The sequence below is a fragment of the Podarcis raffonei genome, chromosome 12 (genome assembly GCF_027172205.1).
Source record: "Podarcis raffonei isolate rPodRaf1 chromosome 12, rPodRaf1.pri, whole genome shotgun sequence".
Taxonomy (NCBI): Eukaryota; Metazoa; Chordata; class Lepidosauria; order Squamata; family Lacertidae; genus Podarcis; species Podarcis raffonei.
In genome coordinates this window covers 24,827,987-24,900,075 of record NC_070613.1, presented here as the reverse complement: position 1 = coordinate 24,900,075, position 72,089 = coordinate 24,827,987, and the positions used below count along the sequence as shown (strand labels likewise).

General features: G+C 43.3%; 1 protein-coding gene across 3 annotated transcripts; it reads left to right on the top strand.

The window, feature by feature from the left end:
- Positions 1-45,135: 45,135 nt before the first annotated feature.
- PTER (phosphotriesterase related) lies at positions 45,136-70,443 on the top strand. 3 transcript variants are annotated; one of them, XM_053409604.1, is made up of 5 exons: positions 45,136-45,377; positions 59,483-59,931; positions 60,472-60,737; positions 66,337-66,477; positions 69,946-70,443. In XM_053409604.1, exons 2-5 carry the CDS (start codon positions 59,500-59,502, stop codon positions 70,154-70,156), a joined length of 1,050 nt encoding a protein of 349 aa, XP_053265579.1. In that variant the 5' UTR covers positions 45,136-45,377; positions 59,483-59,499; the 3' UTR covers positions 70,157-70,443. The 3 variants fall into 3 exon arrangements, with proteins under 3 accessions (XP_053265579.1, XP_053265578.1, XP_053265580.1); XM_053409603.1 differs by having other exon boundaries at positions 45,138-45,373; XM_053409605.1 differs by lacking the exon at positions 45,136-45,377 and adding an exon at positions 57,294-57,343.
- The last annotated feature ends 1,646 nt before the right edge of the window (positions 70,444-72,089 follow it).

Here is a 72,089-nt window from a genome sequence, read left to right as displayed (position 1 = left end):
GAGAGAGAGGGTTAACAGATTCACAGTCTTTGGACAGCATTGACCCCCTCCCTTCTCCAAAGTCATGGAGAGCTCAGAAAGTGGCAGAACAGAAAGCACAGAGGGTATAAACTCAGATTACAAGAGGGAGGAGTGACGTAGATTAATAGGGACCAAAAGGGGTGGACTCCTTAATTGGGGGCACCGCCATTCTATGAGATGTGTTCTTTGTTCTCTCTCTGTGATTATTAAAGTTTCTAACTGGTAAGAAGACACATTTTGCTTTGTTCTGCTTATCTACTGCCATGGCAGAGGTGGGAGGAAGCCGATTCCCTGAAACCTGACAGTAAACGCCGTTTCTGTGTGCTCTGGTTCCCGTCACGGTGTCCCGTTGCGCCAGAAGCAGTTTGGTCATGCTGGCTACATGACCCAGAAAAACTGTCTGCGGACAAATGCCGGCTTCCTCGCCCTGAAATAATAATAATAATAATAATAATAATAATAATAATAATAATAATAATAATAATTTATTTATATCCTGCCCTCCCCAGCTGAAGCCGGGCTCAGGGCAGCTAACAACAATAAAATAAGCACCGCAACCCCATAGTCGAGTTGCCCCTTTCACATCAGATTCCTGCATTGCAGGGGGTTGGACTAGATGATCCTTGGAGGGGTCCTTCCAGCTCTACAATTCTATGATTCTATGAACTGCTGTGTGTAATGTGCCGGCAGAGCATCAGAGACACCACAACTCACCAGAGCAGATGTCCATAGATGATGGACCACTCACAACGGGTAAAACCAGCACTCTAAGTCTCATTTTCAAATACCAGCTATAGTGGCACAATTCATTTTACATGTCTAATCCTCATGAAACGTTGGTGGATTTGATGAAATGAAACCCAAAGGTGGTTCAACAAAGGGATCCTTTGAACCCTTAGATCTGCGGTACTTTTGCTTTTTTAAAAAACTGAAATTGACATGACTCACCCTGTGCCAGTTTAAAAAAGTCGAATCCACTCCATTAGTTCTTCCATGCTCTGGAGATGGCAGCATGACTTTCGCTAATATTTAATAGTTTTTTGTTTATGCTCTTTCATCAAAGAGCTACCAAGTAACCATTGACAACCGGGGTTTCATACATCCTGTCATGCTTGAATGTGTAGGCTCAGGAAGAGAGATTGTCCGGGCAGGAATATCTCTAGCTTGTCTAATTAATTCATCGGTATGAATAGCAAATTGCTTCCTGCTTTCCAAACCTGTGGACAATGCAACCAAGATTTAAAGGAGGTAAGCTCTGTGTGTGGATATAAGAAGTGGCAATTATTCTTTACAGCAGGAACGGGGAACCCGACATTGTTCAACTTCAACTCCCATCAACCCTGACCAGCACTGTCAATGGTCAGGATAGAAGAGATTTGTAGTCCAAGAACATATAAAGCACCAAGTTTGTCATGCCCCAACTATTTCTTAGCCCAAAGGAGGGACTTGCTTTTTTCTATACAGTGGTACCTCGGGTTACATACGCTTCAGGTTACATACGCTTTAGGTTACAGACTCCACTAACCCAGAAATAGTGCTTCAGGTTAAGAACTTTGCTTCAGGATGAGAACAGAAATCATGCTCCGGCGGTGCAGCGGCAGCGGGAGGCCCCATTAGCTAAAGTGGTGCTTCATGTTAAGAACAGTTTCAGGTTAAGTACGGACCTCTGGAACGAATTAAGTACTTAACCCAAGGTACCACTGTACTGCACAGATATATATTGGGAGTCACTGTTTGTGAGCCAAGATCACCAAAACCAGACAAACAGAATGGTACAGGGATAAAAAAGGTAAAGGACCCCTGGATGGTTAAGTCCAGTCAAAGGTGACTATGGGGTTGCGGCGCTCATCTTGATTTTCAGGCCAAGGGTGGCCAAGGGAGTCGGCGTTTGTCCACAGACAGCTTTCCGGGTCATGTGGCCAGCATGACTAAACTGCTTCTGGTTCAATGGAACACCATGATGGAAGCCAGAGTGCATGGAAACGCCATTTACCTTCCTGCCACAGCCGTACCTATTTATCTATTGGCACTGGTGTGCTTTCAAACTGCTAAGTTGGCAGGAGTAGGGACCGAGCAATGGGAGTTCATCCCGTCACGGGGATTCAAACTGCCAAGCTTACGATTGGCAAGCCAAAGAGGCTCTCTGGGTAGGGCTTGGAGAGACTCCTGCCTGAGGCCCTGGAGAGCTACTGCCAGTCCGTGTAGGCAATATTGAGCAAGATGGATACTCCATGGGTGGATACTGTGTTCTTAATTCCCTGCTCAAGGGTCATTGCAGAAGGAGCAGCACTGGCAAAGTACATCCTTTACATTAACTAAGTCCAATCACCCATCTCTCAAAGACACAGTCCTAGGGAAGCCTTCTGCAAAAGTTGCCCGGGAGCCATTGCTGATCAGAACAGATTCTCTGAGTTGAGTGAACCAATGGTCTGGCTCCATATAAAGCAGCTTCCCATATTATGCCATTCCTTATAAAATAATCATCTCTGAAAGTGGTGTTGCTTTGAGTGTTAAAAGGCTCTCTGAAGAATTAGTTTGAACAGCTGTGTGAGGCGCATGGATCCAAAATGTTCCCGGAGGGTAAACTAGTGACTCTTTCTCAAATGCCAAAAAGTAGCAAACAACACCCTTTACAGAGCTGGGGTGGCTGATCATCTGGCTATCCCAGCTGTGAAGCTGCTGTTTTGATTTTCTTTTTGTATAGAAAAAAGAAAAGAGAGAGAGAGAGATGTTTAATAGGAAACATTTTCTTATTGAAGATGCAGCCAAATGAATGGCAGCTAGAAATTTCTCGTGCAGATGTTAAAAGTAGCAGTGAGAAATTCATAGAATTTTGGCCGCGATTCTGAAATCACTCCTTTTAATTAACTTCAGAGAGTAGCAGCGGAACAGATGAAAAGGAAGGAAGGGAATTATTGCAGCTCTCGGTGCTTTCCTTTTTTAAGTGTAATCTCTTTATTACAGCTCTAATTGCTTGGATAAAATGTTGAAAATCAAGAGAACGATGAGCCCTATGTTTCAGTTTCCTGTTGCAATGCAACGCTGTACAAAAATGGGGGGGGTGGATACTCACTGGATTAAGTCTATTTGTACCTATGAAATGCCAAGACAGCATGGAACCACAGAAGCTAAGTCAGTTGGTAGAGCATGAGACTCTTAATTTCAGAGTTTCAGTTTTGAGCCCCATGTTGGACAAAAGAGCCTTCATTGCAGGGAGTTCAACTAGATGACTCTCAGTGTCCCTTCCAACTGTACATTTCTATGATTCTATTAATGTGTTTGTTGTACTTCAGAATTGGAGAGACTAGGGCCCAGGGACAACTTCAGCATGCTGTAATTACTTCGGGCTTCAGATTATGTTAGGGGAACCATTTTCTGCTTCCAGTTTCCATCTATGTGTGAATGTTGTTTGTTTACAAAAAAATAAAAATAAACTTCAGTTCAAAATACTAGTGCCATTTTGACTTTTCTCTTTTAAAAAAAAAAGGCACTTCTGGAGCATCCCAAATGATCATCAGGGTTTCTCAACCTGTGGGTCCCGAGATATTGTTGGACTACAACTCCCATCATTCCTAGCCAGCATGACCAGTGGTCAGGGATGATGGGAGTTGTAGTCCAACAACATCTGGGGATCCACAGGTTGAGAACAGCTGCTCTAGACTATGCTTTTTCTTGGACTATGCAGCTGCCCATGATCATCAAAGCCAAATCTTTGATGAGAGTTGAGAAAATGTAGGAAAGTAGATCACTGACTCTAGTTTTTATGTCTTTCTTCCCTGTGGTTCAGCCAGACCAAAAGTCGCAGAGTCGACTAGACTAACAGCATAAGGCAAATTTCTGTGAGGAGGCATTTTGAGGGCATTTTGGTCTTTCAGTCTTCATTCCAAAATCTTCACAAGATGGTTCAGAAAGAGAAATCACCCTGAGTCTCCTTTCCCTGATAGCTTGTCTTAAACTCTCCCATGATAGCCTACTTTAAAGAACCATGTTCCAGACCTGGTTGAAATCTGATCTGGAATAATGTTTACTGTGAAAAGAGTCACTTGCGTAAACTTGCCTAGGATGGTCCACTGCTTCATTATTTGCAGCTGCAGAGCAGGAATCAAATAGCATGACGCAGTGTCATGCAAATGAAAAACAAGTCATTAGTTACTTAAAAGTATCTTGCTTTGGAGATATAATGAATGCTCACAGTTATAATTGGCACATTGATGTTGGCTAGCACCATTTCTGTTGTTGTCTCTGATAATAGGATTCTTCATGAAAAAGCCACTGTTGCAGTATTTAGTACTACAGACATTTATGTGCGTTCATGTACATAATGTTAGCGTGCCCTTTGAAGCATTGTAGACTTCTGACCCCAGAAGGTTATTGCCAACTAATTCTCCAGGTATTACTAGTCTTGGATGCAACTGTTGGAGACGGGAAACATAAATGCCTAGGCTAGGGTGATAAACTAGAAACTAAATACACTGCAAGGGAAAGAACACATTTTGAACAAGCATCAACCTATCAATGTGTAACATGCTTAGTACATTTCATTTCATTTCATAGGCAAAGCCTTTTCTTGTCAATCATAGAATCCACATCCTTCCAATATCAGTCACATCTGATCCTTCTTCCAGTGACCAGGAGGTAGAGTGCTGTGTATTTAATTAATGAACCAATGTATAAAATTGTCCATCGGTCTAAGTAAAGTATAGGTGGATTCCCACGAGGCAAGACACAGTGATAAAAGCAAGAACCTTTACTGAACGAACAGAACTGGGCAACAAGGGCAAAGCAACTGTTTATATACATTTCTGAAGGCCTGGGCCACTCCACTCCCAACATGAGCGGCTGTCTAAACTTCCAAGCTGCGACTCATAACTCAGAGTTTAAGGGCCAATGGCAGAGGCCCAAATCCTGAAATGTTCTGTGATTGAATATGATGTATCGAATCAGAACACAGGGGCTCATAATCCTTAGTCCAGACTCAAGCTCAGGCAAACACAGACCACTGAATACATAACACTAAGCCAGGACAACCCAACTTTTCACACCTAGTGGGTCACAAGAGTACTTTGACATGGGACTCTTGGGCCTCATTCTGCTTTATTGCGCGGGGGCCAAAATTTGACACACACACACCAGGCTTTGGAAAGGAGGCAGAAGGACTCCAGGACTGTGTCAGAGCCCTCATGCCTCCTCCCAAAGCCCAGCGCCTTGTTACTTGGCTTTGGGAAGATGCGGGGCATCAAATGTTGCTGAGGGCCACCAAAAAAGGCCTTGACACATGCCATGCACAGAAACGAAAGCAGAGTGAAATTATTTAGCACATATTTATACAGGTGACTCAACAGCCTGCTGTTTCCTCCCCACTTCCCATTTTTCTGGCACTGACAAAACTCTGCATAGTTGTTAGAAAAAGCCAGTTCTGTGGGTTTCAATCCACCCCCTAAGCTCAACATTTGTGTTGGGTAAAGAGGCCTAGAAATTAGGAATCCACCCAGCAAAAATGCTCAGCTGTCCCCACAGCTCATGCAACAGGAAGCCAATTTTCTCATCACTGTAAACAAACAGACCAGCTCAGAGTTTTTCAGCTGTTTTAATGCCATGTCCCCCGACCACCACAGGATATATTTCTAAAATTTGAAAGTGCTTTTCTCTTCATGGAATAGTCCGCTTGTTTTCATTTTATTATTTTCTTCCATCTTACTGTGCTTTTTATTTCTCTCTGTGTGTCTCTCTTTATCTCACACACACAACACTCCAGCAACAGGATTTGAAGTCTGAGATGTACCAAATATTTTTTTCCTTACCAGAGACAACGTTCACAAACTATTACATGGGAAAGGCTGAGATTACCTTGAAAGAGACAACGCACAAAACTCAGCAGCATGCAGGGAACTTCACAAAGCATACATTCATTATGGACACCGCTTAGAGAGTTTAGTGATTATGTGGTCTAGAAATATTTCTAAAAAGAAGCAAAATACCAGAGCCTTGTCGTTGCCTGCCCCCCAACTCTAAAATCCATGCAGACACTAATGATTGTGAGACTTCCTGAACACACATGGGATTGTACTGACAGGCAAAGAATGCAAGCTATAATAGGCTGTAATCTTAAGGGTGTGTATGTGTAAAAACACAAAGTTGTTTCCAGTGCTGCTTTTCTAGAAAAAGAGGTGCTGGAAGTCACCATGAGCTCTTCTCTTGTTCTCTTCTAATGTCAATGGCGCGCACCTGAGACATGTCAGCAGGGCCGTCTTTACCCGGGGGTGCAAGGGGTGCGGGGCACCAGGGCACCAAATTCTGGGGGGCGCTGGGCGCTGCCGCTGAAGCCACCTAAGCTCTTAACTATCTACCTGTTATGAAATAATAAATAATTCTGATCAAGCTGACATTCAAAGCCGGCTGCCAGTGCTACTTCCACCCTGGCCGCTTTCTCCTCCCCGGAGTCCCGCCTTGCATGGAGAGGCGTTGCTTTCTCGCCCACGGTTGGCGTGGCTGCTGTGTCCCTCTTCTTCTCCTGGGGAGCTTTTAAAAGCGCCTGTATGTGAAGCCGCGCTCCTTTGCAAAAAGCAAACACACACCTCTCGTGTGTACATACTTAAGTATGTAAGAGGCTTGCTTATAATTATATTTTGGGAATGATTTGTTTTCTTGTGTAGCTGCATTTTTTCGACTTTCTGGATGTCCCATGATCGTATCATGTAGTTATGTTCTGTGTTATAAATCAAGCACTGCTAGGAGATGTTTGTTTTCATTTTCCAAAGTGTTTCTTATCAATAATAATAATATAAAAATTAGTATGGCACAAGCAAATTGTTGTTCTGAAAGAGTGGCCCAGAAAAGGAAGTTGGGGAGCCACTGTCTCCTACAGCATCAGGGAGAGAGAGAGACTGGATCTCCCTCTCTTATGTCAGAGCTCCATCTGTGGCACTGGAGGTACAGATCTGATCTGATCCAATCTCCATGCCCCCCAGGATACATTTGTGGAAGGCTACTTGTCTATGCTTCTAATTGGTTTTGGAAATGAATATTCTCCAGTCCGTCTCTTTTTTATTAATTTTTAAAAAGAAAACCTTCCAGCTTCAGAGCAGCAGTCTCCTTTTTTCTGATATGATGCAGTGTTAGAGATGGTACAAATGCTTGCAGAGCCAGAGAGAACTGTTAAAAAATGTCTGTGATTCATGCGCATGGAACGCTCGCTACATGAAGCACATCTATATCCCACTGCCAAATGTATTAGGAGCGTTGGGGAAGGGGCGGGGGGAATCAATTAATGGTTTGTGATTAAATGTGGAACAAAGGATCACATTTTTGGTAATTAACACAAAGTAATATTAACATTAATAATGTCTGCAGGCGTTTGAACCTCCGTTGTCACCCACTCAGTTTGGAACCATTTCATCCATGGGAAGAAAAAAAAAACTTGTGCCATTTGAGTTAACAATCTCTTCCCATATTCCCACGGCAGGCTTAACTTTCAATTTGTCATCCGGTAACATTCGCAGATCATCTGTTTGTCAATCCTTTAATTTTTCTCTCCAAAGTAAGAAAATGTAGTGCTTCTGGAACAGCTTAGAGTCAAGCTACACACATTGTGTAGCATCAGATGGTGGACTGAGGTGGAAAAATCCTGGACCATATCACTTCAAACTACAAGGCTGGAGCATAATTTCAAGTGACCCACCTGCACCCTTCATGTAGCAACCTAGCTCATCTGGCAGAGGGATGCATTTAATTCCCCCAACCCCGTCTCTCCAGTGAGTTACAGTGGCACCTCGGGTTAAGTACTTAATTTGTTCCGGAGGTCCATACTTAACCTGAAACTGTTCTTAACCTGAAGCACCACTTTAGCTAATGGGGCCTCCCGCTGCTGACGCACCACTGCTGCGCGATTTCTGTTCCCATCCTGAAGCAAAGTTCTTAACCTGAGATACTATTTCTGGGTTAGAGGAGTCTGTAACCTGAAGCGTATGTTACCCAAGGTACCACTGTACTTAGCTAGGGAGTTTCTCACATGGGGGGGCATTTATATTGGGGTGACTTCTCACCTGAGTGGTATGATCCTGATTTCTATCACCTTTTTCTACTACCTCATTCAGTATAACTGGGGTGGGGATATTTTTTCACCCCAGAGACCGCATTGTCTCACAGGCAGCCATCTGAGGTCCACATGGCAGTAGTTTGGTCAGAGGTTAAAGGGGGTGAAACAACAGGTGCGTGGCTCTGACCTCTCTGCAGTAGACTATGATTCCACCAGGAACATCATTTGGGGAGGATGCTCTGACCCATCAACCCCCATCTGGGCAACCAAACAAACTTCCCCTCCAGGTCCCCTTTAATGAGGTACCCATTTCTTATAGTAGAGAAGGGCAGACCCTGAGCCCCCCCCCCCTTTGTCAAGGCTAATGATCCAGCGCAATGCCTTATCTGCCAACAAAGTTGGGATGACTGCTATGAGACAGGCTCCCTTACATTTGGACAGCGCCAAAGTCTATCGCATGGCAGTGGGGAATCCAGCTCTGACTAAGCTGGCTGGCTCCAGCATGGCTATTTTCTTATATATAGAAAATAGGTGGACCTGAGTGAAGACTCTGGGTTCCAGGTCCAGCGATGTGGCTACACCCCCTTGGCTGCCTGTGATTGGCCATTTCAAATGAGCAGACTCCCAGCATCCTGCATGGCTGTGGGAGGAGCCATTGACGTCCTCCAACGGTTGTGCAGGGCAGGACATTGGTCCGCGGCCTCAGCTGAAGTCACGCCAGGTTGCAAATTGCCACTTCTGGACTTTGGGTGCGGTAAGCAGCCATTTTCAATAAAAATTAGCAGGAGTCATATCTGAATGAATGATCCTGAGGGGAAAGATTGCAGAGATATTCACTCAGTTTTTCTGCCTCTAACAGAATTAGTAACTCTTGCCATACAAAACTTTTATGAGCGTGGGAGAGTGTGAATCTTTCCAGCTCTTAGAAATGAATGTTTTTGGCACAGATCACTATAACGAAATCTTCCGAAAAATTCAACTTCCCACAGCTTATGACTGAACTCAGATCTCATTTTCATATAATATACAGGCAAACGTAACATAGGGGAATCTGTCCATGTGAAAATTTCACACATACACTGGACACAAATGGTAGCCCTTTTTTAAAAAGACATCAACAACACCCACACCCACAAAATAGAATAAGATTCCCAAACAATAAATCTTTGCTTTTTTCTCCAATGACCAATGAGATTAAGGGCCATCCTGTACATTCAGATATATCAGTGACCAGCACAGTGCAAAAATAATAACATTAAATTAAAATCCTAATCAGTGAAAGATCTCAAATAATGGCTTGCAACCTGCACTGTAATTAGGCTACAAGCAGAGCATTCTTGCAAATAATATAGTACATACTAAAACTGAATGGCTCTAGAATGTTAATTGTGCTCTCTCCTATGTTACAAAGAAAGAGCTAATGTCAGGGATCTGAAACAAATAGTACTTAACCTTCTGAGCCCCAGATGAAAAGGGAGATGGATGTTTGCTTTTGATTGTCCTGGTCTTTTCATGAGCTGAATCAATAAGTACCCCTTTATAGCTTTGAGTCATGATTCTAATTAGTCAGCCTCTTGGGCCCAGTTTACAAAGTAAAATCTAAGTCCAACGTGCGTTTGGAAATTTCAACAAGTAATCTGAACCCATGCCAGCTCAATAAAATAATTAAAATGCCATCAGCCTGTTAACATGCTTTCCACTCTGCCAAAACACACACACACACACACACACACACCCCTACACAAACATACATATATATATACTCTCAAATGTCAAACTGCACTTGAAATTATGAGGGGGAAAATGTATTTTGAAGTTCTTCTGGCTGAGAGAAATTGTCAGATTTGAAATACAGATGGAGACTCATGGGAAGGCTTGCGAACAGTTCTGCAGACATGAGGTTGTTATTCTTCTGGAGTCACGATGTCACAAACCTACCTCTAAGGCAGCGATGAGGAACCTGTGGCCTTGGCAGATGCTGACGGACTCCAACTCCCATCAGCGCCAGTCAGTGAGACCAATGGGCAGGAACAATGGGAACTGGAGTCCAAAAACAGCAGGCTCCCCATCTCTTATCATGGCCATGCCAGCTGCGGCTGGTGGGGATCATAACCCAAAATGTCTGGTGAGCACCAGATTGGCAAAGGTTGCTCTGTGTATCCCAGGAAAGTGAAGCAGGGGTGGCGGAAATATCATTTGCAGAGTCAGGCATTTCAGTTGAGGACAGCTGAAGGAACGGACAGTCACTAGAGCAAAACAGCACCCTCAGAGGGAAGGGGAGGAAGGGCCACTAAACCCATATGTGCATATGTTCAATCAAAAATAAAATAAATACAAGAGTGTTCAATTTTTTTATATCAGTTTTCACTGTTGGCTTCCAAAGGGCCATTTTGCCTCAGGAGAAGGGAAAAGAAGCAGTCTGATGAGCCGTCATGATCCAGCCCCACAACGGCCCCCACAGTGGCTTCTGAGGGACCATCTTTCCTTCAGAGGAGGGAAGAAGAAAGAAATAACCTGGTGAGTTGGTGCCATCCAGCTCTCAGGGTGTTTTTTCTCTCCTCCAAGGGCCACCAGAGAACCATCTTGCTATGAGGGGAACAAGCAAAAGAGTGAGCAAATCAACTATCACAGACTGTTAAACCCTTAATACCTTTGGCAATTAGGAATGATTCCCCTTCAAAATGAGATTCATCACCCCCCACACACACACACACCATGTAAACACATACATAAAATATCAGCAATCTTTCCTAGTCCCTTTCCAGAGTTCTCAAAGAGCTGCATCATTTTATTTTGGCCAGGACTGCAGTTTGGTCATTGCTGTATCAATCAATATATGCAGATAAATATGAGTGACCCAGTTTGATGTACTAGCAGCTAAACTTAAGAAAAGATTTTGTGGACAATTGTGTAGGTTGTGTGGGGGGTGGGGAGATATTTGGAATATCCAGGTCATTTTCCCCCTCCTCCCCTCCTTCTACACCACCATCTTCCTCTGATACCAAGCTGCTATTATTGTGGTTTTATGTGCTTATCCATTTATCTCTGAGATTGTGAAGGCATAGCACTTTATTGTAATATAAAATGCCTAACAATACAGAATCTTTAAATAGACCATCTATCTATACTGAGAGAGACAAGAATAGTCTACCTGTGGATTTTACTCAAATGCAAAATTTGCATAAACCTGGAATAAGAATTATAGTCCCTATAAAATCTTGTCATTCAGCTCCATAAAGTTTTGATTAGAATAGACTTAAGCCCAGGCATAACCTGGGCACACAAATGCACAGATTATTTGGTCTAAAAAGTGTAACCGTGCTCAAATTTTAAATTGTGCATTGCGTGCACAAGATACCCTGTGGCACCTGTCTATAGGACTGCAGCTGGAAATGCATCTCAAAGGTGTCACATATTCAGGTCCTTATTTGGCGGGGGGAGGGGTAGCATCCCTGCTGCTATGCAGGGACTCTGTGTGCATTTTTGTCCTGTGAACCCTGACCCCCTTTTCAGATAACCACCTGAGAAACCACAGCAAACTTCTGTTCAGTGTTGCACCAGCACATCACACAAACACTTCAAGGGTTCAAGGTCAATAGCAACTGCTGTCCTACTACAAGCTTTTCAATCTTCTGCTTGGGAATTCACCTATTAAGCTTCCCTAGCCCATAAATTGTCCTTGTTGTTAGGATGCCAGACAAGCACCCAGGAGTCAGCCTGCAACGAGGGCAATCCAAATTGCAAACCGGGGGGGAGGGGGCAGGAATTAAGCAAAAGGAGGCTCTTGATGCTATAATTCTGCATCATGCCCCCACCCCCACCCCGAAACCCTGATTGGATCTGGAGAAGCTTCGGTGCTTGGTGTTTTGAAATAATTATAGAGACCTGGTGTGTAAATGTCAAAATGAATGAAATTTAGCAGAAAATGTAGGAGAAATGGCCAGATCTCCCTATTAGCCCTTGGTGTACATCTCACAAGACAGCTGATTCCCAGCTCCGTATGGGTTCCAGCATCCAGTGATTTATTGGGTAATTCAGCATTTGCCAGTATGTCTTGTGCTAATTAAATGCATCGCACTCCATTCAGAAATGTCACAATTGATTTGTCTTCTGCAAGCACTGACTTTATTTCAATCTTCTAAAAAAGATTTTATGAGCCCCAGATAACTTATCCTGGCACATTCATCTCCCCGGGGCAGCTTCTGTGTGTGAGGCCAGGATGAGACAAAACCAAACAGCCAATGCAGACTCTTTTTGGACAGCTTGTTTATCCGTTAGATGTTGCACACCCAGGCCGATATATACCATATATGCATTGCAACTTTTTAATGTATTTATAAATATATAATAACCCTTAAAAACTGTCAAACGGGACAGAAGCTAACACACGCTATCAACGGATTTTATTGGCTGGCAGAGTTGGCAAACAGGGCAGCTTGCAATCTGTACAAAATGTGTTTTATTTATTAACTGTGTTAGGATTTAATCTGGCTGTTAATTAAACAATACAAATTCCGACACTGGCAGAAATCCACTGGGAAGCTTCACATTCCAAGACCTGTTGCAAGAATATTGTTTGACCTGTGCGAGAACATGGTTTGAAGAACCATCTGTGCTAATATGAATCTGTCCATGATTTAAGATTGCCATCAGAGGACCGGCTTGTTGGTGTCCCTTTAAGATTCTGTCAGGCTATTGGCAGGAGGAGGGAGAGGCCTGAGACTGCAGTGCTTCTCTATTTGCTGGGCTGAGAGACCAGCTTTATCAAGCTCCTCCCTCAACTTCCATCATTAGCCGCTCCCTCAGGCCAGTAGTGGTTGGTGGAGCAGGGCAGATGGGGCGGCGATGATCATCTGCCTTCTGAGTATCAATCTACGGCTGGTTCCTGAAGGGTGGGGAGAAGTAGGGGGTCAGGCATGGTGCTGGCATGGCCAGAGAGTCAGATTAGCTCTGCTGCCGCCCTTGCACTGCGCTTCCTGTCCCTCTCAGGAAATGGGACTCATACTCAGTGTTTGAAAGTCAGGTGAGCAACACAGTCCTGTCTGCAGCACCCCATCAACTGCTACTGCATCAGGTTACTGGAGAGGGAAAGCTGTGGGATTTCAGGGCATCTCCATCAAATTCAATCCATCGCCATCTGCTCTGCTAAAAGACGAGCAGCTTTTGGCTCCACCTCTTGCTGAAATCTTTCCATTTCAGCTGCCGATTGCCAAGATATAATGTCTGAATGTGCTTCCCCCATCTCCCCTCCCAATTCCTTTTCCTTTTATGTCATTTCTTTATTGTAAGGCTAAGGACAGGGACTCTCATATCATTGGCATTTGTAACCACTCTGGGAGCTTTTTTTTCTTTTTTTATGGAAGGGTGGGACAAAATGCTTTTAATGAATGCCTTTATAAGATCAGTAAGATTGGCAGGCTCTGGGGACAGGGCCTTCTCAGTAATAGGTCCTAATTTACGGAATTCTCTCTCAAGGAATGTGGGGTTGGTTCCCTCTTTTGCAATATTTAAACAGGCTTTAAAAACCTAACCATTTCACATGGCTTTTAATTGATGTGTGATTGTGATATTTCTTTTTTAAAAAAGAAATAATAAGAAATAAAGTACTCCCTTGAGTGCTATGCAGCTCCCATTCACTTCAATTGAGTTTGAACAGGGGGTTCTGCTCCATAAGAATGGCAAACCTCAAAATCCAATGGCCAAGCACATTCAGCATTTTGTTTGTTCTGTTTGTTAGTGAAATAGCCCGTAGGTTCAGAAACAGGGTGTCATTTTAGATTTTAAGGTAGAGGGAGACACCACAAGACATCATTCAAGGTTGCATTGCAACCCTCCCCCAGAAATAATTTTTAAAATCCCAAATTTTAAGACCGTTTGTTGTGGTTATTTTTTATGACATAACTACAGCAACATTGGGTTGGATTCAGATTAGTAGTTTCACTTAGTTCCCTGTGAAATCAATGGGTGTTAAGCTAGTCATGGTTACTTTTTCAATGGGACCTAAGTGCAATTAAATTATTATGGATCCAGTCCATTTCAACACAGGACAAACAATCACACACACACACACACACACACACACACACACACTGCTCTTTAATAAACTAGAATAAAAGAAATGCAACAGAAGTCTTTGCTTACCGCCGAGGGCCTTCTGGCGGTTCCCTCATTGCGAGAAGTGAGGCTACAGGGAACCAGACAGAGGGCCTTCTCGGTAGTGGCGCCCGCCCTGTGGAACGCCCTCCCATCAGATGTCAAAGAGATAAATAATTACCTGACATTCAGAAGACATCTTAAGGCAGCCCTGTTCAGGGAAGTTTTTAATATGTAACGCTGTACTGTTTTTAACACTGATTGGGAGCCGCCCAGAGTGGCTGGGGAAACTCAGCCAGATAGGCGGGGTATAAATAATAAATTATTATTATTATTATTATTATTATTATTATTATTATTATTACCTGGTAAAGAAGGGAAGGCCCATGCAATTGCTTATAAGAAAGGTCACTCGGGGTCAAAATGCACATGGCAATGGAGATTTGGGATCAGATCTCACAACATCTTTTACTGAACTGAGTTCAGTGGAGCTTACACCCAGGGAAGTATACTCCTAAATTGCTGAAACTGCTCTCTCTGTCCCCACCCCCAATGAATGGGGTGGTGAATGTGAGTGTGAGGTGGTGATGATACGGGCATCTTAAACTTATGCACATGGAAAAGGATCTCTGGACTGAAGGTGTAGATTCATACTGAAGATTCAAAATCTGGTGTGGATGAGATATACAATCATGCTTTCTAAAAATTTGTGGCATGGAAATGACAACCGAAGCATGCTTGTTTGATCCATAGGAAATTTCGATTTTTCTTTGGTCTCTGATTGTGAAAATAATTGTGTCCCCATTGGGTAGCATGCTCCATAACATTTCCATAGAAAGCCCATGAAGTCGCTGTATGTTTCATCAATCAGAATGTGCTAGTGAGTGTGTTTCAGTGAGGGTATATACATTTGCAGCAAAGCTCATGGTCAGTTCTGAAGCAGAGGCTGGTTTACTGTTAAATGTTGCTTTTAGCATGGTTTAGCTTATGCAAAAGACATGTAAGGTCACTGGCAGTGACAGAGGACAAGGCAAGTGGTTCAGCAGGAATAAACCCCGCAGGTTGTTTTCAGTCCACAGAACAACAACAAATCCTGCTCTTGCAAGCTGGACTGGTAGAAATCCATTGCTGTTGCTTTGGTGAGGGTATTGAGAGAGAGAACCTAGCTTGTCTTTAATAGCAGCCTTAGGAAACAAAAGCAATATTTGTACAATTCATTTAGGCTTGAGAGATCCTGATTTCCACCACCATGAGCTACGTGCAAAAGACATACACTTAAGACCCTTTTAGATGCCACAGTTGGTAGCCCATGAAGGGGGAACGGGGACAAGAGCACTGGTTCCATTTAAATCACCCTCCAATTTGTGGAAGGCGATCATCTGAAATGGGCAGGGACTTCTGTATGTGTGCATTCTTGTTCTCTCTTGTATAATGGACTCACCCATGCTGAGATGAGCAAAGGAGAGGTTCAGTGGTACCTTGGACAGCGATCGTCTAGACAGCCCCGTGCAGAGCTCAGACTGGATCCACCAAAGGAGTGGTGCTCATATGATGTCTCGGCAGCAGCCGGCCTCAGAATGAGCCCTAAATAGAAGCTGCAGCGCTACCTCGTTTGCCCTTGCCTTCATCGAGAAGAACCTCTTCATCTAAAGGGCCTACTTGAGCAAATGTTGACTCTAATGGACCAGAGCAGACTCCTGATTCCATTAACATTTCTGGAGTCCTTTGAGTCAGAGGAGGGTAACAAAATGTCCTTGGGCTGGATCCTCCTCTAACACAAGTGGTTATGGTTCATTATGTACTTCTGGGGCTGGCTCCAAGAGTAATTCTCTCCCTCACTCCAAATCCCCAGCTTCGTCCTCTAAAGAGGAGACAGATTCAGTGTGATGACAGTTTCCACTGATGCATTTCCTCTCTGTTTTTTGTGTGTTGTTGTTTTGCAGATCTGTAACTAAGCCTCCTAGAAGGTGCCTATAATTTTGAAGGCTCTGAAGCACTCTGAAGTGAATGTGTCACTGCATTTTCCCTTTCCATTCAGGCTGTAGCCCTCTTGTTCACTTCCCCTGACCGGCATATCTAAAATTTTGCACTACAGAAGTCAGAGAAGGAGGTGGGCTATAAGCTGGAGGAACCACCTGAAGTTTCACCTTGTTCCTCAGGGCATAAAATACTGTAGAACGTGAGACACTTAATCTCAGGGTTGTGGGTTCCAGCTTCATATTGGGCAAAAGATTCTTGCATTGCAGGGGATTGGACTAGGATCAGGGTTTCTCAAAGTTGGGTCTCCAGCTGTTTTGGGGCTGCAACTCCCATCATCCCTAGCTAGTAGGATCAGTGGTCAGGGATGATGAGCTCGATGACCCTCGTGGTCCCTTCCAACTCTACGATTCTATGATTCTGCCTGTAGGTACATTTTCTGGGTGAAGACCTGCTATTCTTTTATTCAACTGGCTAAAAAGGTAAAGGGACCCCTGACCATTAGGTCCAGTCATGGCCGACTCTGGGGTTGCGGCACTCATCTTGCTTTATTGGCTGAGGGAGCCGGCGTACAGCTTCTGGGTCATGTGGCCAGCATGACTAAGCTGCTTCTGGTGAACCAGAGCAGCGCACGGAAACGCCGTTTACCTTCCCACCAGAGCAGTACCTATTTATCTACTTGCACTTTGAGGGGCTTTTGAACTGCTAAGTTGGCAGGAGCAGGGACCGAGCAATGGGAGCTCACCCCATCACGGGTATTCAAACCGCTGACCTTCTGATCGGCAAGTCCTAGGCTCTGTGGTTTAACCCACAGCGCCACCCGCGTCCCAGCATTCAACTGGTTAGCATAGCATTAATGCAGAATAAATACTCTTAGCCAATTACTTGCTTTTCTAAAGTTCTGGAGCTTTTCCTACCAGCTGTCATTTTGAGTAAGCCTGTGCTGGGCAGAAAAAAGGAGGTGGCACTTATAAGCTTCAAGCCTATTGCCTTTGATAAAGGCCACGAAATCTATGGAACTATAGAAGTTCAAACAGATAAGCCTTTGTGTGTGCCAGATTCCCCTTAAAGCACGAGGAATATTAATAGCAATAGCCTCTTGCCTATGCATGAAGCTGCTAGCAAGGATCTCATTAAAGAAGCAGCTCACGTGACTACTTTGGTTGTTCCAACACTGTCCTCCAGATACGGCACCAATTTTATTCTTGCCAGGGAACTGTTGCCTTTAACTGCTTCATGACACAAGCAGAAAACCAAAAGGAAGAGCTTTGCCATCGCTGTGTCACAACGATACTGAGGTTATGTGCCAAAATCTGTCCTCCAATTTCTTCCCCTGTGAAAAAACTTCAATTTCTCAACCTCATTCTCAGGGTGCTTCAGAATTTCTTCAGGATTTTGATAGGTGTGGAGTTTTGAACTTACCTAACATCAAAAGGGGGCCAAGGCTGGTGGGTGGGTGGGATTTTCTTTACAAGAAACATCTTCATGTGGTGTCATGAAGCCAGTGTGGTGTAGTGGTTAAGAGCGGTAGCTTCATAATCTGGGGAACCGGGTTCGCGTCTCCGCTCCTCCACATGCAGCTGCTAGGTGACCTTGGGCTAGTCACACTCCTCTGAAGTCTCTCAGCCCCACTCACCTCACAGAGTGTTTGTTGTGGGGGAGGAAGGGAAAGGAGAATGTTAGCCGCTTTGAGACTCCTTTGGGTAGTGATAAAGCGGGATATCAAATCCAAACTCCTCCTCCTCCTCTTCTTCTTCATTATTTTGCAGCCCACACTGCCTGATCTAGATTTGATTGCTAGGGCAAATGGGCAGAGCAACTCAAAATCATGAGTGGCCACCTGCAATCTTTTAAGAGGCTTCTTGTGTTTTATTCTCAAATATATCTTTGTATTATACTGCACCACTTTATTTTGTAAGCCACCTAGGCACAAGTTGCATAAGGCAATGGACAAGTAGAAGTAATAAGGAAGAATGCTGAAATGCCACCAACACCTTTTGGCTTAATCTGCCTGTCTCGTAATACAGCCAGGTCTCATCCAAAGAATGAGGCTGGATGCTTGGAGATTCAGGAAGGAGAAATGGACGCACTTCGCACCACACACAGTTAAAACTATGGAATTCATAATCAGAGTATAAAGGGGTGGCCACCAACTCAGATGGCTTTAAATGGGGATTAGACCCATGAACGGAGAATAAAGTTATCAGTGGCTTCTACCTGTGCTGGCTGTTCATTACCTCCAATACTGGAGGCAGCATGTCTTTGTATTTTAGTTTCTGGGGAGCACAGACAGTAGAGTGCTCTTATCACACTCATGTCCTGCTTGAGGGCTTCCTGAAGCATCTTGTTGACCACTGTGCAAAACAGGACACTGGACTGAGTAGGCCTCTTCTTGTGTTCTCTGTGTCCAATGGGGAGCAATGGATCAACATGAGAAGGAAGTGTGAACTAAGAAGTCCTCCTCCCCATGGCATAGCCTGGTACAAACTGGGAGGCCACACACTTGCTCTTACAAGGAGAAATTGAATTGGGAGCTCCCAAGATAGTGTACTGAATAAATCCGCTTTTATTGTGTCCAAAACAGAGACCCTTGGTTCATTGGTCCATGTAGCTCAGTACTGTCTACACTGATCATCAGAGGATCTTTGAGGCTTCAGACATGCAACATACTGGAGATGCTGGGGAGTGAACATGGGACCTATTTATCTCTGAGCTATGGGCCTCTCCTGCCTGCCCACCACTGAAGATTTATGGGTAAATTCATTATGTAGAGGTATCAAGTCCTGTCACTGTTATCTGTTCCTATGAAATGATGCTTCTTGCCACGAGAGAGGTTTGGGTTCTCCCCTCATTGTCAGCACTGGCCTGGCAGAAGAAGGAATGAGAATTAACCCCTCCAGCCTGCCCAGCTGGGGGAAAGAGTCAGAATTCCTTGGCAGGCAAGCCACTTGTTTCCCCCCTGTTTCTCTTGCAGGGAGTGCTGTGGCAAACAGGATGAATGGAAAATATTGTGGGAGGTTACTCAGAAATCCCCACCCACCCACCAATTTCAACAGGAAATGCAGAGGCGTGAATCAGAATATGGAGAAAGAGGAAGAATGAACTAACAGGCCACATGCACTGAGAAGGGGGGGGAGCTCTGGAGCTGAGAAGGAGAAACACACACACATCTGAACGAAAGAGAAAGGGAATAAAAATGAAACATATCTGGGGTAAAATGAAGATTCAGTAAGGCTGAGATCTGATCACACTTTTCCTGTACTGTACAGTGGTACCTCGGGATGCCAACGGGATCCGTTCCGGAGCCCCGTTCACATCCAGAAGAAAACGTAACTAGCGATGGCACGTCTGCGCACGCGCACGTCGCTTTTCACCACTTCTGCACATGTGTGTGACGTCATTTTGAGCGTCTGCGCATGCGCGAGTGGTGAAACCCAGAAGTAATGCGCTCCGTTACTTCTGGGTTGCCGCGGAGCACAACTCGAATGCGCTCAACATGAAGCATATTCAACCCGAGGTATGACTGTACTATGGAATGTAAATTCCATAGTACAGTGGGACTTACTTATGAGTTGCACAGAGGTTGCATTTAATGGCTGCAGCCCTAAACATACTTACTAGGGCGAAAGCTTTGTTGAACTCAGTGAAACATCGTTCTCAATAAACATGCAGTGGACTGCACTGTGCCAAGCCTAAGGCTGGAATTCTGCATACAGTTATGCATCTGAATAAGCAGGAAGCAGAATCCGAGTCCAATGACATAATCCAGTCAAGCAAAATCACATGAGGGTGCAAAGCAGGTTCAGTAAGGAGTGTGGGCTGGGGAGGGTGTTTGGCCAGATAGAGAGGTTTGGGGATGAGGTTTCCCATGTAAAATGTGCCCTGTGTACCTCAGCTGTTGAGGGGAGTTGAGGGAGAGTTGAGGGGAGTGTGGGGCAGGAGCTGAATTTGGCAGTTGTGGTGGTGCAGAGCTGGGAAGTCTGTGGCGGACTTCAGCAAAGGCCTGTGAGGACTGTCCACCTGCACTTCAAGAAATTGTGCCTGGCCTGACAGAAGCGAGCAGCAGTAAATCACATTGAACAATTTGGCGTTAACTCTTTATTAGCAAAAACAGTGTCTGCACAGGAATATCATGTTGAATGAGTACACCAGTTGATGTCTGACAGGTCTTGCCCCCATGAAGCAGTTGTTGACACTAAAGATCCCCGCCTCCCCACAGTTTCCTAGGTCCAAGCAATCTGAGACTGTACCTCCTTGAAGGCACTTCTCCTCTGCCCTCTTCATGCCTCTCCTGGTTCTGGGAGACAAGTGAGGACAGGAGCTCATCGCAGCAGGAGGCAGAGACACCCGTAACTCTTCACCAACCAGACTCTTCTCTTCCTCTTGTCCTCCCTCCTCTCTAGCTTCAGTGTCTGCCCCTGATTCTGGACTGCTGTCTGCCACAGACTCCTCCCTGTTCACTAAGCCCTGTTACCTCTTCAGCTTCTGACACCTCCTCCCAGTCTTCTTCTCCCCCAGACCACTCATCACTGTCCCACCACCAATCCCTGGGCTCTGAGCCTTCTTCACTTGGTAGTTCCCCAGTTGGTGCCTTCCACCATTCTTGTGTGTCCAATCAGTCCATCACACAACCCTACCATTGGACAGAGTGAGGCAACCATCTGAGGTGGTGGGTGCTTGGCGTTGAGGATCAACAGCAAGGTGTCGGAGGACAGAGCAGTGTATGCCATATGGGCCACAACATGCCCTAACTTTCCTTATCCTTGTCCTACTTTTGCCCTGCACTACACTGGCTCATTTGATGAGATGGGAGATGAAGGATTATAGTTGTAAACACAGGGAAGAAAACTTAGAGCAAAATGTGCATTCACCACTAGGAATACTCTCTGATTTTGTTTGGTCTGTAATCCACACTTCCACTCATCCCACTGCTTTCCTCCAGGAACACCGCTGAATCAGAACAAACATCAATCAGGTTTTCTATGGATTTTCGTTTGTTCCGATTCAGCAGTAAAGAGCATGTTTTCCCGGAGCAAACGATAAACCCTGCACCTAGGAAGCACAGGACAAGTGGAAGTGTGGATGAGCCCTTAGTAAACCAACCTGATTCACGTTTTAATACAAAGATGGGAATGCACTTGTCCTTTGCTTTTCATATTTCTCTGCCTTTTGCAGTGCAATTCCCACCTTTATTTGTCATATAAATGTATAGGGTAAAATGCCCCACAAAATGTGTATTTTAATGAAAAGGCATGTGTATTCTAAATGTTGACACAGATTTATTTCATGTCAGAATGGTAAAACTCCATGTAAAAGCATTTGGAAAGCAGCGATGGAGGCCATATATAACTTTTGTTAAAATATATTTTTATAGAAGGATGCATAAAAGTAAGGCACTGCAATAACAGCAATTCATGATGTTCCCCTTTTAAAATTAGGTATTTATTATCAGAGAAACCTACCAGGAGGATGCCAATATAATTTCCCAATGTGTCATGCTATTATGCCTTTCTGTAGTAGGATCCGGTTATGATGGAATGTGAATTGTGTTATCTAAACTGGGGGAGAACGTAGCAGAATGAGGAGGAAACAGGCCGATCTGTGTATCTCCCCCCACTGTACACTTTGGAAACCCTTCAAATGTGGTATTTCCAGGATGAAAAGCCCTGTATGTTAAAACATACCAGCAGCATCTTTGCTTGCTGAGCCTTCTTTCCTTACCTCTCCCAGCCCAAACTTACTCTCAGCAGTGATTGCCCAGCATGCAGAAGACATTTGCATGCAGTCGAGGGAGGGAGGGAGGGAGAGAGAGAAAGCAATTGAGGTGGGGTAGGGAATTGTCTCCGAAGACAATCAAGAGAGAAAAATCATTTCTTCATTCTCATTGAAAGTCTACCCCCTCGGTAAGGTCAGGGGATGACTGATAGACCTGTATGACAGTCAGGACACGGGCTAGCAGTCAGATTGCCTCTCCTGGGAAGTTCACACAATCAGTCCTGCGTCCTTTACACAGCCCTAATGAGCTTAGCATGAAACTCGCTGAACCCAAGCATGCAGCAGTTTCACAATTAGGAGCTGGAAATGTCGAAGTCTCATACATATTGTCACACTTTAATTTTCAGAATTCGGAGCATCGCCTTCATTCTCATTTTTGGCTGCCCAAGGACTCCTTTCTTTTAGGCTGGGGGGGTGGGCAGGGGGGGAAGAAGATGATTAACTGACAGGCAACATGTCAAAAAAGGCCCCTAATCATGATTAATTAATTTGGTGTTGCATAATTTCTTAAACACACGATGCATTAATTTAGCCTAATTATGGATCTAACGCAAAAAGTCCCCAGATGGCAGCTATAATTGAGCATTAATTAATTTGCTTGCTATACTTGCGGTTCACAAAATCTCGCGGAAAAGAAGTGCTGTGGTGAAACTTGAAAACACCCACCAAAACACCCTCTCTGTCAACGACAACAAAAGCCACAATTAAAAAAAGGAGAAACAGAAAGAACGGAAAGCCTTCTTGCAATAAACGTTGGGATTATCCACTCTTGTCTCATAAAGGTAAAACAATTTAAACACACACCCACAACTCTAAATGGAAGCATTGCTATAACTCTGAAGTGGCCATCTTCCTTCAGATGCCAGAGTTCTGGGAATGTATATATATTTTCCTGTTTATAATAAAAACATTCAAGTAGAAGATAGAATTTACAAATCTCCTTAGGGCTCCCTCCAGATGACCTTTCTATTGCACATTCACAATGAATTGCGCTCATGATGTTGTTGGAGCAGTCACACACAATCTCATTTTCATTACCACTTGTGCCTGCAAAGGTTTTGGGGTGGACACACTGCTTTATTGCCAATCAGTGCATATCCTGCAACAACTGAATGAAATCCCATTAATTTTTATACCACAATTGTTCTGGTTTGTGTTTGTTTCGCTTTTGTTGCGCTTTAGCTCCTCCACACAGCAATAATGTGGCAGTATTGTAGGAAGCACTTCAGAACAGAATAAACCCACTTTGTGTGTGTGTGTTTTTAAAATACCATGTTGCAGAAAAACACCTGCAATAAAACACCAGTCTGGAGGGACTGAGTCAGTTGGTCCATCTAGCTCAATACTGTCTACAAGGATTAGCAGAGGATTTTGGGGGTTTCAGACAGTGATCTCACCCCGCCTTATCAGAAGAGGCTGGGGATTGGTGGGCCCAGAGGTAAAGGTGGGTGGAACAACAGATCTGACTCTTAGCTTTGTATAGTAATCTACATCCCAGTAAAAGGGACGCGGGTGGCACTGTGGGCTAAACCACAGAGCCTAGGACTTGCTGATCAGAAGGTCAGCTGTTCGAATCCCCGCAATGGGGTGAGCTCCCATTGCTCGGTCCCTGCTCCTCCCAACCTAGCAGTTCGAAAGCATGTCAAAGTGCAAGTAGATAAATAGGTACCGCTCTGGCTGGAAGGTAAACGGCGTTTCCGTGTGCTGCTCTGGTTCACCAGAAGCGGCTTAGTCATGCTGGCCACATGACCCGGAAGCTGTACGCCGGCTCCCTCGGCCAATAAAGCGAGATGAGCGCCACAACCCCAGAGTCGGCCATAACTGGACCTAATGGTCAGGGGTCCCTTTACCTTTACCTTTACTACATCCCAGTCATGCAAACTTCAGAGGTTTCTACACACATGTCTCTTCCTCCAGCCAAGCAAGAGGCATGAACCTAGTTCAAGGATACATTTCAGCCAGGCAGAAGCATTCAAGGAGGGCATACAGCTGGGGAGGTAAAGGGTGTGGTCTGGGGGAAGGTTAGAGTGGTTTGGGAGACAGCCTGGCCTAGGGCAGTGGTCTTCAACTGATCCAAACCCACCTCTGACTCCCATTCTGCAGCATGGGACCCACTTTTTATTTTTTTATTCCTATTCAATAGTGAAAATAATGCATGTTATTTAATCCTAAAATGGCAATTCACAGAGCAAAATACCGAGTGTCACCTCAGGATTACTACTAATTGAAAACTAGTCCTGCAATGTGGCAGGATAAAAACATGTGCTGGCTAGAAATAACTATTTTATAGGGGGGAAATGTGTCGTGTCTTTTTCCTGTCACATTGCAGTACCTGTGGGATTTGACAAAATGAACATCTCACCAGAGGAATGTGCCCTAGTCCACACACACACTTATAGTGCTCCTTTGGTCTGGTCAACCTAAGCTGGAATCCAAGATGGTTGCAACAGCTTTGCTGCAACCCGCCTGGCTTGACCTAATGAGAGTCTTATGGGAGAGAGAGAGAGAGAGAGAGAGAGAGAGAGAGAGAGAGAGCTGTAGGGGTGTATTTGTCCCCTGGGCCTGAGGTTCCCCACTCCTGATTTGGGCCAAGAATGTCATGTTCATGATCCAGTTTAAATTAGGGAAGTGGGGAAGGATACTATTCTATCCCATGCTTACAGGCGTTTGTGGAAGCTCACGTGCAGGAGCTTCTTCGACAACAAAAGGGGGCCATGATGTAGCAAATCAGCCTCCGAAATGATTCATTTAATTGCCCTCTCACTAGTCACTTGCACGGGTAGGAGCAAAGGCCCCAGATCAGTCAGCCATCGCAATGATTCATGTGGAGAGATGGCCATTTGTGTGTGCAAGTGACAGTGGAAACGAGCACAACAAATGGCACACGTTGAGTGACATTTCACTGCGCAGCAGGGCTCGCTGCTGGGAAACAAAGAGAAGAGAAAGGAGAGTTTATGCTACTCAAATGAAAGGCAGGCCCCTGCCGGTTTAGCCCAAAGAAGGGTGTCAAAGGCAGACAGTCAGACATTTGCTCATCTGTCAGGTATCTCTCTCAGTCAGCCCTGTAGCATGTAGTATCAAGGCCCAGTGCATCAGCAGGCTCCCAAGCTGTTGCTCAAGTGTATTTGCAGACATGGAGGCTGATGCAATTACACTGGTGCATCTGCGCTGTGCATTTCTTTATTTAGTTAGTCATTCAATAACTTTTATCCCACTCTTTAACACTCCCCCTCCTCAAAAGGCTTCCTGAATGGCATTGCAGATCAGTAAAAACAAGACGGATGAACAAATGGATGAACATGTGATTGATATGAAAGTGCTACCTGTGGCCTTTGATCTGGAGTGGCTCATTCACATAAGGACACCGTCACTTTGATACCACAGTCATTAACAAATGAGCATGCCTGTGTGAATCAGTGCTCAGCACAAGCTTATCCTGAGTCATCAAAAGCTCAAAAAGGAATATTGCCAAACTGGAAAAAGTGCAGGAAAGGTTAACCAAATTATCAACCCCTCCTGTGTTTGCAACTTTTTAATGCAGGGGGGAAATGGAGAACGAGATTGTATAAAATCATGTGTGGTTTGGGGAGAGACATTTCCCTCCTTACAATAGTAGAACTCAAGGTCATCCCACAAAGTTGAATGATGGGCGATTCGGGACAGACACAAAGAAAGCACATCTTCACATAGCACCTGTTTTAAAATACTGTACCAGATTTGCAGGCATGGGGCGTTGTGATGGGCAGTGATGATGCTCGGTCCTTTCTCAGAACCCAGGCGAGGTGAGGCAGGGGAATGGAGACAGGCAGCCCTCTGGCTACTGTCGATGGGAGCTGAGCTTGTCTGCCATTTAAAAGCTGCAGTTATGCACTGACACCACTAAAACACATTGGGCCCAGGGCCTGGCAGTGAGTGTGAGGCTGGGTCAGACTGGTAAGGGGCCCTTTGAGCCCTGGGGCCTCAACCAGGGCCCAAACCTGCCAGCTGCTATGTTGATGAGAATAAAATGCTGAGCTTTGTATTAAGCCCTACAGGCTTCATATGGGATACTGTTGTCAAACCACAAGAGATGTAAAAGAACATGCCAAATCTTGAATAGAAGAAGCACAGTGAGCTGCTTGCTTGCTTGCTTGCTTGCCATTCATTCCTCTAATTCCCAAGGAGAAAGTCTTGCGTAAATGTACCCTGAAGCCCACTTAGTGGACAGCCTCTAATTTGAGCCACTGCAGGGCTCCATTAGGTGGGCATCCATTAGGAGGACTAACAAACCTTGCATCCCCTTGCCCTTTTGGCTGGCGTTATTTCATTATGGCAAACCAATCAAGCAGCTGTTTCCATCCTGAAAGATTAGCATCACTTTGCTTACATCCATCAGACATAAGCAGGTGATTCTGCAGCAAGTGACTTAATTATGTAATGGTTTCACCTGTCTATCTGTTCGGCCGCCTGCTTCTGGCATCTTCAGCTGGGGAGATGCTTCTATGTTCCGCATCTGAACTCTTAACACTATCAACCCTATGAAAGAAGCACAGGAGGCTAAATAATTTATATTGAGCCAAACGACTCAGATTTATGACAACTTTAGCATGACTTGGGCTGTGTACACACTATACCTTTAAAGGTAAAAAGGTAAAAGCACATTTGATGCTCGTTTCCCCCCCTTGATTAATTCTGGGCACCATACTTGGTTAAGTTGGTTGCAAAGAATTATAAGACTGTGAGGCAAAACAGAGTCCAGAATCCACAATTTCTAGGCTAGCAGTTTGCCTCTGTTATAGATCCATACACAATGCTTTCACAGGGTCCCGAAATACTCAAATCATCTGTGGGGAACTGTGCAAAGATTAATGTTGTGTGATCACAGCGCTTACCACCACAGAAGGTGGCTGGGGGGCTGCCTCTGAAAGTTCAGTATTGCTGCCACATATGCTCACATTTAACCAGATACTTAGCTACTTGCTTGATACAAATGCCTTGAAAGCTACTGTGTGCACTTGCTTGAATGTATGCATCACTTTTCAGAAAATGAATTGCTGAAAAGGCAGAGAGGGAGTGGGGAGGAACTGTGCTCATTCAGCTGACTGATATAATTTGTACAAAACTATATAAAAACAGAGCCTGTCTTGTCTACTGGGGATGAGACTGCTGAAATGTATCTGTTAAAAATTCATGTCTACTCATGTCAGGATTCCTCTCAAGAAAGGAAAGTTAATAATAAGGAATGAACAAAAAGCACAGGCTTGTGTTGCAGTGTCATAGTAACAAACCTTTGAGCAATGCCTGCATCTCTGAAGGTTGTGCGGAAGGTAAATAAATATACAAAGCTTATTTCCCTCTTGTGCTGGCACTGTGGAAACCTTCCTATTAAATGGGACCCAGTTGGTTTGAACAGTTTGTTTTCCAAGGAGGAAGGCTCACCCTTCTGTCCAAGCCTCTCATTCAGTACTACTGAGAATCAAATTATCTAGCAAGATCAACATATCAAAGACAGATAGCATGTTCAGACATGGAGATTATTGCATTAGTTTTCCTGGTTATAAAGCTAGCACTACTGTTCCGGTGCTTTAATATTCCTTTCACACTGCATTACCTGTTGCGTTGTGGGACTCTGTTGTTGTTGTTGTTGTTTTGGTCAATATACTGCCAGCCGCACTAAATTTAATTCATACCAGTGGGCATGGTGTGACACAACAGCAAATATCAATGGTCATCTTCACCCCCTTTAGGTGCATGCATTCTCCTGTTCCTCCACTGCATGGATAGCTCAGTTTGTTAGAACATGGTGCTGATAACGCCAAGGTTGCAGGTTCGATTCCCGTACGGGACAGCTGCATATTCTTGCATTGTAAGGGATCGAACTAGATGATCCTCAGCGTCCCAACTCTACAGTTCTATGATTCTATGATGATTCACCCATAAAAACGGCCAGGAAAATCTCTATGCTAGAATACCACCCAAATCTCATCATATGGCATGATCCATGAAAACCGTGGGGAAATTATAGTACAAAACTCCCACGAAACTCTAGGTTAACAGGCTTGCATTTTTCTTTTCTTTTCGGGACATGATTAACATGGATATGGGCACTAAGCTTCTACTAGATTCCACTAGACTTTCAGAAGCGGCTTTTACATTGGGTGAAATATAATATAAAACACAGAAATTATCTGGTAAGGTACAGTCTGAATGAAGCCAGAAGCCACCCATGTATGCGATTTATTATTATTATTATTATTATTATTATTATTATTATTATTATTATTATTATTGCAGCAGCACTTAGGAGACTGCCATATAGCAGGTTGGACTATTTTTCCATCCAGCCCATTGTTATATACTCTGACTGGCAGCAGCTTCTGATTCTTCTCAATGGAGATGCCAGGGGTCTTCTGGCAGAGGTGTGGAGCAGGCTGTGAGTGTCCCACCCCTGATCTACAGTCCCTTTGCTAGGAATTAAAGCTTTGCAGCATCACATCAGGGATGTGTTGTACCCTGATAGATATAGGTATGCTCTAAGTCAGTGTTGGACTACAACTCCCACCAACCCTGAACTCTGGCCTTGCTAGCTAGGGATGATGGGAGTTGTAGGCCAAAAACATCTGGGGACCCAAGGTTGAGAAAGGCTGCTCTAAGTATTCTTATGATCTTTTCTAATTATAATTCTCCAAGGTGGCTATTCTCTATCCACTTTGGAGTGAGCTCCATTGGAAACAAATACATTTGGAACTGAGCAGCAAGAATGTGATGAAGTCAGACTTGCCTCCTGTCCCTCCCAAGAGCTGCAAGGGGTTTCCTAACAACTCTCAGCACCCTTAAGAAACTACAGTTCCCAGAATTGGGGGAAGCTGTTAAAGTGCTATAAGAGAGCCAGTGTGGTGTAGTGGTTAAGAGCGGTAGTCTCGTAATCTGGGGAACTGGGTTCGCGTCTCCGCTCCTCCACATGCAGCTGCTGGGTGACCTTGGGCCAGTCACACTTCTCTGAAGTCTCTCAGCCCCACTCACCTCACAGAGTGTTTGTTGTGGGGGAGGAAGGGAAAGGAGAATGTTAGCCGCTTTGAGACTCCTTAGGGTAGTGATAAAGCGGGATATCAAATCCAAACTACTACTACTACTACTACTACTACTACTACTACTACTCTTCTTCTTCTTCTTCTTCTTCTTCTTCTTCTTCTTCTTCTTCTTCTTCTTCTATAAGAGCACTTTAAATGGTATGGTGTGGCAGTGGCCCCTGTGATCCTTGCCAAGTATTATTGGGTATAAACTTATGTGAGGTGGGGGGCAACACCACTGTATATCTTCAAGATTGACCCAAGGCATTCTGGGTAGAGTCGCCATTACTTGCCTGTGCACATTCTCCTTGCACTACTGACCTCATGACTCTGAGGTACATATGTTATATATCTGCATCGTTGTTGTTGTTTAGTTGTTTAGTCGTGTCCGACTCTTTGTGACCCCATGGACCAGAGCACGCCAGGCACTCCTGTCTTCCACTGCCTCCCGCAGTTTGGTCAAACTCATGCTGGTAGCTTCGAGAACACTGTCCAACCATCTCATCCTCTGTCATCCCCTTCTGCTTGTGCCCTCCATCTTTCCCAACATCAGGGTCTTTTCCAGGGAGTCTTCTCTTCTCATGAGGTGGCCAAAGTACTGGAGCCTCAGCTTCACGATCTGTCCTTCCAGTGAGCACTCAGGGCTGATTTCCTTAAGAATCGATAGGTTTGATCTTTTTGCAGTCCATGGGACTCTCAAGAGTCTCCTCCAGCACCATAATTCAAAAGCATCAATTCTTCGGCAATCAGCCTTCTTTATGGTCCAGCTCTCACTTCCATACATCACTACTGGGAAAACCATAGCTTTTACTATATGGACCTTTGTTGGCAATACGCATAACTATACGCATAGTTAGATTGATACGAGTTTTCTGATCCTGAGAACATTTGTCTTCTGGTCCCAGCCTTTCAGCAAGAGCCATTCAAATAAAGCATCATCTGTCTCCAGCACGACCCATAAATCCAACTGTAAACATTAGAGCTGCCTTTTCCATTCCTGGCCTTTTGACACACCCAACTTCCGAAATCTGTTCAGTATTCATTTGATACCTTTTCCCCAAAGGCACGGCCATCGTCTTCAAGCAAAGTTGCCATCCGAAATCCTTTTCGGAAATCAAATATAGATGGTGACATTTAACTTAAGCAATTAATCATTATTAATTGCTTTGGTATTCACAGGAACAATAATAATTAGCTCATCTGAATGTAAGGCATCCCTTCACTGAAGATAGGACAGACTTGATGATGAAGCAAGTTGAACCTGCTAGATCAAGAACTACATTTGCATTGGGTTTTGTTTTTTTTAAGTCATGGCTAACTCCATGTTCAAGCTGAAATGCAATTCAAATATAAAAAATTTAAATCGAAGAGTTCCATTTTTGAAAAATACATTTTATAATTTTGTCATGTTATTTGGGCAAAAGCAGCTATTTCTTGTTTGGTTTTAAATCTGTTTAAATATGAAAAAGTGACACATTATGAATATAGACAATGTTTAATTCTATTTAGTCACTATTACGGCTTGTGGACCTTCTTGGCTCAGCTTAGGTGAATAACCCACTTTAACCAGAAATCCTATTTTTGTGTGGTTCTGCCCCTATTGCTTGCCATAGTGAGCACAGGGTTGTAGCCACCAAAGTCCTACTCATGGTAGACCAATTGAAATTAATGGGCCTAAACGCTGCCATGACCATTAATTTCAATGGGTCTAAGCTGAGTAGTATCAATATACCCATAAGGAGAAACAACTTTTAGCACTGCTTCATTCTCTAATCTCTCCTACATATGCTTTGCCCCTTGAAGTGATGATGCCAATGACAAATAACAGAGCATTATTATTACAGTATTATTATTGTTGTTGTTATTATATATTATATATTATATATTATATATTATATATTATATATTATAATATTTATTATTTATACCCCACCCAACTGGCTGGGTGGCTTCCAACACACATAAAAACACAATAACATCAAACATTTAAAACTTCCCAATACATGGCTGTCATGTTATAGTTATGTTGTAGCATTATTTATCTTCTTGACATCTGATGGGAGGGTGTTCCACAGGGAGCAATACGCAGTAGATCCACTGAAATCCATGCAGTTTGTCATGACTAATTTAAGACCACTGAAGCCAATGATTACTTTGAACATGACTAGGTAATAACCTGGGAAGACGATGTTAATCACTAATAGTAGTTGCTTGCGTATTGTCAGGCGTACTCTTGTTCAGGGTTCCAGTCAGCTGTGCCCTCTGCCATGTTACCATAAGTCACAAGGGCCGAAAACAGGCTCTCTACTCCCCCTGTATTCCCACTCCACATTCTGTTTTTCCTTTCCAATTCACATTCAACCACCTGTGGCAACTTAGCATGGCCAGTCTTCCTTAAGCTCTCATTGGGGGTTTGCTCTCTCGAACACACATGATACGTGAGAATCAGGCCATTGGCTCGCCTAGTCCAGCATAGTGTTCTCAAAGTGGCCACCCAGAGGTCTTTTAATAGCCTGCAAACAGGACCTGAGTGCAAGAGCACTCGCTCCTGCTGCAGTTTCCTGCAAGCTGGTATTCAGAAGCATATTGCCTCCAACAGAGACATCACGGTTAGCAGCCACCTCTTCTTTGTCCGTAGTGTTCCTTTCCATTCCAGTCCTGCTGGTTTGCCAACTGAGTTAACTGTTTGGCAGTGATTATGATGAATTTATTGGGGGGGGGGGAGTCAATAAAAAGTTGCAAGGTTGCCTGTTGGATACCTTTCCTGCACCAATTCCCCTCCTCCGCCACTGCCCATGCTGTTTCTTGTTTCTTCCCTCCCTGCTCCCAGTTATACATAAATCAGAATAGAGAGATATGGGGATCTTCTTTTGAGCCCATGGAGATGAACAGCTGCAAATAAGACACACAGATAAGAGAAACCCCCAGTAAGAAGGGAGAATAAAAACTGGGAGGGAGAAGATATGGGAAATATTGGTTTTTGAAATATAAACACATATTATTCAGGGGAGAAAAGTATAACTGGTTTTCTTCCTTTTACCGTAATTCTTGGACTCCTGTGTTGTTTCATTCCCATGAATTTGCATTAGGCATTTACCTTTTGCAGCACATTTTATTCCTTCTGGACTTATGGGTTGCGATCATAACCTAATGAAACTCGGGTAACAAATACTAATGAACTACGAGTTAAAAGCGAATGTTTTCTGGGAGATAATAAAGCTATTTGGGGTATCAATTTATATTCCCATTTCTGATTTATTTATAAGTAAGAGTGGAAATGCTTCTACTTCACCTGGCCTGTGGGAAAAAAATCTCTGATTTTGTACTGCATATCTAGTCACAGCTCAGACAGAGAGTTTGGGGTGATGATACTGTGCAAATGCATTTTCTCTGTCATATTTCAAAGCATAGGTTTGCAAACACTCTCTTTCCAGTCTGGGAAGTTTAAATTGAAATAGCCTTCAGCTGCCCTCACCTGGGATAAAAATAGTTCTCTCTTTCACACACACACACACACAGAGAGAGAGAGAGAGAGAGAGAGAGAGAGAGAGAGAGAGAGAGAGAGAGAGAGATGTGAGCAGGTTTTTTTAAAATCCAGGCATCCAGCTGACAAAATGGTCCTGGTTGCCAAAGAGGTCATAAAGCATGTTACTTCTCCTCCCGTATAAGCTGCTGTATGTGGGAGCTGGCCACTTCTTCATCTTACACTTTGCTGCTTAGGGAGAGAGGAGAGAGTGACAAAGCAGAAACCCCAGCAAGGACAGACACTCTCCCGCTGTTGTTCATGCAACTTAGCATGTGCAAGGAACATGGGGGAAGCTACCGTATTTTTCGCTCCATAGGGCGTACCGGACCATAGGGCGCACCTAGTTTTTAGGGGGGGAAATAAAGTAAAAAAAAATATTCCCCCCCAGCCACGGGGCTGCGGCGGGGGAAGCATGAGCTTCCCCCGACCCCAGCCCCCAAAACAGGTCCAGGAGCGGCAGCAAGATTGCTCGCAACCTCGCCGCCGCTCCGAGAGCTTGCGGGGTTGGGGACGCGGGAGTTGGCGCTGCGCTCCCCGGGCTTCAGGCTGCTATCTGCAAGCCTTCAGAGCCTGGCGGGAACTCCCGCCGCGCTCAGAAGGCTTGCAGATAGCTGCCTGAAGCCTGCATTCGCTCCATAGGACGCACACACATTTCCCCTTCATTTTTGGAGGGGGGAAAGTGCATCCTATAGAACGAAAAATACAGTATGCATGTCAGTAGTGATGTATGGAAGTGAGAGCTGGACCATAAAGAAGGTTGATCACCGAAGAATTGATGCTTTTGAATTCTGGTGCTGGAGGAGACTCTTGAGAGTCCCATGGACTGCAAGAAAATCAAACCTATCCATTCTGAAGGAAATCAGCCCTGAGTGCTCACTGGAATGACAGATCCTGAAGCTGAGGCTCCAATACTTTGGCCACCTCATGAAAAGAGAAGACTCCCTAATGTTGGGAAAGATGGAGGGCACAAGGAGAAGGGGATGACAAAGGATGAGATGGTTGGACAGTGTTCTCGAAGCTACCAGCATGAGTTTGACCAAACTGCGGGAGGCAGTAGAAGACAGGAGTGGCTGGCGTGTTCTGGTCCATGGGGTCACAAAGAGTCAGACACAACTAAACAACTAAACAACAACAATGCATGTCAGAACTGAGCCCAATTGGACCCACCCTGTCTAGGGATAGGAAAATATGTAAATTTTGCTTTCTCTCCAGCTCTTGTTTTTTTCCAATCCTAAATTCAGTCCTATACATTTTCACATCAGTCTGTGAAGGAAAACTTCATCAAAATCCATCAACACTTTACTGTGAATTTCTCATTGGACATATGTTTTTCTACGCAATTTTGCTCATATACACATTTTGGCAAATTTATGTATGTTATTTTCACTAATGCATGGATATATGCACACATTCCACTAGTATATGCCCTTTTGTACACATTATTTGACTGGATAATTGCATTCAAAATTTGGAGAACTGCAAATTTCAAAGAATGGCTGTTTATACACACACACACTATTGTTTGGAAAGTACAAATTAGGAAGGGTTGTCTTTAAATATAAACTGAATTGAGTTGCTTGCCCCACGTCCCTAACTATGTGTTTTCAATAGAGGTTGTAAAAAGGACTCTACGTACATACAAACTATATAGGCTTTGTATGTGGAGTCTAGAACCTCGTAAAAAACAAAATCCCTAAATATGCAGGCAAGCCTACTGTCACACAGTTGTACTTCAACAGAGTCTGTTGTCAAGCTCTTTTGAACATGTGTAAGTTGGGGGCAGGGCCAATCCCTTAGCATGAACAGCTGTTGGTGCTATCAGGTCTCTGCTATTTCCTCTTTCCAATCTAGCTCCTGGAAACTCTATCTGGTTCCTAATTTCTAAACAAATAATCAGACCATTGATACATTTATTCAGGTCCAAAATAAATTACCCGTGTCATTTTGCTATTTTGAAAGTACAGCTGGAATTCCACAACCGGCACCCAAGAGCAGAAGAATCTCACGTGATTCTGTAACAAGCAGAAACAGCTTCAAGAACATCCTAGTAACATTGTAAAATGTACTGCTAGGGAAATAATAAAAGTCTAAATTTAACCTTAAAAAAGGACATTCAAAGCCTTTAAAAATTGATTATGGAGTGACACTGAAAAATGATTCCAAGCTTGCAACTTGGGGGGGGGGGGAGGAAGTGAAGAAATTTAGAACTGGAATATTAGAGGACAAAAAGAGGGGAAGGAAAATTAGGCTGCAACCACACCTACTCAAAATGCAGAAGCCCCATTGAATTCAATGGGGCTTACTCTAGTGTAAGCGGGGTTGGGATTGCTATGCAGCTCTTTTTCCTGAAATATTTTTTCCTTGTTTGTTCTCCCTATTCTTTGAGAATGCCAGTGAGTATATGGATACAGGTCATTTGAGCTATATATTGTACTTGGGTTATCAGAAACCCTTTCATAATGGAGGAGATAGCTTTAATAATGAATGCACCAGCAACTGATTTAAAGGGGGAGAGTTGCTAGGAAGAAAAAGCGCACAATTCAGTGGTAACTTTACTTCTCCCTCTGTGCTCTTGTGCACCTCCCATTCCTTAATATGGCCCAGTTGACTGTACTTGGATTTGTAGTAGTCAATAAATGTGATATGCAGCAAAATGGACAGAAAACAATGCAAACAGTACAATAAAACACTGTCAGTTCTGTGCATTATGTGCAATTCTGATCAGTGCTTTAAAAGTTTTTTAAACAAAGCAAGACCCATGCTGATGAAATGCATACTGACCAGCACAGGCCAGTATGCATAATGATCAAATGAAATGCTTTCATAAAGTAAATGTAAAAGACTGGGACATTTCCTCTTAAAATGGCATTCTTGGATGGGATTGGGACAGATCTAGAGATGACAGTATTCAGTCCCAGAAATTTATAAGCATAACAACAACAACAACAACAACAACAACAACAACAACAACAACAACAACAATTTATTATTTCTACCCTGCTCATATGACTGGGTTTCCCCAGCCACTCTGGGCGGCTTCCAACAAAAGATTAAAAATACATTAAAACATCAGTCATTAAAAATTTCCGTAAACAGGGCTGCTTTCAGATGTCTTCTAAATGTAATATAGTTGTTTATTTCTTTGACATCTGGTGGGAGGGTGTTCCACAGGGCAGGCGCCACTGGTTCCCTGTAACTTTGCTTCTCACAGTGAGGGAAGTGCCAGAAGGCACTCTCTGCTGTACCTCAGCGGGGAAAGAGGAAAGAATGTTAGTGTTTGCTTGGCACAATGATCTAACGTGGATGCCATTGCAATTAAGGTTTTTGTGTAGCATGCACTACCAACATCCACAACCATTGCTTGGCAACTCACACACAATGTTTCTGTGGAATACTGATGGGTCCCAAATTAATCATTTGTAGATAGTAATCAATCCTATCTTCAAAGACAAGAGCTAGGGGACATCTGCTGGCAATACTGGATCCTGGGGCAGAGGAAGGGGGTGCGGTGGATGCAGGTTGCCCCAGGTGTCACCACTGGGGGGGGGACAAAATGCCAGGCGGCACTCACTGTAGGGCCTGCAGTGTGCCAGAGCCACACGTCTCTCCTGGGAGATACGCTGTGGCTTAGGCCGTCTCCTGGGAGATACACAGTGGCTTAGGCATGTGCAGGCTCCGCTCTGCCCAAATGGTCCGCCTGCTGCCTCCCCCCTCAGCTGTAGGGCAGCTGAGTGGGAGGAGGCAGGTAGACTCCGGAGGCCCTGCAGTGTGCCCTGCTCCTCTGGGTGGCTCGCCCCGCCCCTATGGGCAGCTTGCCCTCCCCTGGGTGCACCTTCCCAGGCACATGGGTGGCTTCTTCCGCTGCTGGCTGGATCTTCAGATACCAGCAATAATTTTTTGTATGTGAGGAGGAAACAAGCTACTTGGAGGCGACCCATGTAAATTCAGAGAGTCTTTGGGAGGCTGGATGCGTAACATAGGCAAAGGTCCAACCTATATACACATTGTAACATTCCTCAATGCATACCTTTTGGAATGTGGACCAAAAACAAATTCCTTTTTTTCTGCAGTACCTAGGATGCTCCGCCAAAGAAGTTTGCAACGGTTGGTTGTGGCTTGGGAAACTTATGGCCCTTCAGATATTGTTGGACTCCCATCAGTCCCTGCCACCATGATCAATGATTGTGGGTGATGGGAGTTGTAGTCCAACAATATTTGGTGGTCCACCGATTAGTCGTCCTGGTCTAAATGATTGATCTGACATTGTAGAAGAGGTCATAAAAATGTTACAATATTATGTGATATTAATTACCAGTAAAAGGCTAACATTATTGGGGTTTTTTTTTTTTAAGAATACAAGTAGGTGAGTTTGAAGAAGACAGGTCCTTCAGTAGTCAATGACCTAATAAGTAGCTTGTAGTCAAATTGTCACAGCATTTCCATTTGCCGAAAGAGAGGACGGAACACCTGGCGATGCTATTATTGCACTATGGAGGTTCGTACATTTCTTCTGAAGCATCCATTACTGGCCATTATTGGATATATAAGACTGGGCTAGGTGGGCCTTTGATGTGACACACTATGGCAGTTCATTTGTTCACATCAATGTTACGTGCAATTGCTGCAGCAAAGTGCTAAACACTGACCTGCCACTGGTCATACTGTAGCTGCTCTCTAGATAAATAGAGTTAAGTCTCTAGGGCTGTTAATCTGACACTTTTCATGAAAACTAAATTCACACCATAAAGAAGCAAAAAGGGAAAATGCACAGCCTGGTTTAATAAAATGATGTTGAGTTGTAGAGACCTGTAATAAACCAATAAAACTGGGGAAGTGGCTCTATTTTCAGAGCCGTTGAAAAGATGTTTTCGGAGCAGCGCACTAAACAAAACTAATTTATTCTGGTAGTGTTTCCAGATGGACTAAGGCATTCTGAAAGGAACCCCATTTAAATTTAGTGGTAAGCTTATAGAGGCTTTGTGTAATTGGAAAACAATGGTAGTGCCATGGCTTTTGCAAAGAACGGCACCGGTACAGAAATATATATATATATATATATATATATATATATATATATATATATATAAAAATGTATTTCTATCAAAATAAAGTTGTTGTTTTTCCGCTTTCTCTATGCAATAATTGCATTTTTGTATCATTTACATCCCTAATAAGACACTACAATCACTATTACATGCGGGTTTCTCTTGCTAGATCAGTAAAATTAGAAGAGACAGGCACCACTTTAAGGCACTTGGGACAATTTACTTTGACATAATAGGGCCTTTCTGGGGGACTAAGGAGAGAAGTAGTAGTCTTACAATGCATTCCCATTTTAGTATGGTTAGATGGACCCGCTGCTTTTCATATTACTGATTACAGGGGTTTTTTTAACTTGCTATAAACAGATCGCCACATTATCCTGGTTCTTGTTTTATCCTCCAAATTGTTCCCTTCCCTCTGTTATTCACCAAAGGTCTAACATTTAAAGCACATGGCTTCCCCCAAAGAAGAGCTAGTGTGGTGTAGTGGTTAAGAGCGGTGGCCTCATAATCTGGTGAACCAGGTTCGATTCCCCGCTCCTCCACATGCAGCTGCTGGGTGACCTTGGGCCAGTCACACTTCTCTGAAGCCTCTCAGCCCCACTCACCTCACAGAGTGTTTGTTGTGGGGGAGGAAGGGAAAAAGGAGATTGTAGCCGCTTTGAGACTCCTTCGGGTAGTGATAAAGCGGTATATCAAATCCAAACTCTTCTCTTCTTCTTCAAAGAGTCCTGGAATCAACAGTGCTCAGAATTTTAGCTCTGCGAGGGTTCCAACTACAGTTCCCAGAATTCTTCGAAGTGAGCAACAGCTGTTAAAATGTGGCATGGATGTGCTATAAATGTATGATGTGGGTGTGACCAAAGTATAACCCAGTTCATTACAAGGTTCCTCCTATATCTGTTGTGAATTCTGCCTTTCAAGAGCTGATATACACCTTTGGCGCCTGCATTTATTCATAGGGATCATGGTGTGTTATACTCACTGATTAATAGTGAAGCATTGTAAATGGACAAACTATCACCGAGCCATGATTTTGTCTCACTGGAGTAGTTCAAAAGCAGCTGCCAGATGGAACATAATATTACATACTGCTGCAATATACAGAATGTCTAGTTTTGGACATCATATGTGATTTAAATCATCAGAGGCACAATCTAGAAGCGTTTCCTGTTGTGCTACCATCCCCGTTCCCACTCATCTTTCCCGTGTCAGCATACACAACCAAGCTCTGGGATACAAACATATCCGAAACTCTATTAAGGCAGACTATGTGCCCATATGGCCCAGTCTGGCCATACTGATATCACACCCACGCCAGACAATAGCTGTCAACCATCCCTTATTTGGCGGGAAAGTCCCTTATCCCAGCGCTGTGTCCCGCGGCTGTCCCTTATTGATGATGTCCCTTAAATTTCCTGGGTTTCAAAGGAAGCAGCTCCTCTCCCTCCCTCCCTGCCGGCCAGGGAGGAGGGAGGCTCCAATTGTGTTGCTTGGCTGCGTTGCTCACCCAATAAGGAGTCTAAGAATGACTGGGGGGTGGAGCTTGCATGCTTTGTGCCGATCAAATTGGCCGCGTTGCCTGGGGACTCGCCTTTGCTCAGCGCTTCCCAGCGAAGAGGTGACGGTGGTTTTCCTTGCTGCATCCCCTTTGCCGGGTTGCTGTGCTGAGGGAACCACCACTTGAGGCTTTGTTTGGCTGCTGGTTGACTAAAATCCCTTATTTTGGCTGCTGATCCCTTATTTTTGAGGCTGCTGGTCCCTTATTTTTAAATCTGTAAGTTGACAGCTATGCGCCAGACATTTATTGCATTTCAACCATCATGGTTTCCCACCCGCAAACAATCCTGGGAACTGTAGTTTGTTAATGGTGCTGAGAGTTGTTTTGGTACTCCCCACCCCCACCCCCCAGAAAAGGTCATTTATGTATGCAACAACTGTGGCCTGTGTTTTTGTTAGCCCCCAAATGGAAATCAAGCGAGGTCCCAACCAAAGAAGATTGGCAGACTTAACATACAGAATAAGAGAACAAGAAGAACATACGTTTAAAGAAGATTGGAAAACGTTGATTGAATATATGGAAAATAATTGTGCACAGCTGAAAACACTGGCAGCATTAACAGTGTAAATAAGTACTGATAGATGCAATACAGTAATAGAAAATGGATTGGTATAGTTTTTGTGAAATATGCAGGGATATAAGATATGTAAAATGAACCATGGAAAGAGAAGAAGGGAAGTCACTGATATTTTATGTACAGTCATACCTCGGGTTGAATGCACTTCGGGTTGAGCGCATTCGAGTTGCGTTCTGCGCTTAACTTCTGGGTTTCGCCGCTTGTGCATGTGCAGACGCTCAAAATGACATCATGTGCATGCGCAGAAGCGGCGAAAAGTGACGCGTGCGCGCGCAGACATGCCACCGCTAGTTACGTTTGCTCCTAGATATGAACGGGGCTCCGGAACTGATCCCGTTTGTATCCAGAGGTACCACTGTAAAATGTTTATTTGAAATTGTAAAACAGAAAATTTAATAAAAGTTATATTATTATTTTTTAAAGAGAGAGTTGTTTAGGTACCCCACACAGAGCTCCAGCTCCCAGGGAGAAACATGAATGTTAAATGTATTGTGTGGATGTGACTACCAAAAACAGTATGTGACCACCAGAGGATGTACGCTTCTGAATACCAGCTGCTGGAAATCACCGGGTGGGAGAGTGCTGTTGAGCTCAGGTCCTGCTTTGGGGCCTGCCATGGTACCTGGCTGGCCACTAGGAAAACAGGATGCTGGACTATAGATGGGCCACTGACATTGTCCTGTTCCAACAGGGTCTTATGTTCTTATGGCCGTCTTTCTGATTGCCTGTACCTGGCTCAGTGCCTGCTAACAGCTATAAAATGAGTCTAAAAGCAACAACACTGGATGGGGTTTTGGTTTTTTTTCATTGTCTGATAACTACCTTTCATAGTACATTATGCACAAACTTTGTTCCAAATGGTTAGCTCTGGGTCCTTGGGGCTATCTGCGTACTTCTCTATTCTTCTCTATGCTGCCAGCTTCCTTGTGCAGACCTAACCACCTTCTTTGTAACTCAAGTTCGCCTGACTGAGCTAATCTAAACATAAGAGCAGCAAGGTGCAGATTTCATCCTTAAAATGTAATAGATTTTATTTATCCAAGATCAACAAATAGCATCACAATGCAAAGTCTAAATTTCTTTGTTGCCCAGGGGAGCCCAAGAGGCAATAAATCAAAGCAACACAGCAGCCAAATGGGTGATTGTTTTCAATTAAAAGAAAATAGACCTTGCCTTTCCTTGTCAGGATACACACTTAAGAACATACTAAATAATCAAGCTAGAACGTCTGCTCTTGGGAACAGTTGTTTTGTTTTAATGGAAAACCCTCGATGAATAAAAAAGTAGAAGGATGAAGCTTCCTACACATAGCAACTTCTGTTTCTGTTCTGAAATTTATTAGCACTAAAGGTGACAGTGTCAACAATTTTGAGTTTACAATATGCATTACCAAAATGGAAGGCACATAATGCTGCTTAATCCTAGGCAAGTTTACTCAGAAATAAGGCACAATTATTAAACTGGCTTTCTTTTTTCTTTAATAAAAATGACTTTTTAAAAAAGAGTAGAAGTCAATTAATTCAAGAGGACTTACTCGCAATAATAATAATAATAATAATAATAAATTTTATTTATATCCCGCCCTCCCCAGCCGAAGCTGGGCTCAGGGCGACTAACAACAATAAAACAATACAAAAGTACAACACAAACAACACTCTAAAATCATTCATTATAAATTAATTAAATTCAAGCCACTGGCCACCATTGGGCCAGAGCTCCGCGAAGATTGCCGAGGGAGGCAGTCAGGCTGTGCCCTGGCCAAAGGCCTGGCGGAACAGCTCTGTCTTGCAGGCCCTGCAGAAGGATGTCAAGTCCCGCAGGGCCCTAGTCTCTTGTGACAGAGTGTTCCACCAGGTCGGAGCCACAGCCGAAAAAGCCCTGGCTCTAGTTGAGGCCAGCCTAATTTCTCTGTGGCCTGGGACCTTCAAGATGTTTTTATTTGAAGACCGTAAGTTTCTCTGTGGGGCATACCAGGAGAGGCGGTCCCGTAGGTACGAGGGTCCTAGGCCGTATAGGGCTTTAAAGGTTAAAACCAGCACCTTAAACCTGATCCTGTACTCCACTGGGAGCCAGTGCAGTTGATATAGCACCGGATGAATGTGATCTCGCAGCGAAGACCCCGTAAGGAGTCTCGCTGCAGCATTCTGCACCCGCTGGAGTTTCTGGGTCAGTCTTAAGGGCAGCCCCACGTAGAGCGAGTTACAATAATCCAGTCTGGAGGTGACCGTCGCGTGGATCACAGTGGCTAGGTCAGGGCAAGTAAATGTGCATAGAACTACAGCCTATATACACACTCGAGAAGCAAATAAATGGGGGGAAAATGGCCCTCTATTCTGCAGATGCTCTTGAGGGCCTTGCCAATTTTGGGGGTAGTTTTTCAATATAAATTTTGCCCAAGATGACTATTTTAATTTTCTTTGGATAAGCTTCATGTAAATATTGGAGGGAAAGTATTAAAATCCCACCTCCATTTCTGTGATACTCATTTGGTTTCATGAGCTGCCAGAGTACAATAATATCTACTAGCATCAATAAAGTCCTTTATATTATATTATATTTAAGCAAATGTTTAATGGTTGGGAATAATATGGGCTGTTTAAGTGATGTGATTTTTAAAATAATTTAAACTATATTCAATATACACAGAGGCAAGCAGCATTAGATCCCTTTGTAGCACAAGTCCAGGAGTTCCTTATATCTATGCTGCTGAAAGCATATGTGATATTAAGCACATGATAAACAGCAGCCAAGAGGGTCTGGATCAGGGGTCAGCAACCTTTTTCAGCAGGGGGCTGGTCCACTGTCACTCAGACCTTGTGGGGGGCCAGACTATATTTTTTTGGGGGGGATGAACGAATTCCTATGCCCCACGAATAACCCAGAAATGCATTTTAAATAAAAGGACACATTCTACTCATGTAAAAACACACTGAATCCTTGAATCCTGGACTGTCTGCGGGCTGGACTGAGAAGGCAATTGGGCCGGATCCAGCCCTGGGCCTTAGGTTGCCTACCCCTGGTCTGGATCAAGACCACAATATGCAAGGAAGAGGGTTTGATTCCTTCTTCCTGCACCATAGTCGGAAGAAGAAGAAGAAGAAGAAGAAGAAGAAGAAGAAGAAGAAGAAGAGGAAGAAGAACCAAATCCCTTTCTTCCAAACTGCTATATTCTCCCCAGGAAAGAAGCTTCTATTGTTGTAAATTATACACCTACAGTCAGGAAAACATTTGCTACATTTTCTCAATAGGTGATCAAATATAGGCAACCAATGCTGAGTATTCATTTACCACAGTGTTCACATAACCATTTGACAAGCTGGTTGTCTGCGTTGTTCAGCCAAGTAGTGAGCAGTACTTTCCTTTTTTAAACAATCCCATTGCTTCTCTTGATTTCTTACTAGGTGCAAAAGTGTAATAAGAGATTCCTCATGGTTGGACAATACTTCCCCCATTTGACCATGTAAACTGGTAACATTCCCACTAGGCAATGATCATTTGTTTAATATAGTCATGGGCACCCTAGAATTCTTCCTTGAAAGTCATCGCTGACCTACATTATCCACACAGAATTGTTTCATCAGAATAATTCGTCCAGGCAATATGAGTAGATACTGATGGGGCTTCTCTGTTGATCTTATTAATAACTCTCCTGGAGTGGGTTGCTTTTGGTTGAGGGCATGCCACTTTATTATTATTATTATTAATTGAATTTATATACTGCTCTACACCCACAGGTCTCACGGTAGTTCACAGAATAAAATCAAAATAGAAAACCACAAAATACACAATCAAAATAAAAACAACAACCTAATAACCACCCCCTACTAGAAATAGAAATATAATACATATCAAAGCTAACAAACTTCAGCCTGAAAAGTGAAGGCTCAAAGTTCTCTCGCCCCACCGCAGCTCTTCCCATCTTGCTCCCCCCCCCCCGCGACCTTGCTGTGCTAATGAAGTATTAACAGGCTTGTCTCTCTGGATCAAGTCAGATAAGGACAAAGTACAATATTATAAAAGGCCTCACACGAGGACCCTGTCACAGCTAAAATTCAATTTAGTACAGTATAGTGTTAGGACACCAGCTTGAGAAATTTCAGTTTCAACTGATCTAAATCGTTTCAGATCCATCTGTCCGCCTTCTGACAATACATTATATTAGCATACATGCTATGAAAGCACCTGCAATAGCTTCATATGCTTAATTTATGTTCCACACCTGCCACGCAACAGCATCTTGAGCACATTGCAGGTTTTGGTCATGCAACCTCACCAAACTGGATTAAGGTGAACATGATGCCACAGGAAATGTTCTTTATGTAAAGTGTGAAACCATTTTTATCATGGCTGTTTTCTAAATCTTTCGGTTTTCCTTTGCTTTGCTTCTAGATGCACAATGCACTTAAAGCTCTAAAACTGTTGTTGGTGTTTGGTTATATAAAATGCCACCGAGTTTACAAGGCACTGATTAACGTAGCACTTATTGTTTTGTTCTCATTAAAGATTGCCTTTTGCCCTGACATTGTGCAGATCAGGCCGCCTGTTAAGATGGCATACCTAAGGATCATGGGTGTAGGCAGGATTTTTGTTAGGGGGTGCAACCTTTTGTTAGGGGGGCAGCACCTCATATTTGTATTGTATTGATTATGTGGGGGGCAGCTTCCCCCCTGCCCCCCCAGCTATGCCCATGCCTAGAATGCTCTCTTCTGCAGAATGTCATGTTCAGTTGTGCATATGAGCCCCACGTTGTACATATCAGGATTCCAAGCTAATTGGCAGCAATAATGTGGGATGGAGCTTTGGGGGGGCTTCAACGGGAGGGGAGAATTGTGCCAAATGGGCTTGGATCCTGTTATGTACTGAGTTGAATAGGATCCAAAATGCAGCAGTCTGATTGGTCCTAGAACAATGCAGCAGTATGATTGGTGCGCAGGAGCCACCCAATCCAGCTCCAGGTGGAAGTGAATCCACAACCTGATTGGCCTACAGGAGAATCCCGGAATTAGCCAATCACGTGCAGCCCATTGTGTAAATAATGTATATAAAGCAGATATTTTGGGGGAACTTCCATTCCTCCTCACCACTATGAGGTGAATAAAGAGCATGAAATCCACTCTCGACTCCGAGTATATTTCAGACCCTAAAACAGGTTAACAAGCAGCTTCGATTCGAATTGGGGAAAAGAACAAGCCGGCTGCCTTTTGCGCCCGTGACGTGTCCACAGCTTAATTCCTTGCTGATCGTCACAGCACCTGCCGCATATGGCGAGGGAGAGTGTGGCTTCCTTCTTGTCCGCATGGCGAGAGGGTGCACGGAGCTCTTCCCCTGCTGCGGGCTCCCTCAGTAAACGTGCATAAGATCGGGTGGTTTGCAAGGCAACCAAGCCCCTTTCCTGCGGGTTTAACCGGGGTTTCCCTGAGGCCGCCTTGGCGTTTCCCTTCCTACGGGCGCGCGGCTTTCTGACAGGTCCTGAGGCGAGCAAAAGGGAACTCGAGCTTTAGGCGGGAACCGCCTCCCCGGGCAGGCTCCGGCCTGCGGCCTCGACTGCCGCCCTGGTTGGCCCAGGAGAAGGGCGGAGTTCAGGAGGCGGAGAGGCGCGGCGAGACGAGCGGGGCCCTCTTGCTCCGGAGTGAAGTCCACTTCCTTGCAGGGAGGGGAGCTGCGAGGGCGACGGCAGCAGCAGCAGCAGCAGCAGCAGCAGAGAGTGACCTGGGACGGTGGGTGAGCCTGGGAAAAAAGGAGTAAAGAATAAGTTTCTTTAGGGGCCTTGCGAGCCCCACCCGCGCTAGCAAGGCGGGAAGTTTAGGGCGCCGCTTTTGTCAGTCTCGCCTGCTTTGTTTGGTAGGAACTCGGCTCTCTCCCCGCCCAGGGTTTAATAAAAGGCGCGAAACCCGGCTGAAGGGTCCCCGGCCCCGCTGCTCGATTCTCTTTGTCAGGCAACTAGTCCCTAAATCCCCTCGGATATATTTGCTGGGTTGAGGCCTTTCATTGCCACCAGCTTAGTGGCGGTGAGCGCAGGGATCTCTTCGTGGCTTTCCTCATCGTGGTGGACTTTGGGTCGTACTTTCCCCCTCCTTTTAAAAACCGAACTGGAATTGCAGACCCTAGTTCTGTAATCAGTCACCACTGAGATTGTTGTTAGTTTGTTATGAACCTGCAGTCGTCATAAGCTGCTGTTAAGATATTGTAAGAATCAGGATTACTGTATCAAAGTGCTTTGTGTATGTTCCTCAAAAGCACAAATTAGAATTTATGCTGTAACCCACTGTAACAGGATTGGTCTCTCTCTCTCTCTCTCTCTCTGTGTGTGTGTGTGTGTGTGTGTGTAAGTGTAAACACTTTTATCATTTTACTAGTTCTGCCCCCCCCAAAGTAATTAAAGCATGCAACTGATGAAAATGTAGTGATCGAAATGTAGACAGTGGGTGACTATGTGATTATTTGCCAAGCGGTAATTCACATTGAAGGGACGCGGGTGGCGCTGTGGGTAAAACCTCAGTGCCCAGGACTTGCCGATCGTATGGTCGGCGGTTCGAATCCCCGTGGCGGGGTGAGCTCCCCTCTTTCGGTCCCAGCTCCTGCCCACCTAGCAGTTCGAAAGCACCCCTAAGTGCAAGTAGATAAATAGGTACCACTTTATAGCAGGAAGGTAAACGGCGTTTCCGTGTGCTGCGCTGGTGCCGGCTTGCCAGAGCAGCTTCGTCATGCTGGCCTCGTGACCCGGAAGTGTCCTCAGACAGCGCTGGCTCCCGGCCTCTTAAGTGAGATGAGCGCACAACCCTAGAGTCGGACACGACTGGCCCGTACGGGCAGGGGTACCTTTTACCTAATTCACAGTGAAGTAAGAAAGTAAGTGGTATTGTCATGCCCAAGGGGTGGAGGCAGAGCCAGTTCCAGGTTTTTGTCCCTACCTACTTATTTCCACTGTCCTTCCCTTTCTTGCTGTGGCTGTCCTCGTTCTTTCTCCTGCATGGACCATCTTGCATGCCGCATGTGGTTCTCTTCCTCCACCCTTTGCTCAGTCCTTTTATGCTCCTCTGCCTCAGCTATTCCCCCCAGTTGTGTTGCCTGCCAGCGGCATTTGGAAGCCACTGGGGCTGCTGCAGCCACCCCACTTTCTTGCCAGCTGAGGCTCCTGGGTTCCCTGCCGGGGCAGATCTGCTGCTTCACAGCCCCTGCAGGTGATGTCAGGAGCCAGTGCTGAGACCCACAACAGCCTTTCATTGTCCCCGTTATCTGTTCAGGCTTTGGGATTGTCCAGAGCAGCAGACTACTTACTGGACATGATGAGTTAGGGTAGTTCTTGCAGTTGAACATAGCTGGGATTTGACAAACTAGCTGTCACTGACTATAGCCCCATGGTTTGCCTGGAATAGATGACTGCCTTTCTGTCCTGGAAAGCGATGACGTTGGTAGGATAGGCAGGGTTTTCGCAGAATGCAAGATCTGGTAGCTGAATTATGGACACACTCTGAGTCACATGAAGATGAATGGTAGTGTAATGAACAAAGCTGCTTGCTATTATTAATGATTTTGTAAGTACTCGTATGTCAACAACAGGTTTTGTGTCAGGACCAAATGCTTCTGTTCTAGCTAGCACTTCTTCAGTTTCAGCCACCATGAGAGTCGGAGGTGCAGATAAATGGAAAAGCTACAACCTTGACTCTTTGATTGAATGCTGCCCTTGTGGATAACATTGGAAAACAGGTGCCCTGACTAGACTAGATATCTACCATTGTCATCTTTTTGTATATAGATAACATGGCCCATAAAATCGATATCCTATGACATAAGATTAAGAGCTGTTCTGATGTCATGCTGTCTTTCCTGGGAGTGCTTTGGGAAGAATTTCTCTTAGAATAATGTTATGGAAAGCATTATGTTGGAATTGGAAAACCAGTAGTATTATCATCATTTTAATGTTTCCCATGAGTATTCCACGCAAGTTATTCCAAAATGTTTGTCTGTAAAGGCCCTGAGAGCTCCAGAATTCGAGGGAAGTTTGAACCAGTTGATTGCTGTGCCTGTTGTCTAGAATAGGAGGGAAGCAACAATGAGAGCTGAAGGACAGAAGCAAAACATATTGGGTTTGTTGGACAGTCTGTAATTAAAATATACTGTGCACAAATGTGTGCCTGAAGAAAATTAATAATAATAATGCTAAAGTGTTTAATGTTGTCATAGATCCTAAAACTAATGCTGAAGGGCCTCTTAACAATATCTGCTGACCCCAGCCAGAAAGTTGGCAGGGTGGTGGTATGCAGCCCAACAGGAGCTGGCCCTGATGTTGTCTGTGCCTCCCTCCCTCCCTCTCTTCCTCCTCACAGTGCAGGGCAGATGGTGTCTTTGAAAAATTGATTCCATGCTCTCACCTGATTCTCAGCCCAAGGAGCAATAACAGAGGTGGCTGTGGAAGGTGCAGTGAGCAAAATGATTCTTGTCACTCCTCAGAGAAGGAAGAGACGTGGTTGTGGCAAGGGACTCCCATCAGAGGGGGACAGAGGCAACAGTGTTTGGAGGAATGTTTCATTGTTTCAGTTGTCTCTACACGAATGCACAGAGCATGGGAAGCGAGCAAGAAGAACTTGCATTCCTGAAACCTGGTGGGATGATAGTCATGAATGGAATGTAGAAACGGAGAGGTACAACATGTTCCAAACAAACAGATCAAACAGGAACAGGCAGTTCTTTTTCTTTCACCTTGATTCTCCCTACAGCTTTTGTGATCCTTTTCGATTTTCTGCCCTAAGCTGTTGTCTGATCACTGCTTTCAAGAGATTAAGTCTGCAATCCTCAACAAGCCCCACTGAACACAGTGTGGGACTTACTTCTGAGTAAACAAACAAGATTGCACTATGTGGCTATGCTTCAGGGATGGTGGAAGCAAAATCTGTGATACGGACTTTTGTGTTTTCCTGTCAAGTGGTGTTGTATTAAACAGGCTATATAAATGTCAATTGTTATTATTAATCTCTTTCCTACATTAGAAGATTTAATGGACATACTGTTTTCCGTAGTGACACCATTGTCACAATCACTTCTGCTGTTTTAATTAGAGGTGGCAACAGTGGCAGTCAGATGTTTAATTACATTTTGTAAAGGTGACCAGAATTAACTCATAAAATTAGTGGCTAATGCAGTGCACACAAAGTTGACTGCTTCTGACCATAGTTAGGAAGAAGAAAATAGTGGTCGCAAAGTCCATTAGAGAAGAAAAATCCAAGATGAGTGCTGTGCCAGAGAGGAAAATGGAATAAGAAGCCATTTGAAGGAACTGAATCAATTTGTTTCATTATCTGATTCAGTGCAGATCTTCTGGCTGGCTCTTAATTTTTTCAAATGACTCCATGTTTGGAAACCTAACATGCTGTCCCAAATAACCTGAAGAATAGAATAGACTTTATTTGCATAGCCAACAGGTGCTGTCCCAAATAGTATTACCTACAGGAATTAAATATTAAACCACAAGCAAATAATTCATTGTTTGTTCGAATTGTACTATCTCAGTCCGGCCAAAAATTCAGAAAAAAGTTTCTAACTTGTCTTAGGAGGAAATAAATTTGTGCAATCTTGATTTCTATAGCCAAATATATTTTCACTCTGAGTGTTACCATTTCTTTGCTACTTCTGGTTCATTTGGTTGTTAAATTGATGCAGTCCTGCTAAAGAGAACCTTCAAGTATTCTGGCTAAACCAGATCTGGGACTCATTGTCTCTCTTCCCAGTCAAAAGGAACTCTGCAGGTGTTTGAGAGAGTGAAATGTTTCAGTTTATGACAAAGCATGAAATGTGATATATCTCTTCACAGCTGGTGTGCTTTCTGCCATTCCGCTGCAATCCTACAAAAATTTGGGAGGATTGTAGGATTGAGTTCCCTTGAACTCAGTGGGTCTTACATTTGAGTAGATATGTTTAGCCTACTTTCTGCTGAACATTACTCCAGAATTGCACAGCTTAAATCAACTTGAATCAAGCCAAACATAATCTAACAAATAGGATGCAGAAGAAGGAATTTCAGTTGTAGCTTAGTCTATCTGCTGAAAATACCCTCTTGTCTACAATTATTAGAGTTGCAAGAGCCCTGTCTTTGGCATCTGGACATCCTACCACTATCCCCCTTGTTTTTGCAGTCCCAGCAAAATATGGAGTTATTTAATTTACTATAAGGGAGATGAGAACATAGGAAGCTGCATATAATGAGGAAGACCAATTTTCCAACTAGCTCAATGCCGTCAACCCTGATTTCCAATGGCTCTCTAGGTTTTCAGATCGGAATCTTTCCCAGCCTTACCTGGAGATGCAAAAAATTGAACCAGGCTGTTTCTGCAGGTGCTGCACCATTCGGTTTCAGCCTTTCCTCTGCTTAGAATGACTTTGGATTTAGGGAAACTCTCTGATAAGGTTATGTCCCTGTGGCTCAGAATAAATAGAAACAGCAAGCCATGTTGTTGTTTTGCAACCTTTATAGTTGTTGTTGTTTTGCATATAGAAATCTCTGGAAAGAATTGCTTGATCCAGTAATAATTTTGTATCCTAGAAGAATATGTGTACTTTGTTTTCCCCCAACCTTTCTTTCTGATACAAAAAAGTTTATTACAGAAACTGTAGCAAAATTCCTGTTGAGAGCAAGCTACATCTGCATCCAAATAAATGTAACAACTTTGTCTTACCCATCAATAGATTTTTTGATCCTGTATCTCATTTGTGCATGTTAACAGTTGCAGAAGTTTTATTTGGAGGTCTGTTGGCTGGCTCAATAAATGTGTTGACAGGTTGTCTTTACCCCATTTCGGGGGCTCTATTTGGGTTTGTTTAATGTGATGAGCAGCTTGCTCATTCACATGCTGCTCAAAAGGTCCTACTTTGCCCCTTCCCTCCCCCCGGCTGTGCTGTGGCAGGAGCAACAAGCCACAAACTGTGACTTGTTGATGTCATCCAAATGCAGCTTGTGGTTTGTTTGGGGGGAGCCTGGGTTTGGGCATCATGACAAGGTTTGTAGTTTGGTCATGGTGCGGTTCTGGCAGGAGTAGGAAAGGGGGAAGCAGGGAGTTCTGAGAAGGCCTGCAAATTTGGATTGGCTTTAAGGAGAGACAGAAACTAGAACTATGGGAGTACAGGCATCCCCCTACTTATGCGGAGGTTACTTTCTGAACCTCTGTGGGCATAAGTGAAATCTCGTAAAGTAGAGAGCACTCCGCTTTAATAGGGATGGTGTGCTAGGAGAAGAGAGAAAGAAATTCACTTGCTGCTGGGGCTGCTGTCTGGAAGTTGCTCAGGACCACTGCTCAGCCTGTCCCAAGTCTTCCCTCGCTCAGGCCACTGCCTGGCATGCCTTGCCTCACTGCAGAGCAGCCCAGTATGCCTTCCCTTGCTCACTTCCAAGCAGCAGCCCCAGGCGAAATAACACCTGTTTGTCTGTCTATCTAATGACGACCTGCTTAACATGGTTGCACACAAGTGGAATGTGTATAAGTGCGGGGGTGCTGCTGCTGGAAAACATAATGGCATTAAGTAAGGAGCTCTGATTGACAGCACCATCCTATATATGCCTGCACAGAAGAGAATCTCACTGAGTTCAGTGGGGCTTACTCCCAGGCAAGTAGCTATAGGGTTGCAGTCCTAATCTTACAAGGGACACAGTCTCTGTTCCCCACCCTCGCCCCCTACCTGAGCAAGTTGGCCTTAAAAAAAAAAGTATATTTTGGGTTTTATTAAAACAGGTTTCTGGATGAATACTTACCTCTTCTACTCCATGCTTTCTTTTTTAAAAAAAAAATATTGGTGTGGGTGTGTAGACTTAAGCAATACTTCCTCTATCCCTTATATTGTTTTTAAAAGATTTTATTTGACAGTGACTGTCCCACTTCACCTCAGCAGTGGGGAGCATGTGTTTTGTTGGCTTGCCTCTAAAACAGCAAATAGTCTTACTGATGGGAGGAAAAAACGTATTATCCCTCAGCAACACTCTCCCACCATTAGGATGAAACAATAATCATGCAATTGCTCCAGCATTTGACTAGTGGGGTTGTACTTCTGCTAGTTAAGCTGCTGCCCATGGTACTTTAAAAAAATGTAATGTCTCCATGAGCTCGCATGTCCTTGTTTTGTTTGAACTTAAAGCATTTTAAAATTATGCAATTTTAAAATTAAGCAATTTCTCACAATATGACTTTTCCCTTCTACAGTTTGCATTTCACTGCTTTTCACACCTTTCCTAACATACTGATATGTACAGTAAAGTTCCACTGTGAAATTTCTTCAAGCCATTTCAGTTTTTTGCAGGTCTTATTAAATGTCAGTGACAGAGCACCATGCCTGCCATTAAAGTATTTACTGCTGTCTCTAAGAAATAACAGTTCTAAACCAAGATACAATACTTTGCATAGACATGCTTTTTGCACGACTATGTAAATAACTCTGTGAAAGTACCAGGGAGGGGGGCGGATTGAGGACAACTCATCTTTCCAAAAGAGCAAGCTGCAATTATCTCTCCACCCCATAGAAGGCAACAAATAGCTACTGGAACATGCCTGTACTGAGCATTTTGGGTCATAGCAATCTGGATTTAGCATTGTTGTTCTGCATCGCATTTACAACAAAATGCATTTTTAATATGCCACTATAGAGAGCCTGGACTAACAGCATTAAAATGCGCTTGCCAAGCTGAAATGACTGCAGAGACTGTGTGCGCGATTATTATAGTACAGCAATAAGAGATTACTATAGGAAATTAACCTAGGGAGTGTACTCCTTACAAAAGCATTATAATGACTTGGAGCTGATATTCACACTACTCCACTGGCACAAACCTTATTTGGTAGAGAGATGTTTGCACTGCTATAATAATTTGAGGAACCATTCTAATCTCATTGGAAATTAATACCCCTGTTTGAAAATAAAAAGTACTGTCACCTAAGTGTTTTGCCTGTGGGCATGGTTCTGGATTATATTTATAATTGATTGTTAAACTATGGTGGCTGATCAATTGTTTGTGGTGTGCTTTCAGGTCGATTCTGTCTGTGGGGTTTTCTAGATCAGAGTGTTAACTTGCCAGATTAGTCTCGTCTGATGAATCTCGCAAAGAATACCAGCTTCTCTTGCTCCTTTGCTGCTAACTATGTAGGGTCTACATATTTAGAGCAGCTTCGTGGGAATAGAAAGGAATATAGCTTTAATTTCAAAATATTTTAGTAGCCTCCTATGTGGTGGCTGGAACATAAGAAAATGTGATCTGCAAAGAACTGTCTAGCCAGAAGAGAAGTGTTAGAAACTGAGATATAGAAGCAAATGGCTCCTTAAAACAAGGTTGCAGTCTCCAAAACAGAATATGCAATTGTCATTTTGAGGCAAGACAGCTCTAAACTTTTATTTTTCAAATGATGGACTGGCTGCGGTTGATTATCAGTTAAACGTCTGGCTAGTTCAGATGACAACCTTGAGCTAGGTTAAGAAGTTTGAGAACTGAAAGAAGAAAGGTTGCTTTATCCAGGGACTGTCCACAAATATATTAGCCTATTCCAACCTCCTTTTCTTAATGGTGACACGAATATTCTTCACAACCATGAGCAGGGCGGTGGGGTGGGGTAAACGAATACAAGCTACAACCATTCACTGTTATGTTGTTCACTGCTCCTGCTGAGACTGCACAGAGAAAGCATTTTGGTTCCTGAAATCCCTTCTGATTGTGCAGATAAAATATAGCTGATAGAAATCTACAGGTTGTGGCATTAGTGTGAGGGAACAGTCAAGATCCAGTGTTCCCCAGGCATGCACCTCCAGGAGGTGGTGACGTCAGGTGCCATCTTAGTGCCCAGGCATCTTCACGTGGTTGCAAGTGGCTGATAGCCAGGTGCAAAATGTGCCTGACGCCCGGCTAATTTCAAACACTGTAGAAGAGTGGTCTGTGGTGCAACCAAGTTTTAAAAAACACTGGAATGGACTGATCTATGACAGGTTGGTCAGAACAAATGGATCATTCTTTGGGGGCAGTAGTTTGGATTATATGTCCTTTTGTTCCCTTCCAAATCTATGGTTCTACATTTTTCTCCAGTAACGTACACAATCAAGCTTTGTGCCAAGAAGAAGTTGGATGTGCTTGCATCAGTATTCTTAAGTTACCTTACATACAATTTCTCATGTTCAAGTATGACTCTCTTGACAAAAAAGGAACATGAGTATTGGCTTAGGGTCAGGTTTTTCTGATCCCTTATCTGCTGTGTACATGTTTAATTATAGGAAAAATCCATAGGAAGCTCAATGGAATTTTGGGTCAAGTCAGAACTACAGAATGTAGGGGTGTGTGTGGAGGTTTCACACTTGGGCTGGTTCATATGTTATGCTCAGCTACTGATATTTGCATTTGACAGTATGTGCAAGTAAACAACCCACAAAGATGGTGTAACATTTGAGAAACGGTGCATATGTAATGATGCGAACTTGACTTCTGAAGCAGGATGAGATCCAGTGGCAGAAATCAGTGCTCAAGGCAGATTGTGCAAGTTCTTGCACATGGGTTATGCTGTTTACTCAAGACATACAAGTGCCCACCAGTTGCTAGAAGTACCATGAATCTCCCAAACCGAAATAGTGGGGCAGCTGTTGACTTCATTGTTACAGAAAACTAGATGAAAAACACACATACCTCGGTGGTTAAAATGTTTTTGTGCAGTGTAGTTTTATCAGAGATGAAAAGGAGCCATGCAGAATAAGTTATGTTGAGCTCAGCATATTGTTTAAATCTAATTAACTCCCCAGTTGGTGTTTGTTTAAAAATGAGAACATCTCTTTTAAGTGACGAAAGCCACTCCATGTTATGCAATCACATTAACCTTTCTTTCCTTATTTGCCTTGACTGTAAGCATGGGTAGGATCACTGAATTTTCACCAGAACTATGGCCTGCTCTAACAGAATGTTAGCTCCCATCAAAAGTAGTCAATTAATAACCAGGGCAGACAGCTCAAATTTAATCAGAATGTACAGGAGATGTATTTTGCTTTTAATGCTTTGCACTAGAGAAATCCCCTTGGAAATCTTGTTGATTGTAAGCACTGTTTGTGACCTAACTTCTGTCTGCTCCTGGACCCAGGAATCTGCGCTAGCAAAGCAATATTTCTTTACCTTCAATAAACAAATCAGTACTTTGACCCACATACTGCAAGGGAGACAGAAGCTTAAATCCCTTGAGAAAGGGTTGAAGGAGTGTGCATGTTTAGCAACAGAAGGGCTGATTAATAGTAGCCATCTTCAAATATTTGTTTCTGTTGCTCCAGAGGATAGGGCCTAAACAAGTGTGTTCAAATTACAAGAAAGGAAATTTCCACCAGGCATTAGGAAGAACTTTCTGGTGGCGTTTGCTGTTCAGCAATGAACAGATTGCCTCCGAAGAAGGTGATAGACTCTACTTTGTTAGACATTTTAAAGCAGAGGTTGGAAGGCTACCCATATGAGGAATGGTGTAGCAACAGATTCCCTTCCTTGGCAGTGATTTGGACTAGAGCACCTTTTGAGATGGGACGCAGGTGGCGCTGTGGGTTAAACCACAGAGCCTAGGGCTTGCTGATCAGAAGGTCGGCAGTTCGAATCCCCATTGCCCAGTCTCTCCTCCTGCCAACCTAGCAGTTCAAAAGCACGTCAGAGTGCAAGTAGATAAATAGGTACTGCTCCAGCAGGAAGGTAAACGGCGTTTCTGTGCGCTGCTCTGGTTCGCCAGAAGCGGCTTAGTCATGCTGGCCACGTGACCCAGAAGCTGTACGCTGGCTCCCTCAACCAATAAAGCGAGATGAGCGCCGCAACCCCAGAGTTGGCCACGACTGGACCTAATGATCAGGGGACCCTTTACCTTTACCTCTTGAGAGCTCTTCCAATTAAGACTCCAATCCCTTTTTCATTCTATCCTCCAGTGATATTTTTCTTTAGAAGAGGACAGGCACATCTGCCTTTTCATTTCCCCCCCTTACATAAGCCATGCAGTATTGTAGGATTCTATGCAAGAGAAAAATGCAACGGCAAATCGGTAGGTGTTCTTTCTGCATGAGGTGAGGTTTCGCAGAAAACAGCTGAACCATCCACTGACTGCTGGGTGACACGGACTCCGTTTGCTTATTTGCTGGTGCTTGATATTTATAGTGGTACACTGTGGGTAGGTCATCCTATGGCGCTATGGAAGGGTGCCAATTTGATGCTTTGCTTCTCCGCAGCCCTAAAAATGAGCCTGCTGGAGAAACGAGCCTCTTGGGCTCTTTGCCCTCTTGACTCCAGCTTATCTGTTGCATTCTCAGAGGGAAGGGGAACCACAGACTATCTGCTTGGAGGGCTTTTTACCAGTAACAAACCAATGTTTATGGTATTATGCGCTAAAAGGCAGACAGGAAAGGCTTCTGTTTAATCAATAATGTATGCTCCAGTTAGTCTTATCCTCTGGACATCATTAAACATGTATTTTGTTTCATAACTGATGATTTTGGCTGACTGGAGTTTATAACTAGATATCCTCAAGCCTTTGCATCTACCATCAGGCAGATCTGAATTGAGCTAGGCAGTCAGCTATGTTTAGTGTTAATGTGGAAAGTAAACTTAAATATAAGTGAGAGTTGGGAGTTAATTATAAATAGTAGAAGTGGAGGGTATGCAAGAGCAGACCTCATGCCTCTGAACACAGTCAGACAGCAGCAGTAAAGCTTGATGTTTAAATGTTGTAGCCTACTATGGAGGAGCTTTACTAGTAAGCTTAAAAACTTTGCATATTAAAAATCAAATTAAACCACACTACATTTTGTTTAAATGGTAAGGAAATGTAGTTTCCAGGTTTACTTAATAATGTTAATTGGCAATAAAGGAAAAGGGTAAAGGGATCCCTGACCATTAGGTCCAGTCGTGGCCAACTCTGGGGTTGCGGCGCTCATCTCGCTTTATTGGCCAAGGGAGCCGGCGTACAGTTTCTGGGTCATGTGGCCAGCATGACTAAGCCGCTTCTGGCGAACCAGAGCAGCGCACGGAAACGCCGTTTACCTTCCCGCTGGAGCGGTACCTATTTATCTACTTGCACTTTGATGTGCTTTCGAACTGCTAGGTTGGCAGGAGCTGGGACCGAGCAACGGGAGCTCACCCCGTCGCGGGGATTTGAACCGCCGACCTTCTGATCGGCAGGTCCTAGGCTCTGTGGTTTAACCCACAGCACCACCCGCGTCTCTAATTGGCAATAAAGCAGTATCAATTAACAAATGCTCTCCATTAAACAGATCTACCATAATGTCTCACCAGCTTGGAAAGATGCACACTGGTTTCCTTGGCATACAGCGTTGATACTTAGGCTTGCAGTCTGACTCTGATTATTTAGGAATAAGTTGCATGGCACTTGGTGGGCTCTACTTACAACTAAACATGTGGGATCAGGCTCTTAGTGATAAATGATATTTGGTAGACAAAGTGAAAGAACCAGGCAATTACCAACTTTTTTTGGCTTGTGGCTAAGAAAGCCAATGACATTAATAGTTGATGAGGAGTACTGAATGAACGAACGTTGCTGTTTATTTAATTATTTAAGCCCTTGACTTTTTAGAACTCTGGAATAAATTGCAATAATGTTTTCCTTTAAATCCATTATTAATTCTGCGATATGTTTCATTTCTAATGAAAAGAAGATCCACCTTTGGTGTTAAGGAAGCCTTGATACTCATCTGTCAGAAAGGTTTGTGCAAGTTCAACAAATCTGCATACAGACATTTGTTTTGCATAATTTATGGTGCTTCCATGATACTAGTATCCATAACTCAGTTGTGTCCTAAAAGCAACAGCATCTGTCTTGGAAAAGTCTCCTGCACTGAAGGCTCTCTGTAAGTTCATACTCTCCTTGATTATTCCTATCTAATTTTTTTTCCTGAGTTGCACAGATTTTCTTCCTCATCCTTGATGTCAGCTTGCCTAACACAATGGCATATTGATGTATTTCCCCCCCTTCACTTAGAAATGCAAGGTCTCTAATGCTCTGGCATCCTTTTCTGTATTCCCAGTCTCTTTTCTTGCGGTTGCATTCCCACTTGGGTAGTCCTGCTGTTGCAAGGCCAACTACTTAGGCTTTACTGAATCTTTAAGGACTTGTGGTTCACTTGATTGTACAATAGCAGTTCAGTGTGAGCCTCCCATAGGGCTTTGAATCGAAGCAAGAAAAATGTAACTAAAATTCTGGAGAAAAGCCAGTATTTCATCCTCAAGATTTCTACCCCCCCCCCCCGGTCAGCACTATACACTGGTTGTTTTCATGCTCTAGCAAGAGCGAAGATGTTAAGATTGCTTCATATTTTTCTCCTCTCCCTTGTACCACAGAAACAGCCAGCGAGTACTTTCAGTATCAGGACAGAGATATAGGCAATAATTTAAAAGGAATTTTCGCCTCACTTAGATTCACTTATTTTATCAGCTATTCTCTGTACCGATGTCTTGCTTGTGCTTCACTATCCCCAAAGTACCCCAAAGCCTGACAAACTATTCTGAAACTGTGTTTGGGACTATAAAGCTACAGACTTGGAGGTGGGTGGGGAGAGGAAGTCCATATATACAGACTTAGTAATGTTTGAACTGACTGCAAAACAAAAAGGCTCGTCATCCAGTTTTGGTGACAAGTCCTTCCATAAAGCCTTGAGTTTTGCTTTGACTCATCAGTGTGCATTAGTTTGTACACTGATAAAAAGATTTGGCCAGCATTATAACTACATGACATAGATTTGATGACTCTTTTAAGAATCTTCAGATGGAAGGACAAGCTATGCCAGCCAATCTTGATTTTCTTCTAAGGTATCCTTGTTCGAAGGATTTTCATAGACAATGAGGGTACAGTGGTACCTCAGGTTAAGTACTTAATTCATTCTGGAGGTCCGTTCTTAACCTGAAACTGTTCTTAACCTGAAGCACCACTTTAGCTAATGGGGCCTCCTGCTGCTGCCACACCGCCAGAGCACGATTTCTGTTCTCATCCTGAAGCAAAGTTCCTAACCCGAGGTACTATTTCTGGGTTAGTGGAGTCTGCAACCTGAAGTGTATGTAACCTGAAGCGTATGTAACCCGAGGTACCACTGTACCTCGAGAGCCAGTGTGGTGTAGTGGTTAAGAGCGGTAGTCTCGTAATCTGGGGAACCGGGTTCACGTCTCCGCTCCTCCACATGCAGCTGCTGGGTGACCTTGGGCCAGTCACGCTTCTCTGAAGTCTCTCAGCCCCACTCACCTCACAGAGTGTTTGTTGTGGGGGAGGAAGGGAAAGGAGAATGTTAGCCGCTTTGAGACTCCTGAAGGGGAGTGAAAGGCGGGATATCAAATCCAAACTCTTCGTCTTCTCTTCTTCACTGTACATACAACATCTCTGTTCTCAGTTCATAGAGTCCTTTCTATAGGTCAGTTACATTTGGTGTGAGACACTGCTGTCATAGACATGCAGTGAAAATGGCAAACCCATACCAACACCAGAAATGTAAGACAAACTTGGGGACACTCAAATACCTTGGCTGACCCATCACCAACAGCACACCTTCTTAAATAACCCAACAGTAAAAGCAGCAGCAACTACTATGCCTCTGAGCACCTTTGAAAAACTTCTCCTGACATCAGAGGGACACAGCAAGGGGATGATATCCACAATATACAAAATATTACTCTAAGACCTTACAGAATCCCTCACCACAATCAAAGGTTACGAAATAAAGCCTACCCAATGGTCTAAACCACCCTTCTCAGCCAAAAGAAGGGAACTCACACTGAAACTAGTTTAGTCTGCTCTTTGATGCATGGAGCAAAATTGGTGTAAGGGTCTTTAACATCTTTCTGTCTATTTTCCTAGAATACACCTTTTTAAAGATGCCTTCGCTGAAGGGCAAAGTCCAGACTGTTTTGGGCCTTGTTGAGCCTAGCCAGCTTGGCTACACGATGACCCACGAGCACTTGACAATGGATTACACCTGCTGTTACTACCCACCTCCTTCAGGCCAAGAAGCACTCTCTGAAACATCCATTGAGATGAAGAACTTGTTTTGGCTGAAACAGAATCCCTACAGCCACAAAGAGAACCTCCTCCTGCATCAAGAAACAAGTGCTGTGAAGGAAGAACTGCTGCAATTCAAAGCTGCAGGTGGTGGGACCATAGTGGAAAATACAACCACAGGGATAAGAAGAGACATGAAGACCCTAAAGCAGCTTGCGAAAGAAACCGGTGTCCATATTATTGCTGGTGCTGGCTTTTATGTGGGTGCCACTCATTCTCCTGAAACACAAGCAATGTCTGTGGAGCAGGTGGGTCTCAAAACGTACTGAAAGTTGGGCGCTCTTATTGGCAACCTCTGAATACCTCAATATATGTTGTTTGCCTTTAACATAATTAAAATAGGAGGCCTCGAAACTGGGAATTAAGTGTGTGTGTGTGCATAATACACTGGGTTGGATACAGAGGAAGTCACCTCTGTGGTGGAAGAGCTTTTCCTGACAAGGCAAGATCCTCCCATGAGAAAATGAACTGAAAACCAGTGGGTTTGCTGCTGTTATCACAGTGCATCCTGCAATCTCATGCACAGTATCTTAGGATGCATGTGTGAGCTAAGTTTCTGTTGCCCACACCCTTTGGTCATGGTTTGCCATTTTTCAATGCCATCCTTGGTGAGGTGTGTCTATTGACTTTCAGGAGAAATATAAAAACATTCCCGCTCACTCAGGCATTTGAAGGCCGAAAGATACTGACCATGGCAACCTTGAAATTAGGAACGACATTGTTTTACTTAAGTTTTGATACTATGCAGCACAGAGAGCTTTAACTAAAAGAATGTTTATTTTCTACAGCTGACAGAGGTTATAGTTAATGAAATTCTCAATGGAGCTGATGGAACCGACATAAAGTGTGGGGTCATAGGAGAAGTTGGCTGCTCATGGCCTCTGACAGAAAGTGAAAACAAAGTACTACAAGCAACGGCACATGCTCAGTCACAGCTTGGCTGCCCTGTCATCATCCACCCTGGCAGGAACAGTGATTCACCTTTCCAGATCATTCGAATTTTGCAGGAAGCTGGAGCTGATACCTCAAAAACCGTCATGTCTCACATGGACAGGTAAATGGGCCACTCTGGTGTTGGATTGTTTGTAAATATTTCTGCTTCTAAACCAGCGGTTGTCAACCTGGTCCCTACCGCCCACTAGTGGGTGTTTCAGGATTCTAGGTGGGCGGTAGGGGGTTCTATGGCACAAGCTGAATCCTCCTTCCATCAAGCGCTGGTGGGCAGTAAGGAAATTTTACCATCAAGAAAGATGCATTCGTGGGCGGTGGGTATAAAAAGGTTGACTACCCCTGTTCCTGGACAGTGGAACTTTTAAGAAACCCACAGCAGGTTGAACCTAATCAGGTTTTATCAGTGTTCTGATTCTTCATTACAGCAAGCATTGTAACAGTTCCAGCATTTGCAGTACTCAAAATATGGCAATTGCAGGGAATACTTTAATGCAGATACATACCATACTGCCAGACTGAAACTCTAGTGAAGTTGGTGACAATCCTCAAAGTGGCATGTATGTGCAAAACTGCTTAGTCCTGCTGACATCTACAAATCTTTAATTCCAAAATGCCGGCAGTCTAAATGGTTTGTAGATCTCAATGCTCGTTAGAATAAGAGTGTCTGTTCATGTTGGGGAGTCGCTCCTTGAGCACCTAAATAAATCATCACATTTTCAAAGTCTACTTTGCGTTTATCAAGACCCATTTATGTCAGAGAAACGTTCAGCACCATAACTAAGATATTGTGCTGAGATACAACACTTATAACAGTGTTTGAACTACAGTGGTACCTCGGGTTAAGTACTTAATTCGTTCCAGAGGTCCATTCTTAACCTGAAACTGTTCTTAACCTGAAGCACCACTTTAGCTAATGGGGCCTCCTGCTGCTGCCGCGCCACCAGAGCACGATTTCTGTTCCCATCCTGAAGCAAAGTTCTTAACCCGAGGTACTATTTCTGGGTTAGTGGCGTCTGTAACCTGAAGCGTACCTAACCTGAAGTGTATGTAACCCGAGGTACCACTGTATATGAAGTTGCACAACCCCCTTCAAAACTTATTAGAACATCAATGTCACATCACTGTCACTTCTCCAACTTCATTGGGTAATCCCTGTCTGGCTCTTAAACCTCTTTAGATGCTGCCCCCCCCCCAGCTTTGCACACTCCCAACACTTACTGCTAACTCCCCACATTCACAGGCGTACATTCAGTGACGCTCCTCCCTTTGGACTCCTGTGTTGTCCTTTCTCTCTTTAGTGCAAATAGAGGTTCTTCAAATGGGGTATTCTGCTAAGTTTTTATCAGAGCAGACCTGTTTATTTAATGGTACTAACTTAATGTCCATTAATATAACTATAAAGGTAAAGGTACCCCTGCCCATACGGGCCAGTCGTGTCCGACTCTAGGGTTGTGCGCCCATCTCACTTAAGAGGCCGGGGGCCAGCGCTGTCCGGAGACACTTCCGGGTCACGTGGCCAGCGTGACGAAGCTGCTCTGGTGAGCCAGCACCAGCGCAGTGCATGGAAATGCCGTTTACCTTCCCACTATAAAGCGGTACCTATTTATCTACTTGCACTTAGGAGTGCTTTCGAACTGCTAGGTGGGCAGGAGCTGGGACCGAAAGACGGGAGCTCACCCCGCCGCGGGGATTTGAACCGCCGACCATGCGATCGGCAAGCCCTAGGCGCTGAGGTTTAGCCACAGCGCCACCCGCGTCCCCAATATAACTATAGTTTTAGGTAAATGCCACCTATCGTTTGAATTGGTTGCATTTTGTCAGCTAGCTGGTATAAGGTGGTACACCAAGACCCTCTGCACTTTTCAGATAGTTAGCAAATGGAAGCTTGAGAACTACGGGTGTAGACGGTGCTGAGCTTTTCGCACCAAAGGTTTGATTCTGTGTAAGAAGAGCTTCGCATGTTCCTAACTGGTAGCTGGTCCAACCTGCTGCATAAAGGCCATCTGCCTTCCCCTCCAGTACGTGGCAACATTTGGCATGGGCACATTGGAGAACTATGTATCTGCAGATCAGATAGCTTTAAATAGCCTGGCTCTCTTCCCTGAGTTATCTGTTGCTTTCTCCAGACTATGTTGCAAAAAACCCCCAAACTGCAACAATTCCACACGTCCTTAAATAGCTACATCGCATCGGTTGAATCCTCTCCTGCTACAACTGCAAGATGTTACTGCTACCTCTGTAAACAAAAGTCACAGAACGTCCATGGAGAGCAAAGCAGTGGATGCTTCACGCCTTCAGTAAAAAAAAACATGATCTGTGCTGCTAAGCCACATTTATATGACCTTGTGTGGTTGATGATTAGTTGGCAGATGACCATGTATTGATTAGCATTGCTGAAGGCTGGAAGCTATTTGTAGTCATATGACTTATTATTGAATTGTTGTGAGTGCTCTATAGCACACTATGTAAAATGATTTTCACTGATCATACATGTATAATTTAAATGTGCTTTACGTGAAACACGATGTATGTTACTACCTACATTTCCACTCATGCTTAGGCATTTATGAGAAAACGGAAGCCTAAATGATTTTTTTAAAAAAAATAGAACACAAACTCTCTTCCAGATTGCAACTACTTTCTTGTCTGATTGCCTAGAATTAATTCTTGATTGCTTCAGGTAACCATGCTGGTTGCTGTTGACAGGCCTAATTTAAATAAATCCCCAACTCTTTTAATATATATTCACACCTATACCTAGAAAAGCATATTCCTATGAACGTGGTTTTAAAATTATAATAATACAAAATATTGCCACGGTACTACAGCGTATAAGTACATTGACATAGCAATTTTGGCTTCTAGTGTTGAGCTGTAATTGAAAGCCATACTACTTGCACAGTACTTTGAAAGTCCATTGGATAAGAATCTCTGGTCCTATGTAAACTGTGATTATTATTATTTTTAAACAAGATTTTTATTATTAATTACAGTTGGCAATAATGAGTGTCCTGCTGGTGCCAGTTGTGTTTGAACAAGAGCTTTCTCTCACTCGTTCCATCTGTTCCTTCTACTTAATCCTGCTGTTAAGTCACAATATTGAATTTGTGACATCAGTCATTTCCATAGCGTCAGACTATGATGCAACTGAATTAACTGTTAATGGCTTTGTGGCATTAAGCAGAAGGAGCACCAAGGTAATGTAGGTGAGAATGATTCTTTTGAGTTTTACCCATACAGTATTTTTGGGTAGTCAGGCAAGAGAAGGAGAAAGGGTAGAAGAATGCAAATAGTTTGACAACACCCCACATCCAACACTTCATGGAGGGCAAAGGGCAAACCCTCCTTGTTTCTGCTCTGTCCGTTGCCAACATTTATGCCAAATGTACACAGTAAGTTATTGGCAATATATATACAGTGGTACCTCGGGTTACATACACTTCAGGTTACATACGCTTGAGGTTACAGACTCCGCTAGCCCAGAAATAGTACCTTGGGTTAAGAACTTTGCTTCAGGATGAGAACAGAAATCGTGCTCTGGCGGTGCGGCAGCAGCAGGAGGCCCCATTAGCTAAAGTGGTGCTTCAGGTTAAGAACAGTTTCAGGTTAAGAACAGACCTCCGGAACGAATTAAGTACTTAACCCGAGGTACCACTCTGTGTGTGTGTGTGTGTGTGTGTGTGTGTGTGTGTGTGTGTTTGTGTGTGTGTACTTCTTGACATCACCTCAAGGTTTCATTAACCAGAAGGACAGGAGACAAAATATTACTACCATATGTTAGAAATGTACCCCCCATTTTTCAAAGGGAGTTTCCTTAGGTGGAGAAACCTCTTTCTGACTTCTTGGTGTAGATGTATCAGAAGAATTTTAAGATATATTTCAGACAGGGAAACTGAAGGAAAATGCAAATGAGGCAATATCTGTCCTTGGTGATCTGTGGTAGTCCACCTTTATTAATTGGTGAACAACTTTGTTCACAAATAATTAAAGAAAAGCATGATTTAAAATACATAATTATTTATTAAACATGTATAAATATAAAATATTAATTGTATGACTTTCCCCCAATGAAATATAAATAGCTTTGTTTCTGGGTTTGTTAGGAGGTATCTGCTTATTTTATGGAGATATTGATTGCTTTTACCACCTTAGGCTAAAAATAACCGCAACTGGAAAGCTGGGGTGTGCATATGTGCTTTCTGAATCTGGACTATTGCTAGCAATGCAGGCTATGTGAAACTTCACTTGCCCACAAACTTTTAGAAATGCCACCACTTTTTTTCTATATGTCTCGAAGAAGACCAAACTAGTCTCTGGAATTAGGTCTGGAATGTCTTTAAAATTTATTAGTAACTTCCTCCCCAAGGTTGCCCAGGAATTCTAAGGGGGAGGGGAGAATCAGTGCAGTTTTGAAAGATTCAGTCCACCTTCTTGATTCAAAATGGCATCCAGCGGGATTCAAATATTGACTAACATCTGCTCCTTGATCATGCAAAATTTGGGTTTGATGTTTTAAGAGCTGTCCAAATGCACAGTGAACAAACAACTTTACACAATATATATAGTAGAGGATTTTGGGTGTGTTCTTATTCCTGAACGAAAAATCATTAAAGGCGGTTTATAGGTTGCTATTTTTAACCTAGAAATATTGTGTGGCTTTCAGCTAAGTTTTACTCAGAGCAGACACGCTGTGATTGAATAAGAAGAGATTGCTGGATCAGGCCGGTGGCCCATTTAGTCCGCTATCCTGTTCTGACAGTGGCCAACCAAATTAATGGACCTAACTTAGTCCTGTAGATTAATTTTAACTTACTTGAATACTACTGATAGACTCTGCTTCTTGTTTGAGAGATTGTGCATTTTGTCTCTATCCATTTTTGTTTTTAAACATATTGACATAGAATTCCACAACAAAGTCTATCCCTTCCAATAGTTCACAAAATGGAAAGATAAAATGTAATTTAATACAGTCCACTGTTTTGATGGTTATAAGTATAAATGTGTTGTAGCTTGAAATGTTTTCAAATTTCAAGGCTTGGTGACAAATTAAACAAGGTTGTAATTCTACCTGAGACCTATTAGTTATATATATGAATCCTTAAAAAAAAGTTTTATCAGCAAAATGTTATGGTGGTGACGAAACTGGAAATACTCTGAACCAACACAAAATAGGAAGGTGGGGAGAAAGTTCGAGAAATTAACTTTATTTTAAGAAGTGTTCACAATTTCTTTGCTAATTGACTTTACACCATAAATGTTGCTGAAGAGTAAAAAATAAGTAAGAAATCAAACTATGATCACTAGCTATTCTGTTGATACCCGTATATGTCAAAAAAATAATATTTGTAAGCATATCTGGGGTCAGAAACTCTGCAGTTATGTAATGTAGGTTGCAATTCTATTTACCTGGGAGTAAATCCCATTGAACTTAATGGGACTTACATCAGAGCAGACATACAGGGTGAGTCCTTTAAAAGAGGCCCAGTGAATATAGAGTACACATGTTCCACGGGGCCTCTTTTAAAAGACTCACCTATATATGCTGGATTGTGCTGTGAAGCTGACTTCTAATGAATGAATCCCTTATGAAGGAATATTTGCTGTGTTTGAAGGCTATTGTCAAATGAGGTTAAATGATTCAAGTCAGCTATGGGAGAGAATTGCATTGAGCAAGTTTATAGTGTATACTGTGATTTGTACAGGACTATATTTGATGAGAAGAAACTGTTGGAGTTTGCTGAGCTTGGATGCTACTTAGAGTACGACCTCTTTGGAACAGAATTCATTTTGTACCAAATGAATCCTGATATCGATATGCCAAGTGACAATGAAAGAATTTTAAGGTATGTATTCCGATATACATGGAAACTTCTGCTGGAGATAGCAATGTTGTTAGTGTCCAGGTTTTGAAAGTACCACAAACTGAGCCTGTGTGTAACTTGCACTAGCATGGCATTTCATTGTCCCTGACTTCCATGGATAGGTATTCTACTTAGTTTAACGTCTTAAATCACAAAGGTCCAGGGCAGACATAACACTCAGTCACTAAGCATGGTTAAGAAATAAGAAGTGGAGAGCCCGTCCACATTCCTTTGCATTAAAATTTATCCTTCTCTTTCCCTGAGATCTTTCACCATAGGCCAAACCAGGTGTTACAGCAGCACAATATTTATGTCCTGTAATTTCAATATCCTGTAGCAATGCTAGAACCATTTAAAGCACAGCTGTGGCATAAAGGGGGAATTCAAATTTCTGAGACCTAAAGTCCAGCCCCAATAGGAGACAATATATGGGGAGAAAGCATCTATAGGGGAAGGGTTCAGCCAGAAGATACACCCTGTTTGATAAGAAATGGACACAACCAGCATTGTAACAGAGGTTGTGACTCTCTTAAGCTTCCATTTTGACTTCATGGTTAAGGGTTAACGCCAGGCATAGGCAAACTTGGTCCTCCAGATGTTTTTCGGACTACAACTCCCATCATCCCTGACCACCGGTCCTGTTAGCTAGGGATGATGGGAGTTGTAGTCCCAAAACATCTGGAGGACCGAGTTTGCCTATGCCTGGTTAACGCCAACCAAGATCTTCCTTAACTACAGTTAGCAAATCAGCTTCAAAACTTGCTTATGATTTAATCATGGTTAAGGTGACCACAGTCACAATCCTGAGTCCTGCCTTAAGGCTGTACATGGAAGTGCAGGCAGAATGAGTGCAGAAGCAGAGGGACTGTGCAGTCCTGCAGCCCCCTCCTGGTCTGCTAACCAGGGTTAGAAAATGGGATTCGTACATCTGCAGTAGACCTTCTTAATGTAGCAAGTCTGTTCCTCTCCCCTATGCTTACCTATCAATACTAAATTCACAACGTTACAAAAAGCAAAGTGAATCAAGAACTGATTGGACAAGAACAAACGTTTTCACAGAAGTTTCAACACAAAAGAAATGCTGGCACTCTGGCTGTTGACACACATTACTTAACTATTTGGTTGTCAGTACAAACCAGCGTCTTCTTTTTAGCTCTTAGGTGTATGGGGATTGCGCATCACAGAATAACAACACGTTGCTTAAAATCCTGCCGCTCTCATTAGAAAATAAGTTAAGCTAGGTAAAACTGAGCTTTGTTTCAGTTACTCCGTCAACCTGCCCTGTACCGAGTTAAATTAACACACTGTGAAGTTGCTCCTAAAACCTCTGCTTCTTGACTAATCTGGAGCCAATTTTGTGATGAATGAAAGCGCTCCTTGGACAGATATGACTGGAAGTTATGCAGGTAGAAAGGCTATTATTATCAGTAATGCTTTTGCTATTGATTGTGGCAACAGTTCACAATACACCTCACCATGACAATTCCCTCATAATTCCTTCCCGAAACTGGCATTGAACAAAAGTAGCAGTAGGTTTTTATAGGGAGACAAGATTGCCTTTCACCCAGAACGATTTGCGCATTTATGCTAGAGATGCCATTAAACTTCTTTTTGTGCATTCAGTTTATTGTTGGTGAGTATGCCAGGAAAACTGGCAGGCTACTATTAATTCATAGTCGGCTCATGTTTGACTTGTATTCATCATAGTCATACAAATCAAGCTGACCTCTGTGTCTGCTTGTATAAACACGGGAGAGGGAAAGGTATTTTTCAGACTTCACTCATGTTCAGTTCCACTAATGCTGAATAAAAGATTTGTAAATATCCAGATTTGCATGTGCATCTTTAAATATGTCCCTTGAGACAACATAGGATTGTATAGAGATTTTTTTTTGGGGGGGGGAGTGTCTTACGATAACTTCTCAGCATTTTATTATTGGAAATTATTACTGAAATATTCAAAAGTATAGTTCTGTTATGGTGAGTTTTGAGAGCAATTATGTGGAAAGAAAGTTGTTTTCTTTAAAAATCATTGCTGGCTTGCTTATTTATTAATCTGTCAATTTAAGGATGTTTGAGGTGGGTGAAGCGATTATGCTCTTGTAATACTGCATTCATAATAATATATTGCTGCTTATTAGCTCAGATGTGGCTACAGCGATCGTGTAAAGCTCAGTCTCACTGATAATAGTCAGCAACACAAGCAACTCTTAATGCTTGTGATCAGATAATCTTGATTCATTCCACTATGATTACAGTGTTCATAATAACGAATAACTGAGTATCCCCAAACCACCCATGTCCAACTACAGAATTCTGCTCTCTGGACTGTGCTGACCCATCAGTATTTCTGAATTAGCATGGTGCTAATAAGAGATCCAGCTTTGCAATCTCATACACAGGATTACAGGAAGCAAACTTTTTCATGTGAATAAGCCCTTGGCTGACTAGGTCTTGTTGCTTCATCACACCTGTATTTGGTCATAGGTTTATGTAGTCAGATCTAAGACAGAATACTCTTGGATGCCTATTCTTTATAGATTTCATGCATTGAGAGTGTGCAGAGTTCTGTTTGCTGGTATCTTGGGCATGGAATCGCCAAACCTCAGCCTTCATTCACAGGCATTGTAGGATTTTCGGGCAGTGGGTGGTGGCTGTCTGTGTTGCATTGCATTTCATCTTCAGTTTTCCTAGCTGTTAGACAACTTCGCTCCCCATTCAGCTGCCAGCCCTCAAATGCATACTTCTCCTTTTGTCTAGATGTTTCCCAGCCAAACTGATTTTTCACTTCCCTCACAGAAGCTGCATTATTTGAAAGCATTCTATAACTTGGATAAATATTCCATTATGTCATAACAACTCTGCCAATAGCTGGTGCCTAGGCAGGCAATTACCAAAGTGTTGGGCGAGTATCATTTTCAGCCAATTTATAGGCATAGCAGCTGTGTTTGCATATCATGCTAAACTATAGTTTAGCACAACTAGCAGGGACAAGTCACAGCAAGCCTTGGGATTGTGCAGTCTCCCTGTTCCTCCTCCCATGGAACCAGGACGAGGAGTTCAGAAGCTACTACTTCCACTTCTGATTATCTACAGCTTGCCATGTCATCTGCCATGTCCCTTGGACCCCAGACCTGTAGCCCATCTTAAACTGTGGTAAGTTTCAGACAAGCCACTTTCAGTAATATTGTGTTGAAGACTGCTTATTTGAAACTGATCACAATTGTTGGTTCAAATGATATGACAAACAGCAGATAAGCAAAAACAGAACCAAACTGTTCCTCCTCAGGAAGGAGGGAAATGTTAGTTTATTGCATTTCTTTTAAAGCACACAAGAATAGGTCATTTAATTTAAAATAGTGTGAGTCTCTACCTGATAATTATTTCTGCATTACTATCAGATTAATATGAACTATACATTGACAGATGTGTATTGTCTGTATTTTGCAGGGTTCGGATGTTGATTGATGAAGGCTATGAAGACAGAGTTTTGCTTGCTCATGACGTGCACACAAAAAATAGGTTGAAGAAATATGGGGGTCATGGATATTCTCACATACTTGAAAACATAGTACCAAAAATGTTAATCAGAGGCATATCGCAAGAAAAGATTGATAAGCTATTGGTAGGAAATCCCAGACGATGGTTGACTTTTGAGTAGGGAGTTCAAAGTATTGCTAAGTATTTGCTTCTGTGAAACTGGAAATTTGAAACCTAAATTCTAAAGAAAACTAAAGAAAACTAAAGTCCTACAAATCTGGCGTCTTAAGAGTAGGATAAGCCATAGTATACCTTCTGTTTGTGTCCAGGTCCCTTCAGATACAGGGAGTGGGGGCAGTTACACAGCTTCGCTAAAGGGCAATTTTTATCTGTAATAAGTATTTGCTTGGCAAGTATGGTAGAATTGTATAGCTCTGTTCCACATACTATTTCTAAAATCACCACAAAACTGCTGGGATGCCTTCATGCAGTGCTTTTAGGGGATATTCCCAACAGCCTTGAGAGCAGCATCATGCTGTGCAAGGGCCTAGACTGATGGAGTAATTATGATAGCTTCTGCAGACTCATTCTGAAGTTGATTCTGAAGTAGATTCTATGATTCTAAGTTGGGCCCAAGCACCATTGCTGGAACATTTACGCATAATCCTAGCTGGGATCCTGTAAACCCCAGCTGCATGCCTAAGGCACATCTGCACAGGTACAGGAAATTCCCTGTTTTTTATTTTCAACTTCACTCTGATGTGTCAGGTGACACTTGAAAATAGGAGTGGGGAACCTGTTACCCTCCAGATGCTGGACTGCAATGCCCATCATTCCTGACCACTGGCTAGATGCTAACTGGGATCGCTGGGAGTGGAGTCCTAATAATATAAGGATGGGTACAGGTTCCCCATCCCTGTTTCAGTGTCACTGATCTGCAGGACAGCTGCTATAGAGAAGGGAGGAACCATGAGCAGAAGCAGAAAGACAATAATACTTTTGTCAGCTTTCCCTGAAACATACATCAAAGTCAGCTGCCCAGTATATTTGTATTCCTGATATCTATGGTCAAAACACTTTAACCCCTGTGCCTCCTTTGACCTTCCCTTTTAATATTTGGTGTGAATGCTACTTTGAATTGAAATTTAAAAGCAAAAAAAAAAAAATGACTGGGGCACCAAGAAAATATAGAGGTTGTATTTTTTAAAAATGTGGGTCTTTTTAAGATGATGTAATGTCTGTATTATTTTAGGAATTTTCTATGCATGTGTATTCAGACATTCAGGATTTACTCCCAGGTAAAGCACTTGTGGTTTCAGGATTTCCACTTAAAAGCACAATCTTTATTCACTTAGTTTAATGGAGCATACTCCCAAGTAGGTGTGCCTAGGGTTATTTTTGGATAAAATTACCTCCCTCCAAAATGATTTTTTTTCCTAATACTGATGCTCGTATTAAGTATCCATTTGCTCTTTATTTAATGATTAGTTTTTACAAAATAATGTTCAAAATTTAAAAATGTTCACAATGTATAATTACATATTGAGAATATCTTTAAATAGCATTTTAAGGGCTGGATTGCAAAACCATATCAGGGTGAATAAAAGCATTTAAAAGCCTCCAATACACACTAGCCTCAATTGAACGCACTTCAATCTCATTGAAAATCAGCAGCCACAGGCGCACAAAATGAGGTGTCCTTGCTTTGATTTCAACAGGCTTAAACATGCTCATTTCTGCATCAGCTATTGGTCCATGGAGTCAGGTGATCCAAACTTTTGTTTTACTTCTAACCCCTCCCCCCCCAACATTTATGATGTATTTTATAAACAAAGCAGTTGAGCAAGATTTCACTTTTAGAAATACTTGTGTCACAAATTATTGTGGAGACAATGCCCAAAATCAAAATATGTAATAACAATAACGAACTAATGTAACAAAGCTTATAATTTACAAATCAGTTTGTCAAGATATGATTTAAAAGAGAAGTTTGCCTTTTATTGTTTCTGTGGTTCTAACCAAAGAAAAATGCTGATTTTGCTAAAAAAAGTGTTATATCTGTTTAAAATGACAGTCTGGTGATCTAACGTCGTTTATTATATTTCCAAGCGTGC

Coding starts and splice junctions, on each gene's coding strand:
- PTER (XM_053409604.1), top strand. CDS start 59,500: ATGCCTTCGCTGAAGGGCAAAGTCCAGACTGTTTTGGGCCTTGTTGAG. Junction 59,932..60,471: donor AAGCAATGTCTGTGGAGCAG/GTGGGTCTCAAA, acceptor TATTTTCTACAG/CTGACAGAGGTTATAGTTAA. Junction 66,478..69,945: donor GACAATGAAAGAATTTTAAG/GTATGTATTCCG, acceptor TGTATTTTGCAG/GGTTCGGATGTTGATTGATG.